Source organism: Aquarana catesbeiana, linkage group LG07 (assembly GCF_042186555.1).
Source record: "Aquarana catesbeiana isolate 2022-GZ linkage group LG07, ASM4218655v1, whole genome shotgun sequence".
Classification (NCBI taxonomy): domain Eukaryota; kingdom Metazoa; phylum Chordata; class Amphibia; order Anura; family Ranidae; genus Aquarana; species Aquarana catesbeiana.
In genome coordinates this window covers 15,877,123-15,949,211 of record NC_133330.1, presented here as the reverse complement: position 1 = coordinate 15,949,211, position 72,089 = coordinate 15,877,123, and positions in this window count along the sequence as shown.

Below are 72,089 nucleotides of genomic sequence, written 5' to 3'. Positions count from 1 at the left end.
TGGAGAGATGGAACTGCGGCTTAACCTGTTTTCTGAGGACACTTGTACGCGGTCCCTAATAGGGTCATTGAGTCATACAAAGAGCAGCAAATCTCTTCATCCAATCAGATCGTTTATTGATGTGACAAGAATAAAATTAATTGGGTGTTCAGGGATCGGATTCTTCCACTTGAAGACTGATGACAAATGACCTAATGTTATTTTACTGTCCATATACACCGATCAGCCATAAGATCATGACCACTGACAGGTAAAGTGAATAACATTAATTGTCTCTTAACAACGGCCCCTGAAAGTGGGTGGGATATATTAGGTAGCAAGTGAACATGTTGTCCCTGAAGGTGATGTGTTGAAAGCAGAATAAATGGGCAAGTGTAAGGGTTTGAGGGACTTTGATAAGGACGAAATTGTAAAGTGTAGACAACTGGCCAGAAGCAACTCCAAAACGCAGCTCTTGTGGGATTTTCCAGGTCTGCAGTGGTCAGGACCGACCATTAGTGGCCCAAGGAAGGCGAACCGGCCAAGCAGAGGACAAGATCATGGGGGGGGGGGGGGGGGGGGGGCAAGGCTCATTGATGGAGGTGAGGAAGGTAAGGCTCATTGATGGAGGGTGGGGAGGGAAGGGTCATTCATAGAGATGGGGAGGGAAGACTCATTGATGGAGGTGGGGAGGGAAGGCTCATTGATGGAGGTGAGGGGGTACGGCTCATTGATTGAGGTGGGGGGCAAGCTCATTGTTGGAGGGTGGGGAGGGAAGGGTCATTCATAGAGGTGGGAAGGGAAGGCTCATTGGTGGGGGAGGGAAGGCTCATTGGTGGAGGGTGGGGAGGGAAGGGTCATTCATAGAAGTGGGGAGGGAAGGCTCAATGATGGAGATGGGGGAGGGAAGGCTCAATGATGGAGATGGGGAGGGAAGGCTCAATGATGGAGGTGGGGAGAGAAGGCTCAATGATGGAGTTGGGGAGGGAAGGCTCATTGATGGAGGTGGGGAGGTAAGGCTTTTTGATGAAGGGTGGGGAGGTAAGGCTCATTGATGGAGGTGGGGGAGGGAAGGCTCTTTGATGGAGGTGGGAAGGGAAGGCTCATTGAAGGAGGTGGGGAGGTAAGGCTCATTGATGGAGGTGGGGAGGGAAGGCTCATTGATGGAGGTGAGGAGGTAAGGCTCATTGTTGGAGGGTGGGGAGGGAAGGGTCATTTCATAGAGGTGGGAGGGAAGGCTCATTGATGGAGGTGGGGAGGGAAGGCTCATTGGTGGAGGGTGGGGAGGGGAAGGGTCATTCATAGAAGTGGGGAGGGAAGGCTCAATGATGGAGATGGGGAGGGAAGGCTCAATGATGGAGATCTGGGGAGGGAAGGCTCAATGATGGAGGTGGGGAGAGAAGGCCAATGATGGAGGTGGGGAGGGAAGGCTCATTGATGGAGGTGGGGAGGTAAGGCTCATTGATAGAGGTGGGGAGAGAAGCTCTTTGATGGAGGTGGGAAGGGAAGGCTCATTGAAGGAGGTGGGGAGGTAAGGCTCATTGATGGGAGGTGGGGGTGGGGGAAGCTGGCCCGTGTAAATAAATCCAATAGAGAAGCTACTGGAGCTCAGTTTGCTGGAAAAATGAATGCTGGTTCTGATAGAACGGTGTCAGAACACAGAGAACATCATAGTTTGTTGTGTATGGAGCTGTGTAGCCACAGACTGGTCAGGGTGACAATGTTGACCCGTGTCCACAGCCAAAGCACCTACAATGGACACGTGAGCATCAGAGCTTGAGCACGGAGCAATGGAAGAAGGTGGCCTGTTCTGATGAATCATGCTTGCTTTTACATCATATGGATGGCCGGGTGGGTGTGCGTCACTTACCTGGGGAAGAGATGGCACCAGGATGCAGTAAGGGAAGAAGACAACCAAGTGAGGCAATGTGATGCTTTGGGACAATGTTCTGGTTGGAAACCTTGGCTCCTGCCATTCATGTGGCTTGACATGTACCACCTACCTAAACATTATTGCTGACCAAGCACACCCCTTCATGGAAACAGTATTCCCTGATGGAAGTGGCCTCTTTTAGCAGGATGATGCACACTGCCACACTGCAAAAATGGTTTGAGGAACACAACAACGAGTTTGAGGTGTTGACTTGGCTTCCAAATTCTCCAGATCTCAATCCAATCGAGCTTCTGTGGGATACACTGGAAAAACAAGTCCGGTCCATGGAGGCCCCACCTCACAACTTACAGATCTCAAAGGATCTGCCACTGACAGCTTAGTGCTAGATAGATACCACAGCGTACCTTCAGAGGTCTAGTGGAGTCCATGCCAGGATGGGTCAGGGCTGTTGTGGTGGCAAAAGGGGGACCTACTTAGCATTAGGTGGGTGGTCATAGAGTTATGGCTGATCAGTGTAAGTTGAGTGCCCTGTGTTCTGTATATTCAGATTGTTTGCTCACATTCCCAGCAGAAGGAACAAAGTGGGGGATTGGTACGTTATATGTGTGTACGGGGGAACCAGTACTTTACATACATGTATTTCTAGGGATTGGTATGGCATATGTATGTAGGTATCATGGGGGGATAGCTACAGTGTGTTTATATACAGTTGTGCTCATAAGTTTACATACCCTGGCAGAATTTATGATTTCTTGACCATTTTTCAGAGAATATTGATGATAACACAAACACTTTTCTTTCACTCATGGTTAGTGTTTGGCTGAAGACATTTATTATCAATCAACTTTGTTTACTCTTTTTAAATCATAATGACAACAGAAACTACCCAAATTACTCTGATTAAGTTTACATACCCTGGTGATTTTGGCCTGATAACATGCACACAAGTTGACACAAAGGGGTTTGATTGGCTATTATAAGGTAACCATCCTCACCTGTGATCTGTTTGCTTGTAATTAGTGTGTGTGTATAAAAGGTTTCTGGATTCCTGACAGACCCTTGCATCTTTCATCCAGTGCTGCAGTGACATTTCCGGATTCTGAGTCATGTGGAAAGCAAAAGAATTGTCAAAGGATCTGCGGGAAAAGGTAGTTGAACTGTATAAAACAGGAAAGGGATATAAAAAGATATCCAAGGAAATGAGAATGTCAATCAGCAGTGTTCAAACTCTAATCAAGAAGTGGAGAATGAGGGGTTCTGTCGAAACCAAACCACGGTCAGGTAGACCAACTAAAATTTCAGCCACAACTGCCAGGAAAATCGTTCGGGATGCAAAGAAAAACTCACAAATAACTTCAGGTGAAATGCAGGACTCTCTGAAAACATGTGGTGCACATGATAAGGAGGCACTTGAAGAAAGATGGGCTGCATGGTCGAGTCCCCAGAAGAAAGCCATTACTATGCAAATACCACAAAGTATTCCGCTTACAATACGCCAAACAGCACAGAGACAAGACTCTAACCTTCTGGCACAAAGTCATTTGGAGTGATGAGACCAAAATTGAGCTTTTTGGCCACAACCAAAAACACTACATTTGGAGAGGAGCCAACAAGGCCTATGATGAAAGGCCCACCATTCCTACTGTGAAACACGGAGGTGGATCGCTGATGTTTTGGGGATGTGTGGGCTGCAAAAGGTACAGGAAATTTGGTCAAACTTGTTGCAAGATGAATGCAGTATGTTATCAGAAAATACTGGAGGAACATTTGCAATCATCAGCCAGGAAGCTGCGCATGGGACGTACTTGGACATTCTAACATGACAATGATCCAAAACACAAGGCCAAGTCGACCTGTCATTGGCTACAGCAGAATAAAGTGAAGGTTCTGGAGTGGCCATCTCAGTCTCCTGACCTCAATATCATTGAGCCACTCTGGGGAGTGCTTTGTGCACTGGTGCGCAGTCATGTTGGACAGGAAGGGGAGTATGAAATTGGCCAAAATGTCTTGGTATTCTGACGCCTTAAGAGTTCCCAACACTGGAACTAAGGGGCCAAGCCCAACCCCTGAAAACGACCCCTACACCATAATCCCCCTTCCACCTAATGATTTGGACCAGTGCACAAAGCAAGGCCCATAAAGACATAGATGAGCGAATTTGGGGTGGAGGAACTTAACTGGCCTGCACAGAGTCCTGACCTCAACCCGATAGAACACCTTTGGTATGAATTAGAGCGGAGAATGTGAGCCAGGCCTTCTCATCCAACATCAGTACCTGACCTCACAAATGCGCTTCTGGAAGAATGGTCAAACATTCCCATAGACACACTCCTAAACCTTGTGGAAGGCCTTCCCAGAAGAGTTGAAGCTGTTATAGCTGCAAAGGGCGGGGCCAACTCAATATTGAACCCTACGGACTAAGACTGGGATGTCATTAAAGTTCATTGTTGTGTAAAGGCAGGTGTCCCAATACTTTTGGTAATATATTGTATTATGAGGTATGGGTACAACAGAGAATATACACTATGTGTATTATGTGGCTGACAGCAGGAGGCGACCACACAGGTTATTAATTTAGGATTACAAAACATTTCTACTCAGACTTAAAAAAAAAAAACCCAACAGTTTACTTTAAACGGCTTATTGCTGCCATTCCCACCAGAGCTCCTCCACTTCAGCCTTCAATCAGGTCGGGTTCAAAGCGATGGCTGGGGGGTCACACATGCGAATGGTTTCCGTATGTCTCATTAATGAATCAGTTCCAGGTGGAGCAGAAGTTTCTGAAGTTTTTTAAAGTCACCTTGGAATCTCCACTAATCCAATGATATAGGAAATGATCCCGGCCACCACGATCCTCTATCCTCCCCACTGCCCTTGTCCTGTATACTGACCACTGAGCATCGGCTGCCCTTGTCCTCTATACTGACCACTGAGCATCGGCTGCCCTTGTCCTCTATACTGACCACCGAGCATCGGCTGCCCTTGTCCTGTATACTGACCACCGAGCATCGGCTGCCCTTGTCCTGTATACTGACCACCGAGCATCGGCTGCCCTTGTCCTGTATACTGACCACTGAGCAACGGCTGACCTGGTCCTGTATACTGACCACCGAGCATCGGCTGACCCAGTCTGTATACTGACCACTGAGCATCGGCTGCCCTTGTCCTGTATACTGACCACCAAGCATCGGCTGCCCTTGTCCTGTATACTGAGCACCGAGCATCGGCTGACCCGGTCCTGTATACTGACCACTGAGCATCGGCTGACCCAGCCCTGTATACTGACCACTGAGCATCGGCTGATCCAGCCCTGTATACTGACCACCGAAGCATCGGCTGACCCTGTCCTGTATACTGACCACCGAGCATCGGCTGCCCTTGTCCTGTATACTGAGCACCGAGCATCGGCTGACCCAGCCCTGTATACTGACCACTGAGCATCGGCTGACCCAGCCCTGTATACTGACCACTGAGCATCGGCTGACCCTGTCCTGTATACTGACCACCGAGCATCGGCTGACCCTTGTCCTGTACACTGACCACCGAGCATCGGCTGACCCAGCCCTGTATACTGACCACCGAGCATCGGCTGACCCGGTCCTGTATACTGACCACCGAGCATAGGCTGACCCGGTCCTGTATACTGACCACCGAGCACCGGGCACCCAGCTCCTGTATACTGACCACCGAGCACCGGGCACCCAGCTCCTGTATACTGACCACCGAGCACCGGCCACCCCGCTCCTGTATACTGACCACTGGGCACCGGCCACCCAGCTCCTGTGTACTGACCACTGGGCACCGGCCACCCAGCTCCTGTATACTGACCACCGAGCACCGGCCACCCAGCTCCTGTATACTGACCACCGAGGCACGGCCACCCCGTCCTGTATACTGAACACCGACCACCCCGCTCCTGTATACTAACCATCAAGCACCTGCTGCCTTAGTTCTGTATACTGAGCACTGGTCACCCTGGTCCTGTATATGGACCACCAACACTGGCTGCCCCAGTCCAATATACTGACCACCAAGTACCGGCCACCCTGTTCCTGTATACTGACCACCAAGCACTGGCCACCCCGCTCCTGTATACTGACCACCGAGCACCGGCCACCCAGCTCCTGTATACTGACGCTGTACTGAACAGTAAAGCATATGTGCAAAAACCATAAGTGAAATGAAATGAACACAGTATAGAGTGTCCACATATGGTAAATGGGATGATTCCAAACTCAAATTATTAAGAGGAACTGGTATGGACCAAAAAATGATGTGAAACTAGAAAATAAAGTCAATGGTGCACGGTGTGGATCTGTGACTGAGTCAACAACGGGGTACAGAACTTCCGTAGCTGTAAACCAACATCTCGATATGGGGCATCAGAATGAAAACATCAGGAAGTAAGATAAGATGGGTACTCTTACCAGATGACGTGGACTCCACTGTCATATGACATGGAGTCAATGGTGCATGGAGCCAAACCTAGGCTGGAAAACGATATCCGGAACGGTGGAACCTCTGTCTCACTTCTCGACTTCTCTGGTGGGTGAAGAACAGTTGCCCCTGTTGAAGACCCCCTTGGTCGAAATGCGTCGGGCGATCTTCCCTTCCTTATGCTGCTTAGATTTTATTTTAATTGTGATCACTTTTATCCATTTTTTGTATGGGTATTTTTAGAAATAAAAATCCCTGGTTTACCTGCACTGTGCAGAAGCTTTTTATTTTTTATTTGCATATTATCCCGATGCAAGAAACTGCCTTCCAGTAGCCCTACTTCCATCACGGGGTCTGGATCAAATCTGTCCCCGGCTTCTCCTTGGAACACATCCTTGAGGTCTATTGGCTGATATCCAGTTGGCAGCCCTTCCTGATGTTTCTTCACCCCACCAGAGAAGTCGAGAAGTGAGACAGAGGTTCCACCGTTCCGGATATCGTTTTCCAGCCTAGGTTTGGCTCCATGCACCATTGACTCCATGTCATATGACAGTGGAGTCCACGTCATCTGGTAAGAGTACCCATCTTATCTTACTTCCTGATGTTTTCATTCTGATGCCCCATATCGAGATGTTGGTTTACAGCTACGGAAGTTCTGTACCCCGTTGTTGACTCAGTCACAGATCCACACCGTGCACCATTGACTTTATTTTCTAGTTTCACATCATTTTTTGGTCCATACCAGTTCCTCTTAATAATTTGAGTTTGGAATCATCCATTTACCATATGTGGACACTCTATACTGTGTTTGTTCATTTCATTTCACTTATGGTTTTTGCACATATGCTTTACTGTTCAGTACAGCATCTCTTACTTAATTGTTTCACTACATCCTAACTTCCTATTATTTCTTAGCGCTGCATTTTTTCCCATTTACCAGTTATTGTTTGTCACAATGTATGCAGCTGCTGGCTCACATATATTTTATTTTTGCTATTAGAGCGCAGTGTTTTCATATTCTCTTGTTCCTGTATACTGACCACTGAGCACCGGCCACCCTGCTCCTGTATAGTGACCACTGAGCACCGGCCACCCTGCTCCTGTATATTGACCACTGAGCACCGGCCACCCTGCTCCTGTATATTGACCACTGAGCACCGGCCACCCCGCTCCTGTATATTGACCACTGAGCACCGGCCACCCTGCTCCTGTATATTGACCACTGAGCACCGGCCACCCTGCTCCTGTATATTGACCACTGAGCACCGGCCACCCCGCTCCTGTATACTGACCACTGAGCACCGGCCACCCCGCTCCTGTATACTGACCACTGAGCACCGGCCACCCAGCTCCTGTATACTGACCACCGAGCACCGGCCACCCCGGTCCTGTATACTGAACACCGACCACCCCGCTCCTGTATACTAACCATCAAGCACCTGCTGCCTTAGTCCTGTATACTGAGCACTGGTCACCCTGGTCCTGTATATGGACCACCAACACTGGCTGCCCCAGTCCAATATACTGACCACCAAGTACCGGCCACCCTGTTCCTGTATACTAACCACCGAGCACTGGCCACCCCGCTCCTGTATACTGACTACTGAGCACCATCCACCCAGCTCCTGTATACTGACCACTGAGCACCGGCCACCCCGCTCCTGTATACTGACCACTGAGCACCGGCCACCCTGCTCCTGTATATTGACCACTGAGCACCGGCCACCCCGCTCCTGTATACTGACCACTGAGCACCGGCCACCCCACTCCTGTATACTGACCACTGAGCACCGGCCACCCCGCTCCTGTATACTGACCACTGAGCACCGGCCACCCCGCTCCTGTATACTAACCACCGAGCACTGTCCACCCCGCTCCTGTATACTGAACACTGGGCACCGGCCACCCAGCTCCTGTATACTGACCACCGAGCACCGGCCACCCCGCTCCTGTATACTGACCACTTGGCACCGGTCACCCCGCTCCTGTATACTGAACACTGAGCACCGGTCACCCCGCTCCTGTATACTGACCACTGAGCACCGGTCACCCCGCTCCTGTATACTGAACACTAAGCACCGGTCACCCCGCTCCTGTATACTGACCATTGAGCACCGGTCACCCCGCTCCTGTATACTGACCACTGAGCACCGACCACCCCGCTCCTGTATACTGAACACTGAGCACCGGTCACCCCGCTCCTGTATACTGACCACTGAGCACCGGTCACCCCGCTCCTGTCCACTGAGCACCGGTCACCCCGCTCCTGTATACTGACCACTGAGCACCGACCACCCCGCTCCTGTATACTGAACACTGAGCACCGGTCACCCCGCTCCTGTATACTGACCACTGAGCACCGGTCACCCCGCTCCTGTATACTGACCATTGAGCACCGGTCACCCCGCTCCTGTATACTGACCACTGAGCACCGACCACCCCGCTCCTGTATACTGAACACTGAGCACCGGGTCACCCCGCTCCTGTATACTGACCACTGAGCACCGCGTCACCCCGCTCCTGTATACTGACCACTGAGCACCGGTCACCCCGCTCCTGTATACTGACCACTGAGCACCGGTCACCCCGCTCCTGTATACTGAACACTGAGCACCGGTCACCCCGCTCCTGTATACCTGTATACCTACCATGTCACGCTTTAAAATTGCACGCGCTCGTGAAATGGTGACAAACTATGGTACTTAATCTCTTCAGCCCCAGAAGATTTGCTGCTGAATGACCGGGCCATTTTGTGCGATACGGCACTACGTCGCTTTAACTGACAACTGCAGCACCCCCTCCCCCAGTCAGTAGTCAGGAGCCCGCACTTACCCCATCTCGTGGCAGTGCTCCGGGCGGCGGCTTCTCTCCGGGCTGCGGGCGGCTGCTTTCTCGGTTCCCCTGCTTCTCCTCCCTCCTCCTTCTGGCGGCCAGTCCGATTCTCTTTTCAGCCTATTGGATGACAGGTCTCAGGACCCGCTTCCTGATTGGCCGGGAGGGGAATCAGTGTTACAATAGTGAATATTCAGTCGCTATTGTCACACAACTGGGTGGGCTTCGGGCACAGTGCTCTGCGCCCCAAGCCCATTTTTTTTTAAGCCAATTAGAGCCTCAGGCTCTAATCACGTGCTTCAAAAAAAAAAAAAAACCTGATTGGAATCCATGAGTCCGGCGTCCCTGCATGTAGATGGGGGGGGGGCCGGACGCATGGATGGGGGGGGGGCGCCACTGGTAAGCTCGGAGATGACTGGGAAGCGGCAGGAGGGGGGGCACCTCTTCTGATGCCTATCAAAGCGGTCCCGTGGTGAATCGGCTGCTGGGACCACTTTTATTAGTTGTAGAATTGCCCGCATTACATAAAAAATACAGCGGTTATGCCATAACAATGTTATTTAACGTCAAAGTAACAATGTAAATGTACTGTGGGCGGTCTTGAAGTTGTTTGCAGGGGACTGCCCACCGCATCTGCTGTTTGGGGTGGTGTCCCATCCTGATCCTATAATTAGATATGCGGAGACTGCCCACACCACACCCACCATCTGGATTGGCCCCGCCTTTAATTATAGGCGGGGGGCGCCTACTCATGGCAGCAGTCCCTCCACAATAAATGTCATTCCTAAATGACTGCAGAAACTCATAAAAGGTTGATGCTGTGATGCCAGGACATGGCCCCCGGACACTCCGTCATTGGGACAGTCCCAGAAAATCCGGGACTGTTGCCATCTAAGGTGACTCCCTTGGACGGTCACTGCGAAAAAATCCAGTTTTTAAAATTAGGAAAATATCTGACCATTGGAGATGAATTGTCCTCACTGTATTTTATCATCCTTCTCCCTGCTCATTATTACATATAAAAGACCCCAATGTGAGATGATGGTGAACATTGAGCAGAACATGGACTGGGATCCCTCAATTCATATGGATACAATCCCCATCTATATTTAGACAGAATACTCAATGTGACCTCTATACATGTATTAATGTCATAGCGGAGAGATGGAGAATGTGCTGACAATGAGACATTTCACCATAGAAAACCTCCATCTGTCATATAATAGGAATCTAATACTGATCAATTGTAGATCGAGATTCCAGACATATACTGCAGAGCGCGGACCCACATCCAATTGTGTAGAGCAAAAAAAGAAAAAAAAATTAGAAGAAAAAAGAAAAATAGAAAACTGACTTTTAAGGTTGCCGCTATAATCCCAATAGGAAAAGAAAGGGTCTCACGTTATAGTATAAATATAAAAATGTATTATAACACATTAAAAACCATGTAAAAAGGGAGAGTACATAGACATGTCTGATTGGTGCAATGCCCCATCTAAATAGGATAAGCTGAACCTATAGGAGATGGCCGATAGAATATTGCCAGTGTAGTCTGAGAAGATCCCTTCTGACCGAGCTACCGGATTCGCAGTGTCAGCGCCAATGGATCACTACGCATTTCGCCAATAGCTTCTTCAGGACACCCTACTGGTACGTGACTGGAAAAGCCTCCAGGGAAATCAAGGCATCCAATTCGTGGCACAGTGCACCATGGATAAAAAAAGTGGGGAGCAAGGAAAAGTGGGAACCCCCCCCCCACAAATATAAGGAGCAAGGGACCGGCTCCAGAGATCATTCAGCCTATTGGGGGGCCTTAACCATTGATGACAGCTTGGAAAGTTGTCCAAATAGACATCAATGTGTACATAGTACACATTCTGGGATGTTTGACACAGAGCAGGACCGGCATTTGAGCGAATTCTGAACGTCAGCGCTAATGGATCACTGCGCGTTGCGCCAGTAGCTTCTTCAGGAGTTCCTATTGGTATGTGACTAGAAAAGCCTCCAGGAACACAAGGCATACAAATTCGTGGCACAGTGCACCATGGAGGAAAAAAAGGGAGAGGACAGAAAAGTGGGGAAAAAAAAACACAAAACATAAGGAGCAAGGGACCGGCTCAGAGGGAAAAGAAAAGATCATTCAGCCTATTGGGGGGCCTTAACCATTTATGACAGCTTGGAAAGTTGTCCAAATAGACATCAATGTGTACGTCGTACACATTCTGGGACGTTTGACACAGAGCAAGACTGGCATTTGAGCTAATTCTGAACGTCGGCGCTAATGGATCACTGCGCGTTGCGCCATTAGCTTCTTCAGGAGATCCTATTGGTACGTGACTAGAAAAGCCTCCAGGGAACACAAGGCATCCAATTCGTGGCACAGTGCACCATGTTGAAAAAAAGGGGGGTGGAAAGTAGGGAAAAAAAAACATAAGGATCAAGGGATTGGCTCCAGAGGGAAAAGAAAAGATCATTCAGCCTATTGGGGGGGGGGGGGCCTTAACCATTGATGATAGCTTGGAAAGTTGTCCAAATAGACATCAATGTACAAGTATGTATAATGTTCAAATACTCTGCTGGACCCCCAAGAGCCAACAGGAATTGTGGCCTCTGCGTTCAGAATTCGCTTGAATGCCGGTCCTGCTCAGTGTCAAACGTCCCAGAACATCTACGACGTACACATTGATGTCTATTTGGACAACTTTTCAAGCTATCATCAATAGTTAAGACCCCCCAATAGGCTGAATGATCTTTTCTTTTCCCCCTGGAGCCGGTCCCTTGCTCCTTATGTTTTGTGGGGTTTTTTTCCCCACTTTTCTGTCCTCTCCCCTTTTTTTCCTCCATGGTGCACTGTGCCACAAATTGGAGGCCTTGTGTTCCCCGAGCCTTTTCCAGCCACGTACCAATAGGATCTCCTGAAGAAGCTATTGGCGAAACGCGTAGTGATCCATTGGCTCTGACACTGCGAATCCGGTAGCTCGGCCTCCAAGTCAGAGGGGATCTTCTCAGGCTACACTGACAATATTCTATAGGCCATCTACACGGTTTCATATGTTCAGCTGATCCTATTAATATGGGGCATTGCGCCAATCAGACATGTCTATGTGCTCTCCATTTTTACATGTTTATAATTTGCTATAATAAATTTTGATATTTTTCTATAATGTGAGACCCTTTCTTTCCTATTGGGATTACAGTGGCAACCTTAAAAGTCAGTTTTCTATTTTTCTTTTTTTCTCCTTTTTATTGCCTAATACTGATCAATATCGCTATGGATCCATCACAATACACGTCTCATGTAGATGTATAGTAATCATACATGTATGGTAACACGCAGAGAAAAAACAATATTTTCACCGCACCTAGGAGAATATAAAAAATTATTATGATTAATCTTAATAATAATAATAATAATAATAATAATATTAAAATTAACTACACTCAGCGGCCACTTTATTAGGTCCCCTTGCTAGTAGCGGGTTGGACCCCCTTTTGCCTTCATTCTTGGTGGCATAGATACAACAAGGTGTTGGAAACGTTCCTCAGAGATTTTGCTCCATAGTGACATGATAACTATCACTCAGTTGCTGCAGATTTGTCGGCTGCACATCCATGATGCTGATCTCCCGTTCCACCACATCCCAGAGGTGCTCTATTGGATGAGATGTGGTGAGTGTGGAGGCCATTGGAGGACAGGGACCTCATTGTCCAGTGGTGAGATGATTGGAGCTTTGTGACATGGTGCATTATCCTGCTGGAAGGAGCCATCAGAAGATGGGGACACTGTAGTCATAAAGGGATGGACATGGTCAATAACAATACTCAGGGGGGCCGTGGTGATTAATCGATGATCAATTGGTACTAAGGGGGCCCAAAGTGTGCCAAGAAAATACCCCCCCCCCCCATTACACCCCCCACCACCAGCCTGAACCGGTGATACCCCATCCCCCACACCATTACACCCCCACCACCAGCCTGAACCGGTGATACCCCATCCCCCACACCATTACACCCCCCACCACCAGCCTGAACCGGTGATACCCCATCCCCCACACCATTACACCCCCACCACCAGCCTGAACCGGTGATACAAGGCAGGATGGATCCATGCACCAAATTCTGACCCCACCATCTGAATGTCGCAGCTGAAATCCAGACTCATCAGACCAGGCAACGTTTTTCCAATCTTCTATTGTCCAATGTTGGTGATCCTGTGCCATTTGTAGCCTCAGTTTCCTGTTCTTAGCTGACAGGAATGGCACCCGGTGTGGTCTTCTGCTGCTGTAGCCCATCTGCTTCAAGGTTGGATGATGCTTCAGAGATGGTATTCTGCATACCTTGGAGGTAACAAGTTTTTATTTGAGTTACTGTTGTCTTTCTATCATCTGGAACCAGTCTGCCCATTCTCCTCTGACCTCAACAAGGCATTTTCCTCCACACAACTGCCGCTCACTGGATATTTTCTCTTTTTCCCACCATTCTCTCTAAACCCTGAGAGATGGTTGTGTGTGAAAATCCCAGAAATACTCAGACCGGCCCGTCTGCCACCAACAACCATGCCACGTTCAAAGTCACTTCAATCCCCTTTCTTCCACCATTCTGATGCTCGGTTTGATCTTCAGCAAGTCGTCTTCACCACGTCTAGATGCCTAAATGCATTGAGTTGCTGCCATGTGATTGGCTGATTACCATTTAGTGTTACAGAGCAATTGAACAGGTGTGCCTAATAAAGTGGCCGGTGAGTGTATTTCTCCCCCCCCCCCCGCTGCTAGGAGAATATAAAAAATGATTAATAATAATGATAATAATAATATGAATATTAAAGTAAACTATAACTCTGCTGCTTCTAGGTGTTTTTAATGCCATCTGCCCACAGCTGGCATTAAAAACGCACCATGCATGTGCAATCAGCTTCTAGCTAAGAAAAAAACAGGTGATGGTCCACACATGTGCAGCAAACACTCAATGCCAACTAGGGCAGCACTGATATTGATAACAGGAATCCGAATCGGTGCCGATAACAAGTATTTTCACGAGCACTCCCACTACCCTTTGTGGTGCAATTTCACCTCGTAAAAAATGAATGGGCTGAAATCACACTGCAAAGAATCTCATGCGATTTTAACAGAAAAGTGGTACGTTTCCTGTCCGAATCGCATGTGGTTTCCCGCACCGCTCTTGTGTGCACCCAGGTTTGTCATAGTGACTTCAGCCTGGGTTCACGCAGGAGTGGTGGGGGAAACCGCATGCCATCTGGACAGGAATCGCACTGCATTCCTGTTCAAATTCCATGCGATTCTTTGCAGTGCGATTTGAGCCCATTCATTTTGTATGGGCTCAAATTGCATCACAAAGGTTTTGGTACTCAGTATCGGCACGTCCTTGACCCGAAAGTATCGGTACTTGTACTAGCCGGTGAAAAAATGATATCAGTGCAACCCTAATGCCAACCATAGGCAGCCAGAGCCAGGGGGCTGAGGATGGGTGCAGGGCGATACATCCATACTACCAAACTGTGCCTCCCCCCCCAAGATGTATGAGCATTGTGTGTCAGCAAACCCCCCCCCCCCCGCAAAAAAAAAAAAAAAATCAAGCACTAATCTGCATGCTTACCCCCTAAGCATAAATTCCCCATCCTTCAAGAACAAATCTGCCCCCCTGCCAGCACAAATATTTGCCCCACCCCCCTCCAAGCTCAAATCCATTCTCTCTCCAACCCCCCCCAGCACAAATCCCCGCGTTCAAAAATAAAAATCACTCACAAAACACAAATTCTCTACTCCTCAAATTTCCCCTCCGAACACAAATCTTTTCACCCCACTCCGATTGCCTCCTCTTAGCACCAATACCCCCCCCCCCCCCAAATTTCAACGCAAATCATTCCTAATCATCCCTACTAGTACAAATCCACCCCCTCCCTAAAAAATATTCCCCTCCCAGCACAAACTCCCCTCCCTCTATCATATAACCTCATCTAGCACAACCCCCCCAAATCACCCCTCCTAGCACAAATCCTCTTTCCCTACCCCCCCTACCAACACAAATCCCCCCAAATCACCATTCCTAGCACCCCTCCCTAACATCCCCTCCTAGAACAATTCTTATCATCTGGCACCCTCCGACTTCCCCCTCCCAACATAAATCCCCCCCTCCCATCTCCATGTGATGCCCCCCCCCCCACCTCACATGATACCCCAGTGTCCAGGGCAGCCGTCCCTTCTGCCCACCCCCCCCCCCCCCCCCGTGCCCGGCCCTAATTCTACATCATTTATTAGCTGCAGAGGAGGAGGGGGGGGGCAGTTCCACATTCTTGCCCCGGGTGCTTGCTGAACCTGCTCCAGTACTTTGTCTATCCGATCAGCCTTACATTTTGTTCTGCTGCTATGTTCCTCCAAAAGGCAAAAACAACATACAGTGAGGGGAAAAAAGTATTTGATCCCCTGCTGATCTGCTACGGTCGGTTTATTATAACAGTGAGAGACCGAATAACAACAAAAATATCCAGAAAAACACATTTCAAAAAAGTTATAAACTGATTTGTATTTTAATGAGTGTAATAAGTATTTTAAACAACAAAGTGCAGCGCTAATATGATGTATGAAAAATAAAAAAATGACCCCTTCGCAAAACATGACTTGGAACTTGGTGGCAAAACCCTTGTTGGCGATCACAGAGGTCAGACGTTTCTTGTAGTTGGCCACCAGGTTTGCACACATCTCAGGAGGGATTTTGTCCTCTTTGCAGATCCTCTCCAAGTCATTAAGGTTTCCAGGCTGACGTTTGGTAACTCGAACCTTCAGCTCCCTCCACATATTTTCTATGGGATTAAGGTCTGGAGACTGGCTAGGCCACTCCAGAACCTTAATGTGCTTCTTCTTGAGCCACTCCTTTGTTGCCTTGGTCGTGTGTTTTGGGTCATTGTCATGCTGGAAGACCCATCCATGCGCCATTTTCAATGCCCTGGCTGAGGGAAGGAGGTTCTCACCCAAGATTTGATAGTACATGGCCCCGTCCATCGTCCCTTTTGATGCGTTGAAGTTGTCCTGTCCCCTTAACAGATAAACAAACCCAAAGCATAATGTTTCCTCCTCCATGTATGACGGTGGGGGATGGTGTTCTTGGGGTCACAGGCAGCATTCCTCCTCCTCCTTCAAACACGGTGAGTTGAGTTGATGCCAAAGAACTCGATTTTGGACTCATCTGATCACAACAATTTCCCCCAGTTCTCCTCTGAATCATTCAGATGTTCATTAGAAAACTTCAGATGGGTCTGTACATGTGATTTCTTGAGCAGGGGGACCTTGCAGGGGCTGCAGGATTTCAGTCCTTCACGGTGTAGTGCTTTACCGATTGTTTTCTTGTTGACTATGGTCCCAGCTGAGATCATTGACAAGATTGTCCCGTGTAGTTCTGGGCTGATTCCTCACCGTTCTCATCATCATTGAACCTCCACGAGGTGAGATCTTCCATGGAGCCCCAGACTGAGGGAGAGTGACAGTTATTTTGTGTTTCTTCCATTTGTGAATAATCCGCACCAACTGTTGTCTCCCTCTCACCAAGCTGCTTGGCGATGGTCTTGTAGCCCATTCCAGCCTTGTGTAGGTCTACAATCTTCTCCCTGACATCCTTGGACAGCTCTTTGGTCTTGGCCATGGTGGAGAGATTGGAATCTGATTGTTTCTGTGGACAGGTGATTTTTATACAGGTAACAAGCTGAGATTAGGAGCACTCCCTTAAAGAGAGTGCTCCTAATCTCAGCTCATTACCTGTATAGAAGACACCTGGGAGACAGAAATCTTGCTGATTGATAGGGGATCAAATACTTATTTCACTCATTAAAATGCAAATCAATTTATAACTTTTTTGAAATGCGTTTTTCTGGATATTTTTGTTGTTATTCTGTCTCTCGCTGTTATAATAAACCGACCATTAAAATTATAGACTGATCCTTTCTTTGTCAGTGGGGCAAACGTACAAAATCAGCAGGGGATCAAATACTTTTTTCCCTCACTTTAAATTCCAATAAGCATTTTGCTTCCCATTGTACAGGGCTGCTGCAAACACCCCTCCACTCCCTATATGGGGCTACATAGGGGACTAACATTGATTAATATCACCGGGCAGCATTGAGCAGAGAGCAGTGACTCAAAGCAGCCCAATCAAAGGCCATAATTTATTGCTCAGACTGCTTACATCAGATGAAACGTAAAATCTGATTGGCTGAACAGGTTGCCGTAGGTTACCCTTTGTCTTAGCAAATGAAACCTAAATAATAAGACCACTTGAGAAAGCAGAGAATTGTAGCATTTCCCTTTTCCCCCCACAAGGGGGCAGAATAGCTGCATTATTCAGGAATGGCTTTAAAGAATCCTCCAGGAAGGGCTGTGTGTGTTTTATTCATAGGAAGGTGCATTATTCTGTTTCATGAATATTTCCAGCAGAAAACTAGGACAGAGACTTATAGGAAGTTTGCTGGGCTTTACATCGCCCAAGGAAAAATCTTCTGGATCTATAGGAGCAGGAAGAGAGGGAGAAGGGCGATGCCTGGTGTACTGAGCTTTGGTTGGGGCAATTAGTGATCATTGAGGGTAAATCTACAATGGAAGCATTGGAAGTATTCATTGGCATTGGGGCAGCAAGAATCTTCCACCCAATTTTTCTACAAATGTTTGCCATTTACAAGACTGACATGGGAGGGGGCAATGCAATGGGTGTGTTATACTGGGGGGGGCTCATTCACACTTGTGTGTTGTTGCAATATTCCCCCTTAATGCATGCAATAACGTGTGTTACCCCAATGCATGGCAACACACCTTCTCCGTGTGCTGCAGTGCTATTCATTGTGAATGGCACCCCAAAGGATCGTCCTATCTGCAGGGCTGCTGTTAGAAATCATGGGGCCCCCTACAGCCTACCTGACAGGGCCCCCTGGCCGGAGATGACTGAGGACATAGATTTATTAGTCCCTTTCTCTGCAGCCTCAGCTGCACAGATGAATATATTGGAAGCGCTCTAAAGCTTCTTGCTGATTCATACACAGAAGCATAGTAAACACAGTTTACTATGCTTCAATGGTGAATTGACACAGTAGAGATTGGTACAGATCACTGATTGTGTTCATTCAGGAAAGGCAGGGGCTAATAAATTATAAATTTACTGGTCCCTTCCCCCACTCTCCATCCAGAAACATCCCCCTGTGTGCCCGCAGCAGCTGCTGGCAGTAGAGGAGGGAAGCCGGCAGCGCTGCTGGGGGAAAGGGGCACACAGCGGGGCCCGTACAGGAGATTGAAGGGATGCATGCGCTAGAACCAATCCCAACCAATCCCCCTGCAGTGCAGGTGGAGGGAGAAAAGAGGTGAAGCTGGCAGCACTGCAGGAGGGAGGCAGAAGAGGATCAGTGTCTGCAATAAGACAGTACAGCCGGACCTCCTGCTCAGCAGGTGCCTGGGGCCCCTGTTTTGAACTGATGGGGCCCCGGGCCCAGTACAGGAGGGCTGGCTGTACTGCCTTATCAGTGGCCCTGCCTTTCTGGGAACTTGCCAGAATGGACCCAGCAATGATAGAATTGGTTGCTGGATCATTACTGGAATAATGATGTGCAATGTTTGTAAACATTGCACACTGCGCTCTGCATTCATTGGCTTCCAGGAGAGGAGGGGGAAGAGGGTGGGGTGCTGTGCAAGAGAAAAAGTGGATTTTAAGAGGTGCTAGGGAGATGGCATTTTCAGCCACCCTCTGAAAAGCAATCCCCTGCAATCTAATTTCAGAGGGGCAGCGAGGATTGTCATTAATGTAAATGAGCCCTTCGCTGGATGAAACAAGTGGTCATAGGATGAGAGGAGCGGTCGCTGGGGCTGGATTAGAGGAGCAGTCACTAAGTGGCGCCGGGTTACTGGAGCCCTCACTGGGCGGTGTAGAATAAGTGAAGCAGTCCATGGGCAGAGCAGAAAAAGAGAAGTGGTCACTGAGCGGCGCAGAATGAGAGGAGTCATGAATGGGTGAGAGGAGCCCTCACTGGGAAGCGCAGGATAAGAGAAGCAGTCAATAGGTGGCGCGGGATGAGAGCAGGGGTGACTGGGTGGTGCAGGATAAAAGGAGAGGTCATTGGGTGGCACAGGATAAGAGGAGCGGCCACTGGACGGTGAAGAATAGAATAAGTGGTCACTGGGCAATGCAGGTTAAGAGAACCCATCACTGGGTAGTGCAGGATAAGAGGAGTGGTCACTGGGGGCGTAGGATAAGAGGAAAAGCCACTGTGTGGCACAGAATAGGATGAGTGGTCACCGGGCAGTGCAGGGCAGTCACTAGGTGACACAGAATAAGAGGAGTGGTCACTGGGGGGGCGCAGGATAAGAGAAGAGGTCACTGGGGGGGCGCAGGATAAGAGGAGCGGTCACTGGGGGGTGCAGGTTTAGAGAAGTGGTCACTGAAGGGGGCGTAGGAGAAGATGAGCGGTCACTGAGGGGCGTAGGATAGGAGGAACGGTCTTTGGGATACGCAGAATAAGAGACGTGGTCACAGGGTGTTGCAGGATAAGAGGAGCGGTCTCCAGGTGACACAGAATAAGAGGAGTGGTCACTGGGCGGCGCAGGATAAGAGGAGTGGTAACTGGGGGGCGTAGGATAGGAAGGTTGGTTATTGGGAGGCATAGGATAAGAGGAGGGGTTACTGGGCATTGCATGATAAGAGGAGCAGTCACTTGATAGCACAGGATAAGAGGAGCAGTAACTGGATAATGCAGGATAAGAGGAGTGGTCACTGAGGGGCGCAGGATAAGAGGAGCAGTCACTTAAGGGTGCAGGATAAGAGGAGCAGTCACTGAGGGGCGCAGGATAAGAGGAGCAGCCACTGAGGGGCGCAGGATAAGAGGAGCAGCCACTGAGGGGCGCAGGATAAGAGGAGCAGTCACTAGGTGATGCAGGATAATAGGAGCAGTCACTGGAGGGTGTAGGATAAGAGGAGTGGTCACTGGGGGTCACAGAATAAGAGGGGCGGTCACTGAGGGGAGTAGGATAAGAGGATCTTTGGAGGGCAAGAAAATAAGAGAAGTGGTCACAGGGTGTTGCAGGATAAGAGGAGTAGTCGCTGGGGGGCGTAGGGTAAGAAAAGTGCTCAATGGGAGGTGTAGGATAAGAGGAGTGCTCAATGGGAGGTGTAGGATAAGAGGAGTGCTCAATGGGAGGTGTAGGATAAGAGGAGTGCTCAATGGGAGGCGTAGGATAAGAGGAGTGCTCAATGGGAGGAGTAGCATAAGAGGAGTGCTCAATGGGAGGCATAGGCTAAGAGGAGTGGTCACTGAGGGGCGCAGAATAAGAGGAGCAGTCAGTAGGTGAGCGCAGGATAATAGGTGCGGTCACTGGGGGGGGCACTGGATGAGATAATTTGTAGGCCTTGGATGAGAGGAGCGTCACTGGGGGGCCTTGGATGACAGGAGCCATCATAGAGGCAGCAGAGTAAGAAGTAAGAAGCTCTTGTCTACTAGGTAAGTACCAGCTGGCATTGGCCTAGGAACTTTATTAAGTAATAAAATTGACATTTACTCATTAATGAATGCAGGATATTCCGGGATTCTGAGATTGACGGAACTCAAGAGATCTAAAGCCACAGACTTAATGGAATGTGCTGTACAGGAGGTCATTCCTGAACCTTCCATGTCAGCCAAGAAGATCGGAGAGATTTTCGGCACTTTGTTTCCTTATCTAAAAATGTGAAAAATCTTGGCCAGCATTAAAAAGAACAAATTGCTTTTTTGACTGTAAATTATACAGTATCTCACAAAAGTAAGTACACCCCTCACATTTGTGTAAATATTTTCTTGTATCTTTTCATGTGACAACACTGAAGAAATGACACTTTGCTACAATGTAAAGTAGTGAGTGTACAGCTTGTATAACAGTGTAAATTTGATGTCCCCTCAAAATAACTCAACACACAGCCATTAATGTCTAAACCGCTGGCAACAAAAGTGAGTACACCCCTAAGTGAAAATGTCCAAATTGGGCCCAAAGTGTCAATATTTTGTGTGGCCACCATTATTTTCCAGCACTGTCTTAACTTTCTTGGGCATGGAGGTCACCAGAGCTTCACAGGTTGTCACTGGAGTCCTCTTTCCCTCCTCCATGATGACATCACAGAGCTGGTGGATGTTAGAGACCTTGCGCTCCTCCACCTTCTGTTTGAGGATGTCCCACAGATGATCAATAGGGTTTAGGTCTGGAGACATGCTTGGCCAGTCCATCACCTCTACCCTCAGCTTTTTTAGCAAGGCAGTGTCGTCTTGGAGGTGTGTTTGGGGTCGTTATCATGTTGGAATACTGCCCTGCGGTCCAGTCTCTGAAGGGAGGGGATCATGCTCTGCTTCAGTATGTCACAGTACATGTTGGCATTCATGGTTCACTCAATGATCTGTAGCCCCCCCAGTGCCGGCAGCACTCATGCAGCCCAGACCATGACACTCCCTCCACCATGCTTGACTGTAGACAAGACACACTTGTCTTTTGTCCTCCTCACCTGGTTGCCCCCACACACGCTTGTCACCATCTGAACCAAATAAGTTTATCTTGGTCTCATCAGACCACAGGACATGGTTCCAGTAATCCATGTCCTTAGTCTGCTTGTCTTCAGCAAACTGTTTGCGGCTTTCTTGTGCATCATCTTTAGAAAAGGCTTCCTTCTGGGACAACAGCCATGCAGATCAATTTGATGCAGTGTGCGATGTATGGTCTGAGCACTGACAGGCTGACCCCCCACCCCTACAACCTCTGCAGCAATGCTGGCAGCACTCATACGTCTATTTCCCAAAGACAACCTCTGGATATGACGCTGAGCACGTGAACTCAACTTCTTTGGTGACCATGGCGAGGCCTGTTCTGAGTGGAACCTGTCCTGTTATACCGCTCTATGGTCTTGGCCACCGTGCTGCAGCTCAGTTTCAGGGTCTTGGCAATCTTCTTATAGCCTAGGTCATCTTTATGTAGAGCAACCATTCTTTTTTTCAGGTCCTCAGAGAGTTCTTTGCCATGAGGTGCCATGTTGAACTTCCAGTGACCAGTATGAGAGAGTGAGAGCGATAACACCAAATTTAACACACCTGCTCCCCATTCACACCTGAGCCCTTGTAACACTAACAAGTCACATGACACCGGGGAGGGAAAATGGCTAATTGGGCCCAATTTGGACATTTTCACTTAGGGGTGTACTCACTTTTGTTGCCAGCGGTTTAGACATTAATGGCTGTGTGTTGAGTTATTTTGAGGGGACAGCAAATTTACACTGTTATACAAGCTGTACACCCACTACTTTACATTGTAGCAAAGTGTCATTTCTTCAATGTTGTCACATGAAAAGATAGAAGAAAATATTTACAAAAATGTGAGGGGTGTACTCACTTTTGTGAGATACTGTATATGTGACCCAAAGCTAGACTGCATCCAGAATTGTGAGGAATGGTTCCATCCTTCGAACTAAGCGGTGATGTAAAGTGAGAGCTTTTATGTCATTCTGCAATTTAGTATGTCATTCTATTTTACAGTATATTATACTACAACATATCTGCAACATATTAAAATGTATCTTTTTAGATAGATTTGTATTATTATTTATGTTATTTAGTTTTTCATCCCTGTTGGAGGGGGGGCGTTGCCTGGTGATCTAATGTGCAAATTAAAAATCTACACTGTATCTCTGGTGCTCTCATCCTCTTCAAATTCTTTAGACCAGGGGTCCCCAACCCCTGGGCCACGGTCCGGTACCAGTCCGTGGCCTATTGATGACTGGACTACATGGCAGGAGATGGGCAGCGACCGCGGTGCGGACAGGACTATTACAGACCGCGGTCGCCACTCACCTCCTGCTGTGTAACCGTGTCACTTAGCCTGTATGTCCTCTCCCGCCCCCCCCCCCCCCCGCCACCCGCCCTGCCTGGCCACCAATGTCATGCTATCAGCAGGGCAGGGGGCAGGAGCAACTGGAGATCTGCACAGAGAGCGGGAGTCTTTTTTATATTAACAAGTGTGTAATCACCCACTTATTAACATGAAAAGTTGGGCAGCTCCCGCCCTCCGTCCAGATCTGCAGCTCCTTCCACCCCCAGCCCTGCTGAGAGGGATGACATCAGGAGATGTGGGAGGGGACACACGGGCCGATAACTGCCTCTGCCCTGCCAAAGGTAGGACTGTGCAGGGGTGGTAGAGATTTTAAGGGGTCACTGTGATGAGGAAAGTGGGGGCCATGACTGCAAGGGGCACTGTGATGGGGAGCTGTGATGTAAAGGGACACTGTGATATAAAGGGTAAAGGAGACTGAACTGTAAAGGGGCACTGTGATGTGAAGGGGAACCAAGGACACTGCGGGACAGCTTTAAAGGGACAAATGTGATGTAAAGGGGGACTGTGAAACACTACACTGATATAAGGGGGGACTGTGCTGTAAAGGGGGGTCCCCCCCTGGTCCCTGGAAAAATTGGCTGCCAATAAACTGGTCTAAAAATCTGGTCCCTCCTGTTTTTGGGTCCTCTACCATCACACCTTTTGCCTGACAAGAATTGAGGGATATCTCCACAATAGGTAAACCGATTATAAGGAGAACCTAAAAGAGGCTTAAATCTTCCGAGTTGGCCTTCATGATGAATTCTGTACACAGCCCTTAAAAACATACAGAAATTAGCAGTGGTATTGCCCGGGACAACATTACCAGCAGGCAAATGTGTCAAAAATAACACACTATACGGCCAAGTTTATGGACGCCCGACCATTTTATTATCACCAAACGTATGTGGCACCCTCTTCTCAATGATGGAGTTCAGGTGTCTCCAGTAAAGAGTACTGGAAACAGTACATCAAACAAAATCATTGTAGACAATTGTACTCTTCCAACCCTTGGTTTGGTGAAGACCGTTTTCTGTTCCGACATGGTTTGACCAGTTTGGTGAGGGGGAACTCGAGTGTCCTGCAAGGAGCCCTGACCTCAACCCTACTGAACACCTTTGGGATAAAATTGGAACACTGATGTTGAGCCAGGTCTTCTCATCCAACGTTAGTACCTGACCTCACAAATGGGCGCACATTTTCAGAGAAAGTCTTCCCAGAAGAGTGAAGGATGTTATAGCCGCAAAGTGAGCCCAACTCCATAATAATGGCCATGGCGGGGGGGGCAACTCCATATTAATAGCCACGGCAGGGTGAAAACTCCATAGTAATAGCCACAGTGGAGGACAACTCTATATTTATGGACATGGTGGTGGTGGTGGTGGTGGGGGGGTGTTCTATATATTTTAATGGCCATGGGGATGGGGGGCAGCTCAATACTAATGGCCATGACTTTGGAATAAGATGTCCAACAAATTCATATAGGGACTGTATGATGGTCTGAAGTCTGTAGAACTTTCACCGTATAGAGTAATTCTCATAAAAGAGTAACATTCCTTTTCTTTTATGAACCGTATCAATCATGGAGCTTCATGAAACATATTTTGTATGTGGGTGATGTGTTGGAAGACACAGCGGGGATTTGATTTCACCTGAACATGTCACACAATGTCCTCATAAGGGAATGTTCTGCTCTCAGACTGGGCAGTAAGTTCCAGCTCACTTCATCCGGTAAATCTACGGCGTAGGCCGGGAGGTGACATCATGGGGGTACTTATACCCCTTCCATCCGGTGACATTGTGTAGGAGTTTTATGTGATTTATACTAACCTGTCTGTACAAGAAGCTCCATGGAGGAACTTTACCAGGTGTAGTTTGTGAGAGGAGTCCAACACCGGCTACAAACTAACCAGAATAGCCAAAAGATGGAAGACATCTCTGCCTATCTATCTATCTATCTATCTATCTATCTATCTATCTATCTATCTATCTATCTATCTATCTATCTATCTATCTATCTATCTATCTATCTATCTATCTATCTATCTCTATTAGTGTCTGCTCTTTGCCCCCCCCCCCCCCCCAGTCACATCCATCTGCTCAGTATACAATCCAGTCTTCTGTTCCTCCTCACACAGACCCTGATCAATCCATCAATCAATATGTCAATCAATGTATTCTGATTCTCCACCATCATTCCCTGTCTGGCTTCATCCATCTTCTGTGTAACCTGCAGCCATCAGATCTGTCTCCTGTTACCTCCAGCCTCATTTACCCCTCCTGTAATGTCACTCTTGCATCCATGCCATCCAATGTCCTCCATTATTGTAGATCTCTCTGGCCTCCAGCTTCCTGATCAGCCTCCCTCATCAATCTCCAATCCATCACTGGACACATCATCACATTTCTGACCCTACAACCCCAGATGGGAACATTCCACAGACATCACCCTGACATTTTTTGACATATAAAGACACCCTGAGCTTTTAGGTCTCTACACCTGCTATATCCATTATGAGGCGTTCCCACCATCTCTTCATTGAGTTTGCAGGTCTGTTCACTTGCTGTGTCCATTATGAGGGCCTTCCACAATTCCGAGTGCTGAGTTCCATTGTCTTTGCACCCGTTGTGCCCAATATGAGGGTTCTCCACCATCCCTGTGTTGAGTTCCTGGATCTGCAAACCTGCTGTGCCCATTATGAGAAGATCCAACCATCCCTGTGCTGAGTTCCCGGGTCTGTACACCCGCTGTGCCCATTATGAGGAGTTCCCACCATCCCTGTGCTGAGTTCCCGGGTCTGAACACCTGCTGTGCCCATTATGAGGGGTTCCCACCATCCCTGTGCTGAGTTCCCGGGTCTGTACACCTGCTGTGCCCATTATGAGGGGTTCCCACCATCCCTGTGCTGAGTTCCTAGGTCTGTACACCTGCTGTGCCCATTATGAGGGGTTCCCACCATCCCTTTGTTGAGTTCCCGGGTCTGTACACCCGCTGTGCCCATTATGAGGGGTAGTGGTAAAGATGATAGAAATAAATAACATATAATATAATAAATAAATTATAGTGGAGATATTTAATCCTCTAAGTTGGGGAAACAGAACCAGCTAATGGGAATATAATGGGAAGACACAACACAAGACAGCAAGTGATTTAGCCTATATAGGACTCCACCTATTGTATAAGTGATACGCCAGTCCTGGGCTGGGTCCCTCTATATGTTCTATACATAGTACTGTCATGTCCCATGTGCTCCAGTTGCTCAGTTCTGAGTTTCTGATTCTTCCAGTCTGTTGGTGTCATTGTCTGCCAACCTACAGTAATCACACTGTGCCAACTCAGGCGACCAACCTGTCCATCTGCTGGTGTCACTTGCAGACTTCTCTCCATCCAGCCTCTGTCTGCCTGTCCTATGTACCTCCGAAGGACATCTAATAACAGACAAGTCTAGGGCTTCTTGGTTGGATTATTAGGGGACACAGCATTTTGGGGGGGTGGGGGGGGGGATAATTGTCGCTTCTAACTTCCCACTGAGCAACACAGGACAGCTCTACCCCCAGCCTGGTGAGAGTGAGTTTACTGCTTGGGCTCGTTCCCACAGGCAGCCAATGGGCGGTAAAAGAAGGTGATTGAGCCACAGCTTTAACACCCCCTGACCACCCACCCAAAAAAGGGCATGCAACCGCTCAGGACTGTACATATGCTGTGATGCTTTGCCTTTCCCATGGCAAAAATTAACCTGCATGGCACATTCAGCGACCACCGAACGCAACCCATTCAAATAAAAGGAGTTGTGCCGCAACTGCCCTGCAACTGCCGTGCAACTATTTGCAATGCAAGCAGTTGTGACACGGTGGGTCCGAATTTTCAGAGTTGAAAAAGGCAGTGAGAAGGCAACATATTGCCTCCTCACTGTGCGTTAAATACCTTTGAAAAGCACCCCTTCACACATCTGTTAATGCATGCGGTCAGGACTGGGACAAGGGGTGGGCAGGAGGAGCGGTTGCCCTGGGCGCCATAGGTTTACTGTAGGGATGAGGACGCCTTCCTTCTGTTACAAGGCTGACAGGAGTAGTGACAGCGGCAGTGTATTTGACAAGCTAGAGACTGTTAGGTGTAGGATCCCATAAGCTTGTACATCATGAACGGGGGGGCACAGTTTGCATCTTTGCCCTGGGCACTACTTGTGGTTTCATGTGCACATCAGTGGTATATGTTTTGTAGAGTACAGCGCTGTGTTGGGCCCAAATGTACAATACACTGGGGTACTATTCACAATGAACGACACCGCAAAACACACCGCGCATAGAGCAGGCGCATTGTCACGCATTTAGTTTCACATTGCACAAGTGTGAATGGACCTTATAATGTACAGCAGCCTGTCTGGTTTACAAGAACATCAAGTTGATTCTGTGTTTTAGTCATTATCCCCTCTTCTGGTTTGAGCGTCCCCATTAATCCGTCATCAGGGCCACCGCAGCTTCTGATTCCCCCGAATGTCCTATTCATCCTCCTCCATAGAACATCAGGTCCATGTCCTCCGTCTTCCCTCCATCCGGTGTCAACCCATCCTCTTCCCTGCTCCTCCATGTCTACCTGGACCACTGCTCCCCCCTCCCCCCCCTCCGTGTCTCCCCCCCCCCCCTCCTTCATCTATTGATCTCACACTTTATCATCTGCAGACATCCAGACCTGGAAGACTTTGTGGTTTTCTTGTAGGAGAAGATGAAAGTTAGAGGCGAAGCATCTCCCTCTCTCTCTCTCTCTGCCCTTGAAGGCTAACAGCCAAGAGAGAAGTAATAAGTGAGCTCCTCTGTTTTATTTATCACATCTTCTTCCATACTGATCTCCCTCAGAAAATAACCGACACAGCCAAAAACCGCCATCAAAAGTCACATCTCCCTCCATACAGATCCTCTACAGAAAACAACCGACCCAGCCAATACCCGTCATTAAAAGTCACATTTCCCTCCATACTGATTCTTTACAGAAAATAACCGACACAGCCAATACCCGTCATTAAAAGTCACATCTCCCTCCATACTGGTCCTCTACAGAAAACAACCGACACAGCCAATACCCGTCATTAAAAGTCACATCTCCCTCCATACTGATGCTCTACAGAAAACAACCGACCCAGCCAATCATTAAAAGTCACATCTCCCTCCATAATGATCCGCCACAGAAAATAACCGACACAGCCAATAACCGCCATCAAAAGTCACATCTCCCTCCATAATGATCCTCCACAGAAAATAACCGACCCAGCCAATAACCGCCATCAAAAGTCACATCTCCCTCCATAATGATCCTCCACAGAAAATAACCGACACAGCCAAAAACCGCCAGTAAAGTCACATCTCCCTCCATACTGATCCTCTACAGAAAACAACCGACCCAGCCAATCATCAAAAGTCACATCTCCCTCCATAATCAATCCGCCACAGAAAATAACCGACACAGCCAATAACCGCCATCAAAAGTCACATCTCCCTCCATAATGATCCTCCACAGAAAATAACCGACACAGCCAATCATCAAAGTCACATGACAGCTCCATACATCTATACTTTATTATAGAGGGCTCAGACATGCAGCGGTTCATTCATCAGACAATGTAAGGTTCTGTCTGTCAGGATCCAGATAATGTTACAATGTAATGATGAATCCAAGACTACAAAATATGATCTGTAGTGTGCAGGAGCAGAGCGAAGCCCACATCTACCAACTCCCTGCAACTTATACACTTTATATATATAACATGAAGCTGCAGGATGAGGAAGGAAGGAAGGAAGGAAGGGAGGGAGAGAGGGAAGGAAGAGAGGGAGGGAGAAAGGGGAGGGAGGGAGAAAAGGGAGGGAGAAAGGGGAGGGAGGGGGAAAAGGGAGGAAGGAAGGAAATGAAGGAAGGAAAGAAGGGCAGAGCTAGGAAGGAAGGAAGAGAGAGAGGGAGGGAGAGAGGGAGGGAGGGAAGGAAGGAAGGAAGAGAGGGAGGGAGAAAAGGGAGGGAGGGAAGGAAGGAAGGAAGGAAGGAAGGAAGGAAGGAAGGAAGGAAGGAAGGAAGGAAGGAAGGAAGGAAGGAAGGAAGGAAGGAAGGAAGGAAGGAAGGAAGGAAGGAAGGAAGGGAGGGAGAAAAGGGAGGGAGGGAGGAAGGAAATAAAGGAAGGATGGAAGGAAGGAAAGAAGGACGGAAGAAGAAAGGAAGGAACTAAGGAAGAGAGGGAGGGGGAAAAAGGAGGGAGGGAGGAAGGAAATAAAGGAAGGAAGGAAGGAGGGAAGGAAGCAAAGAAGAAGTGAGGGAGGAAGGAATGAAAGAAGGGAGGAAGGCAAGAAGGAGGGATGGAGGAAGGAAGGAAGGAAGGGAGGAAGGAAGGAAGGAAGGAAGGAAGGAAGGAAGGAAGGAAGGAAGGAAGGAAGGAAGGAAGGAAGGAAGGAAGGAAGGGCGGACCACCTCAGGCATCTTCCAATTCAGGGGAGGGGGACTTGGCAGCCAGTTAGGATGAGCCATCACACACATAACTCAGGCCCACAATTCCATTCTCGGTGACACAGGAATCAGAACATTCATTGCCATTTTCCAGTAGTGTCACCAGTTTGGCTCCACTGGACAGCTGGCCAGGACTTCACTCCATAGACAGTGCAGATGTGATTTTGCTGTCATTAAATCATAATCAAAGTCTTCCATGATCACTTTTTACACATCCAATTTCCTGTTTGTCCTGGAGATACCCTTTACAAAACACCAATAATGTGGATTTTACACTGCTTATTACTCAGCATTCATAGCAGATATGTAAAAAGTAGAAATGAATGCTGCATTGTTCCAGTCCGCTCATCTATCCTGACAGAGTCACTTATAAAATGTTTTTTGTTGGGTCTCAGATGTCATCAGAAAACACAAATATGATATCATGCCTGTATAAGGGTTCTGGATGTAGATGGTTATTTATATATAAAATGAGAAGAAAGGTGGAGTAGACATGGCGACCAATCAGAATTCAGATTGATGGTTTTTTTTTTAAAAAAAGAAAGGTGAGGCGGGATAATGAGTCTAGAAGTCAGCGGTGGAACATCTGCTCCTCACATTGACTTGAATAAGTTTGTGCCATTAGCACCATCTGTAAGACAAACTTCACAGGGAAAGATCTGAGGGATTCGGGGAGAGGTGAGAAAATTGCCGTCCAATTTGCGGAGGTGTCAGTCACAGAAATCGTTTTGTTTCATTATGATGTCAGAGGAGAGAGAGCGCTGAAAGGCGGCCGGTGGACTTCAAACAGGAGAAAAATGGCAGCAGTGAAGGGGGGCGGGAAGGGGACTGGGGTCAGGGCCAAAAAAGCTCTGGGGTCACCAGCACAATCACAGAGAAACTTGGTAAAGAACCTTAGAGCTGAATGAAGACCTCAAACACTGGAAACCTGGACTGGAGACGAGCAAACCAAGCAAAGTTCATATCACTGGACGCTCACCAAACGAAATTCCCAGATCCCGAGCCTTTTAACACAACTTGAAGTACAATATTAAAAATACACACATTCTTGAGAGAACATACTTAAAGGATGCCCTGTACAGGAAATCACACATCCATACAATGTACTACAGCAAATGTTACATTTTATAAAAATACCGAGTGACATCATTGACCATATATAGTCATGACATTATGTTCTCGGTGGTAAAGGTAAAGAAGAGTTGTACCTGTTGACATGGGCAGTCAATCTAAGAAAGAGTGGGACATGATGACATGGGCAATCTATCTAAGCAAGAGTGGGACCTGGTGGCATGGACATCCATTATAAAGAAATGTGGATCCTGGTGGCATGGACAGTTAAGCTAAGGAAGAGTGGGACCTGGTGGTTTGGGCATCCATTATAAAGAAATGTGGATCCTGTTGGCATGGACAGTCAAGATAAGGAAGAGTGGATCCTGGTGGCATGGACAGTCAAGCTCAGCAAGAGTGGGACCTGGTGGTATGGGCAGTCAATCTAGGGAAGAGTGATACATGGGCAATCAATCTAAGGAAGAGTGCGACCTGGTGGCATGGGCAATCAATATATGCAAGACAGGGGCCTGTTGGCATAGAAATTAATCTAAGGAAAAGTGAGACATGGTGGCATGGGCAGTCAAGCTAAGGAAGAGTGGGACCTAGTGGCATGGGCAGTCAAACTAAGCAAGAGTGGGATGTTGTGACATGGGCAATCAAGGTAAAGAAGAGTGGTATTTTTCAGCATGGGCAGTAAATCTAAGGAAGAGTGAGACATGGTGACATGGGATTGCAGAGGTGAGTCGGTTATAATTGGGCATATGGTTCTGCCATATCCAGTGTTTACAAAAAATGAAACAAAATCCCCTGGTGGTGGACTTTTAAGGCACAAAGGTTATAAGGAAAATTCTATTATGAAAAAATATTTATGAAAGTATGAAAATACAAGACATTTGATAAAAAGTATATTTAAAGTGAACCTTCTAGTGTTATCATTCGAAACAGAATACAAATAATGGACTAATATTTCTTGTACCCAACGCGTTTCGGAGTAAATATGTAGTTCTCCTTCTTCAGGGGTATAGTTTAAACAAGAAAATCAGTATTATAAACTGGAGTGACAATTGTTGCTGATTAAAATGCAAGAAGGTGCCCCAAAAGGTTTCTTCCAAATTGCTTGAGTCAGAGAGTTCAACATAAAGGCATACCTCAAGAGCAAGGAAGTGCCTAGCCCATAAATACTGGTTCAGCTCCCCCACACACACAACACCAATCCGAGAGGGAGAAGCCAGAGGACCCACTGGGGCCGAAAAGCGGGAAAAGACCCTGCAAAATGGTGCGTAGAGGTTGCTCGGCTATACAGGGAGGAGTTTTGTTATTGTGTGGTAAAAAGGGGGGGGGCTTAGACGCCACAACTGATGAAATCCTTTGACCATTCGCTCCAGCATCCAGCCCAAGGCGTCTGCGCCCCCCCTTTTATTTACCACACAATAACAACATTCCTCCCTGTATAGCCGAGCAACCTCTACGCACCATTTTGCAGGGTCTTTTCCCGCTTTCGGCCCCAGTGGGTCCTCTGGCTTCTCCCTCTCGGGTTGGAGTTGTGTGTGTGGGAGCTGGACCAGTATTTAACCTTTGTGCCTTAAAAGTCCGCCACCAGGGGATTTTGTTTCATTTCATGGTGACATAGGAAGTCAAGCTAAGGAACAATAGGACCTGGTGGCATAAGCAGTCAGTCTAGGAAAGAGTGGGACCTGGTGGCATGGGCAATCAATCTAAGGTAGAGTGCGACCTGGTGGCATGGGCAGTCAATATATGCATGGGTAGTCAAGCTATAGAAGAGTGGGACCCGGTGGCATTGGTAGTCAATCTAAGGAAGAGTAGGACCTGGTAGCATGGGCAGTCAAGTTAAAGAAGAGTGGGACCTGGTGGCATGGGCAATCAATCTAAGAGTGGGACCTGGTGGCATAGGCAGTCACTCTAAGGATGAGTGAGACCTGTTGGCATGGGCATCCAATATAAAGAAATGTGGAGCCTGGTGGCATGGACAGTCAAGCTAAGGAAGAGTGGAACCTGGTGACATGGACAGTCAAGCTAAGAAAGAATGGGACCTGGTGACATGGGCATCCAATCTAATGGCATATTATCTAAAGACGAATGGGACTTGGTGACATAGACATTAAATCTAAAGAAGTGTGGATCCTGGTAACATGGACAATCAAACTAAGGAAGAGTGGGACCTGGTTGTATGGGCGGTCTATGTAAAAAAAAAAAACAGAGGGACCTGGTGGCATGGGCAGTCAAGCTAAAGAAGAGTGGGACCTGGTGGCATGGGCAGTCAAGCTAAAGAAGAGTGGGACCTGGTGGCATGGGCAGTCAAGCTAAAAAAGGGTGGGATTCTGGTGCCATGGGCAGTCAAGCTAAAGAAGAGTGGGACCTGGTGGCATGGGCAGTCAAGTTAAAGAAGAGTGGGGACTTGGTGGCATGGGTGATCACTCTAAGCAAGAGTGGGATCTGGTGGTGTGGGCAGTCAATCTAAGGAAGAGTGGGACCTGGTAACATGGACAATCAAACTAAGGAAGAGTGGGACCTGGTGGTATAGGCGGTCTATGTAAAAAAAAAAACAGAGGGACCTGGTGGCATGGTCAGTCAAGCTAAAGAAGAGTGGGACCTGGTGGCATGGGCAGTCAAGCTAAAGAAGAGTGGGACCTGGTGGCATGGGCAGTCAAGCTAAAAAAGGGTGGGATTCTGGTGCCATGGGCAGTCAAGCTAAAGAAGAGTGGGGACTTGGTGGTATGGGTGATCACTCTAAGCAAGAGTGGGATCTGGTGGTGTGGGCAGTCAATCTAAGGAAGAGTGGGACCTGGTTCCATGGGCATTCAATCTAGGGAAGAGTGGGACCTGGTGGCATGGTCAGTCAATCTAAGGTAGAGTAGGGCCTGGTGGCATGGGCAATCAAGCTAAGGATACTCAGGGAACAACAGAAGCATATATGAGGGAGCAACAACTTTTGGAGCAACCTTTGGTCCCTTTTCTCAGAAGTCGTTTGGGGGTCCGAGCCATCAGAAATAACACTGAAAACTGAATTCATATTTGCCCATAAAATTCATGAAATTTAGGAAAAATGAGTGTCATCTAAAATTTGGGATGGACTCTAATGGAGACTTCAAACACCAGAAAATGGGGACACATTGAGTGAACAATGGCCAGTCCTAAACTGCACTGGGATAAATTGAGATAAAATGCTCCTTACATTAACACAAACAGGCACAATTAGTGTTACATCAAAAGAGGTAACTCAAAGGGGACTGAAGAAGAACTACAACTCCCATTAGTGTTTAGCTGTGGGGGGGGGGGGGGGGGTTGATTAGATCCGGACCAGGACCCTGTGGAGTGATGGATAAGGACATTCGGGAAGGAAGACACAATGTGGATGTCTGGTGACATCATAGATCCTTGAGAGTCTATTAGACGTTGGATTTACTCCAGAATGTTGCAAAACAACTTCAGGAAAAGACTAAAAGATAATATATGAGCTGCTCATCCTACAGGAAACACCAGAACTGTACACAAGTTTTATTATTTTCTGAAAGATCAGTTAAGCGGGGCTTTCAGAGTGCCACTGCTAAGACTAGCTCTTACACCATAATGGAATCAACGGTTAAGAGGGTGTTGCAATGACTCCAGACCAGTCATGGTGTATAACATGGATAATATGCTCCCTCAGCACACCGTCAAGCTTGTTTCAAAGTGCAAAACTCTTCTTTATTACATGATCACATACAAGGACGACATTTTGGGACTGTGTAGGGATCCAGTGCGGTTGTCTTTCTATGTGATCATACAATAAAGGAGAGCTTTGCACCTTGAAACAAAATTGTGGGTGTGCTGAAAACATATCTAATCCAGGGTGACAACACAGGCGTACAATTGGGAGAAAGGGACAGAGTGTTGTCACTCTATAGCAGGAAATGCCTGAACAAGGACCTTAATGGCAGGATCACCATGAAGGTCAATGAAAGCTGAAGGTTTAGAAAAAAAAAATTTTGAAAATTCAAAAATCCAGAAATTCGAAAATGCGAAAATCGAAACTTTGGAAATGTGAAAATTCAAAAATCCGAAAATTTGGAAATTGGATAATTGAATAATCCGAAAATTTGAAAATCTGAAAAATTTGAAAACCCCAAAAAATTTAAAATCTGGAACAATAACTAACAAACTGATAATAACTACTACTAACTATTAAATTATAGGTATTGGAATTTCCTTTCAAATGTGGTTGTTAGTGAACGTAATTAATACAAATTTATCCGAAGTTACGAATTATCCGAAATAACGAATGCCACATCTAAACTAATGAAACATAACGAATTGACAATAATAAAAAAAAATAATAATAATAATAAAAACGTTTTATTATTATTATTATTTATTATTATTAATTTGTTATGTTCCATTGGTTTAGATGCGGCATTAGTTAGTTATTATTTTGGATTTTCGTTCTTTCGAATTTACGGATTTTCATATTTTCGTATTTTCAAATTTTCACATTTTTGGAGTTTTGAATTTCTGAATGTTCATATTTATGAATTTCCGAAATTCCAAATTTTCGAATTACCGATTTTTCGGATTTATGAATTTACAGATTCACAATTTTTCGGATTTTAGAATTTTCAGATTTTAGAATTTACGAATTTTAAAATTTACAAATTTATTTGAAATAATGAATTTCAATCATAATGAATGACCTGAAAAAAAAAAAAATTGTGGCAAGTTATCCTTGCTATCTAGGAAGCTGCTTTGGGATACCAAATAAAAGTGTCTGTAATCCCTTTCCATATATCCAGTGAAGTGACTGGCCTCAGGTGATACACAGAGATGAAACAAATCCTCCTACAAAAGTTGTACCTGTTCATCTGCATTCTTCTCTTCTCTATATCGATTCAAAGTGCAGAATTTATAAAGCTTGCCTGAGCTGTCAGAAAAAGTGGAGTGGAGATCTGAAGTTACACTCTGCAGAGCTCAGTGAGGAGAGCTCTGAGAGCTGATTGGAGGGAAGAGACACCCCCCCCCCACACCCTTCACACAGCACACAGGAACAGAGCTGAGGCTGTCAATCACAGGCTGTGTGCTGGAGCTCCCTCCCCTGTCACCATTTTTCTCTTGGTGTCAAGAAAACTTGTCTAGAACTGATTCAAGCTGATAGCAGAGGAAGGAGGCATCAGATAGAAGTGACACTTAGTGCTCTGGACTGAGACAAGTACACACTATAGAGGGATATGCTTTGTTCGTATTTCATGTCTGAGGTTTACAACCACATTAATGAATGGCAGCAACTCATTTATCGCGTATTGCATGAAAACACGCTGCAGCGCACGCGTTATCGCAATGTCACAGAGCGAATGAGCCCCGCACTGATGAATTACATCACATCAGCTGTTCTCAGATGCAGAATACATTGTAATAATTCTCTGAAAATGTTACATTGTGTCCGGTGAGCCGGATCTCGTACATTTCCTCTCCGGAGAAGGGAAGGGGTTAACAGCGAGTGCAGCATGTGCAGTGACCATGAGCTCATATCATTTTCCACATAAATCTCAGGCGGACTCCACCTGCACTCCACATCCAATTAGGAGCGGCGCGGTGGGAGCGCGCGGCGCTCATTACGGCGCAGTGCTGGACGGAGTCCCCTCATTACTGGCAGCACCCCGACTTCCCACCAGCAGCAAAGAGTTAAGAGCAGCTGCGGCCTCCAGGCTCCAACATGATGGAGGAAAGACGTTTATTAGATGCCTGGGAACAATTATATATATCGTGGCACCGAGTGCAGCGTGCCGCGTAGAGTATAGAATCGGAATACTCCAACGCGTATAGAGATGGCGGCGCCAGGGAATGAAGAATGGACTGACATCTAAGAACTGTACCGTGGAACAACTCCAGCAACACGCACAACGTATAAATATACCTGAACTGGTTTACATATTCTGTTCAGCCAGGCGTGTAATTTACACGCCCCGCCCCACACCACACAGCCAGAACATGACATTGCTATTGAAAGCCTGCAGCTGATTGGACTAAAAATGAGTAACACCACAGTACTGAGATCCTTCGCTATGCTCTGCCTTTTTGTAAGCTGCCTAAATACCTCCAGCCCTAAGTACCTGAAACATGTTAGACTGGCAGAATTGTGCAGTACAGCTGTATTGGCTGACAATGCAGAGGCTTAGGATATTATTACTGTCTTGATTTCTCTTGAAGAGATTTCCTTCCTTTCTAAGGGCCTGCTGAATAAATATCACTGGGACAGGAAGTCAGGGAAATCTCCAAATGAGGATTCAGAGAGACAACAATTTTACAGGGCTTATAACCTTCAGCGCTGTAAAACATTGCTGCCTTCATCCCACTGGTGAGATTTCTCCTCATTTCCTGTCTAAATGACCACCATTTCTGAGACAATAAGTAAGAAAGATCTTCCTCATGGGCTGGAGAAGAGGGAGGGGCTCTCTGAGATCCAGCCCCTGAGGAGAGCTTGACTGAGAGTTTCTTTGATATGTTTTACTGCCTCATGTTATTTGAATTTTCTCCCAAAATAACAGCCACAGCGCATAATTATTCACATACAGAAAAACGTACACATGGGTGGAGGTCAGCTGCCATTTGTGGGGGGGGGGGGGGGATGGGGGGAAAATGGAATGTTGTTCTGGGTACACTATGAACATCCCTTTTATCTGCCCTAGATTTTCAGCTTGGGATGCTGAATTAGTCCACCAATAACAGCTCTGGGTAGAAGAAGAGACTCCTCAAAATGGGAACACGCTGGAGGTGAAGAGTCGTCGGGAGTTGGGGGTAGTGAAGTTAGAGATTAAAAGATATGTCTATAGGTAATCACATCTTTATAACCTCCTCCATATTATTGGCCATACCCAGAAGGTAGGCAAGCTCCACACACCATGTACTTCCCTATGCATTGGTTCTCTGTTGGGTGCTTGGATGGTGAGGGCCTAAGAGGTTGTCCATCTCAGAGGTGAGGGCCCAAGAGGCTGTCCACCCCAGAGGTGAGGGCCCAAGAGGTTGTCTACCCCAGAGGTAAGGCCCAAGAGGTTGTCCACCCCAGAGGTGAGGGCCTTTGAGGTTGTATAACCCAGATGTGAGGGCCCAAGAGGTTGTCCACCCCAGAGGTGAGGGCCCAAGAGGTTGTCCACCCCAGAGGTAAGGGCTTAAGTGGTTGTCCACCCCAGAGGTGAGGGGCCAAGATGTTGTCCACCCCATAGGTGAGGGCCCAAGAGGTTGTCCACCCCAGAGGCGAGGATCCAAGAGATTGTCCACCCCAGAGGTGAGGGCCCAAGAGGTTGTCTACCCCAGAGTCAATCACTCTGGCCTCCCCAATATGTGAAAAGTGTGTGTGTGTGTGTGGGGGGGGCATTTTTATTCAGCCCCCTTTACTCTGATACCCCTAACTAAAATCTAGTGGAACCAATCGCCTTCAGAAGTCACCTAATTAGTAAATAGAGTCCACCTGTGTGTAATTTAATCTCAGTATAAAGACAGCTGTTCTGTGAAGCCCTCAGAGGCTTGTTAGAGATCCTTAGTAAACAAACAGCGTCATGAAGACGTTTTTGGTTGTAACATGATAAAATGTGGAAAAAGGGTATGAATACTTTTTCAAGGCACTGTAAGTAAATAGCATAAATTCAATTTAGTTTTTTTTTTACATGTTTTTTTAAAAACTTTTACACTTTCTTTTACAGGAAAATTTATATATATATATATATATATATATATATATATATATATATATATATATATATATATATATTATACAACGCAAATTAAAGAAAACTTTATATATAAATATCCATCCATCTATCTATCTATCTATCTATCTATCTATCTATCTATCTATCTATCTATAGAGAGAGGGCGAGAGAGAGAGAGAGAGAGAGAGAGAGAGAGAGAGAGAGAGAGAGAGAGAGAGAGAGAGAGAGAGAGAGAGAGAGAGAGAGAGAGAGAGAGAGAGAGAGAGAGAGAGAGAGAGAGTATATAAAGTTTTCTTTAATTTGCATTGTACCCTGACAGACAGGGAATGTCTGAATCCCTGAAACATGTTGGTTCTTTCATACTGTTGATATATCAGAAATATCAGAAATATAATAATAGTAATAATAATAATAACAAAATATTTTTATTGTTATTATTATATTTATATAAATATTATATTATAATAATATTTATATATTTATAATAATAATAATATATAAATATTATATTAATATTATTGCTGCAATAAAATACTCTATCCTCACTGCTGTGGAACCCTTGCTACATTTTACAGATCTTGATCTTTTCACGACTGTCTGCTCTTTTTTTTTGGGGGGAGGTACTTTTGTCACATGGGAGTGGCCTCTCCGAAAGCGGTTCAGCTTAAGAAAAAAAGACGGTCACTCATAACTTTGGGAATTAATTATAGGAGATCTAGCGCTACATTCATGAAGGAGGCCCTATGCATGAACCAATAAAAACCTGACTAAGGTTCTGACCCCGCCCCCCCACCCCCATGTGCAAAACAAAACAAAATGTCTGGAGTTCCACATTAAACAAATACAGATACCACAATAGAGGCGGCGGGCCGGGTCAGGAGGGTCAGACGATGCGATTGACAAATGTGAGACTTAAAAAACCAACATGGCAGAAAGTGCCATCAATGTGTCAGTAAAAGTCATACAGACATAGGGGACTTCCTTCAATGCAAACAGAAATCTTTTCTCAGGCCACACCGAAGAGGTCATTAGATGTTACTGAACTATAAACACACATACAGATGTGCCGAGGAACAAGAGCTAACACTCCAATCCACATTCCCAGCTGGTCACAGAAAGACGCACAGCATTCACAGAGCAGCACATACAGTACTGTGCAAATGTTTAAGGCAAGTGTGAAGAAATGCTGTAAAGTAAGAATGCTTTCAAAAATTTTTTTTTATTTTTTTACTTTTAATTAACAAATTGAAATGTAAATGAACAGAAGACAAATTTAAATCAAATCAATATTTGGTGTGATCCCCCTTTTGCATCAATTTTTACACAAAGTCGGCAACGTTGAGAAACATAGACATAGTGGTCAGGTACGGTCGAGGAGCATAGACACAGTGGCCTCGTAACATTGAGGAACGTGGACACAGTGGTCGAGTAAGGTTTAGGAGCGTAGGCGCAGTGGTCAGTTATCGTTGAGGAGCGTAGACACAGTGGTCAAGTAACATTGAGGATCGTGGACGCAGTGGTCAGTTAACGTTGAGGAGCGTAGACACAGTGATCAGGTAACGTTGTGGATCGTAGACGCAGTGGTGGGTTAACGTTGAGGAGCGTAGACACAGTGGTCAGGTAACGTTGAGGAGTGTAGACACAGTAGTCGAGTAAGGTTGAGGAGCGTAGACACAGTGGTCCGGTAATGTTGAGGAGTGTAGATGCAGTGGTTGGGTAACATTGAGGAGCGTAGATGCAGTGGTTGGGTAACATTGAGGAGCGTAGATGCAGTGGTCACGTAACGTTGAGGAGCATAGACACAGTGGCTGCGTAACATTGAGGAGCATGGACACAGTGGTCAAGTAAGGTTGAGGAGCGTAGGCGCAGTGGTCGGTTAACGTTGAGGAGCGTAGACACAGTGATCAGGTAACGTTGTGGATCGTAGACGCAGTGGTCGGTTAACGTTGAGGAGCGTAGACACAGTGGTCACGTAACGTTGAGGAGCATAGACACAGTGGCTGCGTAACATTGAGGAGCGTGGACACAGTGGTCAAGTAAGTTGAGGATCGTGGACGCAGTGGTCGGTTAACGTTGAGGAGCGTAGACACAGTGATCAGGTAACGTTGTGGATTGTAGACGCAGTGGTGGGTTAACGTTGAGGAGCGTAGACACAGTGGTCAGGTAACGTTGAGGAGTGTAGACACAGTAGTCAAGTAGGGTTGAGGAGCGTAGACACAGTGGTCCGGTAATGTTGAGGAGCGTAGATGCAGTGGTTGGGTAACATTGAGGAGCGTAGATGCAGTGGTTGGGTAACATTGAGGAGCGTAGATGCAGTGGTCACGTAACGTTGAGGAGCATAGACACAGTGGCTGCGTAACATTGAGGATCGTGGACACAGTGGTCAAGTAAGGTTGAGGAGTGTAGGCGCAGTGGTCGGTTAACGTTGAGGAGCGTAGACCCAGTGGCTGCGTAACATTGAGTAGCGTGGACACAGTGGTCAAGTAACGTTGAGGATCGTAGGCGCAGTGGCCGTCGGTTAAAGTTGAGGAGCGTAGACGCAGTGGTCAGGTATTGTTGAAGAGCGTAGACGCAGTGGTTGGGTAACATTGAGGAGCGTAGACATAGTGGCCCTGTAACATTGAGGAGCGTGGACACAGTGATCGAGTAGGATTTAGGAGCGTAGACGCAGTGTTCGCTTAATTAGTAAGGAGGACGATAGTATATGCAATATATTGATCAACAATACTTCAATCAACTCCCATCCTATGAGCTGTGTGTATGTCTGATTGTGTGGATGTATGTACAGCTGTGATTCCTCTTTTTAAATGACAACGTTGTCTTTTTTAATATTTTGGAAGGTTATACTCAGACTGCTATTTTTGGTATTTTGTCATATTTGATATTATGGTGAGTTTTTTCTAAATAAAATGTAATTAAATCCAACCATAGTGTTCAGTTACTGCGACCCCTTTGGAAGGCCTTGTTCTTTCTTTTTTTCTCATATGCAGTGGTCGGTTAACGTTGAGGAGCATACACTCAGTGGTCGCGTAAGGTTGAGGAGCGTAGACACAGTGGTCAGGTAACAATGAGGAGCGTAGATGCAGTGGTTGGGTAACATTGAGGAGCGTAGATGCAGTGGTCACGCAATGTTGAGGAGCATAGACCCAGTGATCGGTTAACACTGAAGACTGTAGACACAGTGATCGGGTAACGTTGAGGAGCGTAGACATAGTGGCCAGGTAACGTTGAGGAGCGTAGATGCAGTGGTTGGGAAACATTGAGGAGTGTAGATGCAGTGGTCACGTATCGTTGAGGAACATAGTGGTCGGTGAAGACTGTAGACACAGTGGTTGGGTAACATTGAGGAGCGTAAACGCAGTGGTCAGCCAAGGAAACTCAATACAGCAGATGAAAGACACATCATGCTTACTCCCCTTCCACATCAGAAGATGTCCACTTGTCCAGCAGTGCCATCAGCACAGAACTGGCAGAAATCAGTGGGACCCAGGTACACCCATCTACTGTTTGGAGAAGTCTGGCCAGAAGTGGTCTTCCATGGAAGAATTGCAACTACAAAGCCATACCCAAGATGTGGAAACAAGGCTAAGAGACTCAACTATGCAGGAAAAATAGGAACTGGGGTGCAGAAAAATGGCAGCAGGTGCTCTGGACTGATGAGTCAAAATGTGAAATATTTGGCTGTAGCAGGAGGCAGTTTGTTGGTGAAGCGCTGGAGAGCAGTACAATAATGAGTGTCTAAAGCCAACTGTGAAGCATGGTGGAGGCTCCTTGCAAGTTTGGGCCTGCATTTCTGCGAATGGAGTTGGAGATTTGGTCAGGATCAATGGTATCCTCAATGCTGAGAAATATATCATGCCATACCATCAGGGAGGTGTGTGATTGGCCCAAACTTTTTCTGCAGGAGAACAACCACCCCAACATAAAGCCAATGTCATTAAGAACTATCTTCAGTGTAAAGAAGAACAAGGAGTCCTGGAAGTGATGGTTTGGCCCCCACAGAGCCCTGATCTCACCATCATGGAGTCTGTCTGGGACGACATGAAGAGACAGAAGGATTGGAGGCAGCCGACATCCACAGAAGATCTGTGCTCAGTTCTCCAAGATGTACAAAGAACAACCTACCTGCCGAGTTCCTTTAACTGTGTGCAAGTCTACCTAGAAGAAGACAAAGGGGAGTCACCCCAAATATTGATTGTATTTGGATTTTTCTTCTGTTCTTTTACTTTCCATTTTGTTAATTGATAGAAAATAAACTATTTACACTTCTATTTCTGAAAGCATTCTTCATTTATAGCATTTCTTCACACCTGCCCAAAACCTTTCACAGTAATATATATATATACACACATATATATCCAAGTTCTATCAGCTGGACTAAGTAACAAAGAATTATATTTCTCCTATAAACCTGAACATTAATAAAAGGCTAGCGATGATGAACAATTCTGCGGATCTGGTGCCTCTGTGGTTGGGTATTGGCTATGAAGGGGTTACGCTGGTGCCGTGTCTTTCCCGGTCCCCGGCACCTGGATGGAGTCAGCAGCCAGCACAGGTGTGCGCTCCCCATGTGCGCTCCGCTCCCAGCACCATCGGCGTCCAGTGACAAATAAAAAGAAAATTAATTTCCCGCTAATATGAAACCAAAGTGTTGTTACTCGGGGAGAAATCTGGGGAATAAGATATAAAACAATAACTTCATATTAGTGGGAGGCAGGTGCTTCCGCTGAGCTCCCTGCGCTCTGACACGCCGCCCACCCGCCCGTTATTCACATCACTGACGCCTGCTCTAGCTGCTCTTCCAGACTCATCTCAGTGGAGGGTAAGTGTCCAGCTGCGGGGGCAGATTTTATCCTTGCGCTGACTCCAGCGGTCCTTCAACTACTTTATTTGGTGGGTCATGGAAGACCCCAGGGCCCCAATGCAAATCTTAATCCAAAACCCTGATGTTCCTCCAACAACAATAGCATCTGCGGTGGACCCCAACACCTCAATGCCTTGTTATCCAGAGGCAGCCGAAACCATCCAGCGCGCCACGAGGGGTTTCATATGAACCGGGATGTGTGGCAGCAGACAAGGCGTCATCCGTATGGAATTCCCAGCTTTCCAATAAGTATTGTAATGGAAAGAAGAAACTTTACCGACAGCTGATATTTTACTATCAATTCTTCCCATCACAATGACTTAGAGCCACTGAGAGATCTCAACCTAATCTAAAGGGGAAGAAGAAAGCATCCCAGGTTGCTGCATTCCATAGACTGAGCTGTAAGGCCAACCTATAAATAAAGAGAAAAGTTCATGAATGGCCCAATATATATCTCACAAACTAGGCCTTACAGGATTCTGGGGGAGCCTGAACTAATTTCACAGGATATTGGGGTTATCTGGCCTCATTTCACAGGATATTGGGGTTGCCTGACCTAATTTCAAAGGATATTGGGGTTGCCTGGCCTAATTTCGCAAGATTTTAAAGGTATGTGACCTAATTTCACAGGATATTAGGGTTGCCTGGCCTCATTTCACAGGATATTGGGGTTGCCTGACCTAATTTCACAGGATTATGAGGGTCCCTGACCTAATTTTACAAAATTCAGATGGTGCCTGACATTATTTCACAAAATACTGGAGGTCCCTGGCCTTATTTCCAGAATTCTGAGGGTACCTGGTTTCATGTCACAGAATTTTTGGGGTTCTTGGCCTAGTTCAAAGGGATTCTGAGGGCTCCTGTCCTCATTATGCAGAATTTTGGGGGGTTCCTGGCCTAATTTTATAGATTTCTGGGGGTCCCTGGCCTCAATTTACAGAATTCTAGGGGTACCTGGCCGCATGTCATGGGATTTTTGGGGTACTTGGCCTAATTTCACAGGCCTAATTCCATAAAATTCTGAGGGTTTGCTGTCCTCATACAGAATTCTGGGGGTGCTCGACTTCATTTTACAGAATACTAGGGGTTCCAGGCCTAATTTTTACAGATTACTGAGGCTCCCTGGCCTAATTTCACAAAATTTTGGGGGTACCTGGCCTCATTTTACAGATTTCTGTTGGTCCCCTGCTTCATTTCAAGATTTCTTGGGGTCCCTGGCCTAATTTCACAGATTTTTTGGGGTCTCTTGCTTCAGTTCACAGATTTCTGGGGGAGCTGGTCTAATTTCACAAAATTTCACAAAATTCTCAGGGCTCTTGGCCACATTTCACAGATTCCCCGGGGTTTCCTGGCCTCAATTCACAGAATTCTGGGTGCGTGGCCTAATTCCACAGGTTTCTGAGGGTCCCAGGCCTTGTTCCATAGAATTCTGGGGTTCCTGTCTTCATTATACAGAATTCTGGTGGTGCTTGACCTCTTTTCACAGAACACTGAGTGTTCCTGGCCTTATTTCACAGGTTTCTGGGGTGTCCCTGGCTTCATTGTACACATTTCTGGGGTTCCGTTGCCTCATTCCAAGATTTCTTGGGGTCCCTGTCCTCATTTCAGAATTTTTTTGTGGACTCTTGCCTCATTTCACAGATTTCTGGGGGTGCTTACCTAATTTCACAAAATGATTTGGGTCCTTGGCCACATTTCACAGATTTCTGGGGGTCCCTGGCCTCATTTCCCAGACTTCTGAGGACTCATGGCCTCATTTCACAGATTTCTTGGGGTGCCTGGCCTCAATTCACGGAATTCTGAGGGACCCTGGCCTCATTTCAAAGGATTTTAGGGGTGCCCGGCCTAATTTCACAGGAATCTTAAGGTGCCTTGTCTCATTTCACAGACTCCTGAGGGTGTCTACCCTCACTTTTTAGGATTCCGGGAGTGCCTGGCCTCATTTCACCGGATTACGGGTGTGTTTGGCCTCATTTTACAGGTTTCTGGGAGTGCCTGGCCTCATTCCACAGGATTATAAAGGTGCCTTGTTTAATTTCACTGTGTTCTGAGGGTTCCTGTCCTCATTATTCAGGATTCTGGGGGTGCCTGTGCATATTTTACAGAAATATTGTGGTGCCCGGCCTAATTTCACAAGATTGTGGGGGGGCCTGGCCTCATGTCACATAATTGTGGGGGTTCGTGTCCTCATTATACAGAATTCCAGGGGTGCCTGTCCTCATTATACATTGTGCTTGGCCTCAGACTGGAAGACCTCCTTGTATTATATCCTTAGTTGTAGTATCATGTATGGTGAAGGCTGTAGGCCCTTATATACCCCATCTCACTCTGTATGGCTGGCACACCACTTTCATCTTCTGTAGAGGGATGTGTTTTAAGGTTGCCACCTGTCCAGGATTCACCCGGACAGTCCGGGTTTTGAATCGCGTGTCCGGGTTTCAGACCACCTGAAACCTGGACACAATATTCAGAATGGACTGTGGCTCCCCATGTAACCAAGTACCACAACTGCTGACTGCATAGGTGTGCACATGGGCCCCATCCCCATACCCGGACAGGAGAGGAGAGAGGGCTTGATCTGCTCCTCCTCCTCCCGCCCCTACCCCTCTGTCTGCCCACCCGCACTCCAATCCCGGGCGTTCTGTGCTTCAGAAAAGGAATGTGTGGGCTGGAAGTTTGAAGCTCAGCAACTGGCAGATACATTGTGGATGAAAGGTGTCAATACCTGAGCCTCTATCCTCGGATGAGTGAGCTCACCATCCACTGTCTGTGACTGGAGTCTCAGCCCTCCCTTCTCTCTGCTGCCTCCGAGCGAGTGAGTACACTACGGTAAGGGGGACAGATGTAAGGGGTGCCCTGTGGATAAAAAGGGGGCTTTTGGAACATTAATTTAAGGGGGTTTGGTGAGCAGCAACCCCCCTTACATCAGAGTTCCCCTTTACACCAGAGTCCACAGCATTCCCCCTTAAAAATAATATTTTTCAATGCACGGATAAAGTGTTCGGGTTTGGCTTGAAGAAAAGGTGGCAACCCTAACGTGTTTGTGGTCTGTGTTGCTCAGAATGAAGAATTCCAGGAATTTATGATGGGAGATCTGAATAAGTCCCACATCATCCACCTGATATCCTCAGGGGTCCTTCTCTGTCCATCTGCTCTGTTGTCTCCTCCATCAACTCCACTATCCAGCCCATAGAGTCCCACTTGACCCCCCTAACCTGTCTGAGGGCTCCCCATTGTTCCAGGGAGATTTCTCACTTCCTCTGTATGGAGAAAGGCCTGTCAATGGCTTTGTATGTGTCCTCTATTGGAAGATTCATGCACTCTCTCCATCAGTACCTCCAGGCTTTGTGTCTCTGCCCCCTCCATCCACCCACACTTCTCTGATCAATGTCTCTTCTCTTCTTGTAGGTGTCACATTTATCTCTGAACTGCATGTTTGGGTCAAGAAGAGGAGTAAAAGGGACGATCAATCTTCGTGAACATAGCACGACCCCTGTGTGTCCTTCTCCCGCCTCCGGCCTCCAGAAGAGGAGATCTGTGCTCTCTGTAGATGATAAGAGGAGTCCATCATTTATTATATTGTCTTCTATGGCAAAAGTAAACTCACAGCACTTCACAGAGCCTAAAAACCGTTCAACGTAGGCCCTGGTGAGGGTGGTAATCTACTGTCCTGTCCATGGTTATAGAGGTCCAACAGGCTAAACTTCAGTACACAATCTGGAGCTTGGGAGCCACATGCGGCCTTTTGGCCCCTGAGAACAGTACTTTGTTCCTACTCAGCCCAGTGAAGTTTTAAGGGAGTTGTAGGGAACAAAACTGTGGTAGCATTAATCTGTATAGGATCTGTAAAAGCAGTGATCTCTGACCATCTCCTGTACTATGTCTGCAGTCTCTGATCATCTCCTGCATGTCTTCTCTCTCTGGCTATCTCCTGTAGTATGTCTGCAGTCTCTAACCATCTCCTGTACTATGTCTGCAGTCTCTGATCATCTCCTGTAGTGTGTCTGCAGTCTCTGATCATCTCTTGTATTATCACCGCAGTCTCTGATCATCTCTTGTACTATGTCTGCAGTCTCTGACCATCTCCTGTATCATGTCTGCAGTCTCTGACCATCTCTTGTATCATGTCTGCAGTCTCTGATCATCTCCTGTAGTATGTCTGCAGTCTCTGACCCTCTCCTGTATCATGTCTGCAGTTTCTCACCATCTCCTGCTGCATATCTGCAGTCTCTTACCATCTCCAGTAGTATGTGTGCAGTCTCTGACCCTCTCCTGTATCATGTCTGCAGTCTCTGACCATCTCCTGTAATATGTTTGCAGTCTCTGACCATCTCCTGTAGTATGTCTGCAGTTTCTGACCATCTCCTGTAGTGTGTCTGCATTCTCTGACCCTCTCCTGTATCATGTCTGCAGTCTCTGACCCTCTCCTGTATCATGTCTGCAGTCTCTGACCATCTCCTGTAATATGTTTGCAGTCTCTGACCATCTCCTGTAATATGTCTGCAGTCTCTGACCATCTCCTGTATTATGTCTGCAGTCTCTGACCATCTCCTGTATTATGTCTGCAGTCTCTGACCATCTCTTGTAGCATTTCTACAGTCTCTGACCATCTCCTGTAGTATGTCTGCAGTCTCTGACCATCTCCTGTAGTATGTCTGCAGTCTCTGACCCTCTCCTGTATCATGTCTGCAGTTTCTGACCATCTCCTGTACTATGTCTGCAGTTTCTCACCATCTCCTGTATCATGTCTGCAGTCTCTGACCATCTCCTGTATCATGTCTGCAGTTTCTCACCATCTCCTGTATCATGTCTGCAGTCTCTGACCATCTCCTGTAGTGTGTCTGCATTCTCTGACCCTCTCCTGTATCATGTCTGCAGTCTCTGACCCTCTCCTGTATCATGTCTGCAGTCTCTGACCATCTCCTGTAATATGTTTGCAGTCTCTGACCATCTCCTGTAATATGTCTGCAGTCTCTGACCATCTCCTGTATTATGTCTGCAGTCTCTGACCATCTCCTGTATTATGTCTGCAGTCTCTGACCATCTCTTGTAGCATTTCTACAGTCTCTGACCATCTCCTGTAGTATGTCTGCAGTCTCTGACCATCTCCTGTAGTATGTCTGCAGTCTCTGACCCTCTCCTGTATCATGTCTGCAGTTTCTGACTATCTCCTGTACTATGTCTGCAGTTTCTCACCATCTCCTGTATCATGTCTGCAGTCTCTGACCATCTCCTGTATCATGTCTGCAGTCTGTGATCATCTCCTGTAGTATGTCTGCAGTCTCTGATCATCTCCTGTAGTATGTCTGCAGTCTCTGACCATCTCTTGTAGCATTTCTGCAGTCTCTGACCATCTCCTGTATCATGTCTGCAGTCTCTGACCATCTCCTGTAGTATGTCTGCAGTCTCTGACCCTCTCCTGTATCATGTCTGCAGTCTCTGACCATCTCCTGTATCATGTCTGCAGTTTCTCACCATCTCCTGTATCATGTCTGCAGTCTCTGACCATCTCCTGTATCATGTCTGCAGTTTCTGACCATCTCCTGTACTATGTCTGCAGTTTCTCACCATCTCCTGTATCATGTCTGCAGTCTCTGACCATCTCCTGTATCATGTCTGCAGTTTCTCACCATCTCCTGTACTATGTCTGCAGTCTCTGACCATCTCCTGTAATATGTTTGCAGTCTCTGACCATCTCCTGTATTATGTCTGCAGTCTCTGATCATCTCCTGTAGTATGTCTGCAGTCTCTGACCATCTCTTGTAGCATTTCTACAGTCTCTGACCATCTCCTGTAGTATGTCTGCAGTCTCTGACCATCTCTTGTATTATGTCGGCAGTCCCTGCTGCTTGTAGATAAACTGCATTCCTGGTCATATGTTTTGGACACTTGAGGGTTCTATCATGAAATACCATCACACCGAGTCACAGCACAAGAAATAACTTTCTTCAATAAATTAGAAGTGACGACATCCTTGGTATTCGCTAAATACACGGTGACAAGTGCGACCATAACTCCAAATGTACATACAGGGCAGTTATTTCTGTTAGTAATACAGATTTGTAGAAATCAATTTTTTCATAAGGAGCCCCCCGCTGTGCAGGGTAACGGCTCTAGTCCTAGACTGGGCATACTAGAACCAGTAACATACTGGTGAGGTTGGATGAGTCGCATGGACGAGCGGTAATATCAGCGGTTTCTGTGACTCATGATTGCTACTTTCACTTTTTATGTAAGGAGATGAATTTACTGTCAGGAGGGAGGAAGCTGCTGATTATATAAGACACAGTCGCAGCATTATGTGCAATTACAGTGATGACACATAGGCAGTAGGCCGCTATGTTCACCTGTGGCAGGAAGGCGCACCCCAGGGCTGGACAGCTCCTCGCGCTGGAATTTGCAGCCTGTCAGTGGCAGTAATTGGGCCCCAGGGTGATCGGAGTATTGATACACAATGACAACCTGCCGGTTTGCCTTCAATCAGCAGATTGCACTCTCTCCACTGGACTGACACCATTTAAAGTATAACTGAAGGCAAAACTTTTCTTTTTAGTTTTGGATAGGGTGGAGAGGGATTAGAACCCCTGTTGGGTCTTTATTGCTGTCTGTGTCCCTGTTAGGGATATTCACTCTCTCTATTTGTCCTGGTGACCAATATCACAGAGAGTGAAAGAAAACCCCAAATTTTGGGTTGTCACCAGAACAGGACTAGAGGGGAGATCTTCCAATGGGGTCACTAGTCCTGTTGACATCCAGGGATTCCCTCATTTTGGAGGGATTCATCTCACTTCCTGTTCTGGGTATGGGACAGGAAGTGAAGGGAACTCTCCTCAATGGGACACAGATGGTAGAGGTTATAAACCTCCCACACTCTTTCCAAAATCTAAAAAAAAATTACCTTTAGTTCTACTTTCTTCTTAAATTTTACCTTCAATGGACATAGTATATGTAAGGCTTCCTCTACTAACGGGGCTCCTATAATCCCGCCAAGTTGGTTTTATGGCTACTGGTTCCAGGAGCAACGATACATATAATCTACCTTCCTGCTGAGGAGGAAGAGGTTGGAAAAGAGGAAAATGGATTTAGATTGTCCCATTATTACTGGTCCCCAAGTCTGGATTTAATGCAAGTGGGGTAATCTGCAACCTTGAAACCTTTTCTAAGCAGAATCGTACAGATCTGTCTGATATCTACTCATCTGAGTCTATCTAAGTCAAAATTTCTGAGCCTTGATGAAAAGGGGGGCCGTGTTGGCCACAGAAACACATTGGTTGTTAAAGCATTTTGGTCTCTTTCACCATCAGTTCATTGCTTGTGGTGTATGCGCATGCTTTAAGTTACTGTTGTGTGTACCCATCAAAGGTCCACACGAGCAGCCATACCAGAGCTTACTGAAGATTTGTTGCAGCCCCTTCCAGAAGGTTTGTCTAAGATCTTTCAAGGACACTCTTTCAGGCTCTCTAGTAATGGGGAGAGGGGGGTCTCAGACCTAAAGACCATTATACAGGCTCTACTCTGCAGGTCCGTTTAATCCTCAGAACTTGCAAGGACACTCTTCCATATTCTCCAGTAATTGGGGGTCTGAGACCCCAAGACCATTACTTAGGCTAACCTCTGAACAGTAGTTCCATCTAAGACTTGGAACTTTCAAAGATACACTTCCATGTTCTCCAGTAATGGGAGTGAACTCAGACCCAAAGACTAGAACTCAGGCTCTTCTCTGCATAACAGGTCTATCTAAGCTGCAGAACTTGCAAGGACACTCTTCCATGTTCTCCACTAGTATACTGGGGTTTCAAACCCCCAATACCATTACTCAGGCTAAAAAGAAGAAGGGACAGTAGCGGGACTTTGCGTGAGACATGTCAATGAATGCACATGCTATTTGGTCAGCATCAAATTAAATTGACCTGAAACCAGTGTTATGTCTATAGTTGTTAATGTAATCTAGTGTCCATGGATAGGTAGAAGGTAAGTACAGAGGAAAGGTACGTTTCAATGATACTCACAAACAATTCATTGGTCAATAACAACCAATGTGCTGGGATTTGTAGGTGGTCTGGGCCAACAAAGTCTCACCCGGAGTTGAGGCACAGTACATTCCCCCAAACCCACAGCCACCAGGAAGACCGGAGTACCCCAAAACCATCGCCAAAGCGGGACTCAACAACCAGGCTGCAGAGCACAGGATATGCTGTAAAGGAGGAAAGGAAATGACTGAGTAAAAGTGAAAAGGAAAGGGAATGAGTGTGTGTATGTGTGAAACTGGATGTCTCAGCCTAGGCTGCACATCAAGGGATGGATGGATATGCATGTGTGAATCACTGGGAACCAGTGGGAAAAGTGAATGGTCATAGATAGTGGTAGAAAAAAATGATAAGTGTAAGGGAGGGAGAATGTGTGTGCAAGATGAGGACGAACTAAGATGACAAAGGACCTGAATAGGGGTTATCATTTTTTTCTACCACTATCTATGACCATTCACTTTTCCCACTGGTTCCCAGTGATTCACACATGCATATCCATCCATCCTTTGATGTGCAGCCTAGGCTGAGACATCCAGTTTCACACATACACACACTCATTCCCTTTCCTTTTCACTTTTACTCAGTCGTTTCCTTTCCTCCTTTACAGCATATCCTGTGCTCTGCGGCCTGGTTGTTGAGTCCCGCTTGGCGATGGTTTTGGGGTGCTCCGGTCTTCCTGGCGGCTGTGGCCTGTGGGTTTGGGGGAATGTACTCTGCCTTAACCCCGGGTGAGGCTTTCAAAGATACACTTCCATGTTCTCCAGTAATGGGAGTGATCTCAGACCCAAAGACTAGAACTCAGGCTCTTCTCTGCATAACAGGTCTATCTAAGCTGCAGAACTTGCAAGGACACTCTTCCATGTTCTCCAGTATAGAGGGGTTTCAAACTCCCAATACCATTACTCAGGCTAAAAAGAAGAAGGGACAGTAGTGGGACTTTGCGTAAGACATGTCAGTGAATGCACATGCTATTTGGTCAGCATCCAATTAAATTGACCTGAAACCAGTGTTGGGTTTATAGTTGGTAATGTAAGCCCAGCACATTGGTTGTTATTGACCAATGAATTGTTTGTGAGTATCATTGAAACGTACCTTTCCTCTGTACTTACCTTTTACCTATCCATAATTGTTGTATACTAATAGTTGTTTAATTGTTCTAATTTTTAGTTTATTTGCATCTGATGCCTGATGATTGGTTGAAAGCCAAGAAACGCGTTGAGTTACCAACCTATGGATGCACATATTGTTTTATCATATAATAATTCTTTTTCTGAAACTGTAACCATTGTACGAATTACGTTTACTGTCTGATTACCTGTATATGCTTAATGATGTCCTACGATGTATTCTCACCTTTGAAGTATGTCCTATGAGAATTTTATTAAACACATTTTTTACCATTAACATCTTGCAAATCCTTTGTGATTATGGTATTCCAGGCTTTATGTTACAACTATGGACACTAGATTACATTACCAACTATAGACATAACACTGGTTTCAGGTCAATGTAATTTGATGCTGATCAAATAGCATGTGCATTCATTGACATGTCTCACGCTAAGTCCCGCTACCGTCCCTTCTTCTTTTTTGCTTCAAATAACTGGGATGGAGACATGTCAGTGCATTTATTGGTGTGGACCGGTCACAAACTCCACTTTCATTACTCAAGCTCACCACTGAACAGCCTCCCAGCTATCCCTGGGAAACACTCTCTCTTACTCATGAGGGGCTCTAGGCCTCTGCATCCCAAGCCCCACTACTCACCAGGTCCTATAAGATGTCAGGGCCCAAGGTTGCACAATATTATGACAGAGCAGATACATCCAATCACTCTAGGCCATGGCAGCGGGATCTCTCACAGTAGGGCAGCTACCCATTTCCCAACCAGAGCTCGATTTACTATAACCATTGCTCAGGGCCTATGCTTAACTACCTTCTCCAGAGGAATAAAGGGGGACTGAATTTAGCTTTTTATAATCACTTGATGCAAGAACATCTTTACAAGCAGTTCCTCATCACACTACTTCAGTTAGGTCAGGTTTGTCCATATAGTCCACAAGTTGCAGGGTTTAGACCAGGGGTCTCCAAACTTTCTGTTCTTCAGACTAGGGTGCCAGACTGTGGTCATTGGGAGTAGTAAAGGCCCTTATGTCAGTGGGGAAAAAACAATGCCCCATTTTTGGTGTCAGTGGTTGGAATTGTGCCCTATCATTGGGGTCAGCGGGGGGGGGATTGTGCCCCATCGTTGGTGTCATTGGGCCCAATTGTTGGTGTCATTGGAAGGAATTGTGCCCCATCGTTGGTGTCATTGGGCCCAATTGTTGGTGTCATTGGAAGGAATTGTGCCCCATCGTTGGTGTCATTGGGCCAAAGTGTTGGTGTCATTGGGAGGAATTGTGCCCCATCGTTGGTGTCATTGGGCCAAATTGTTGGTGTCATTGGGAGGAATTGTGCCCCATCGTTGGTGTCATTGGGCCACATTGTTGGTGTCATTGGGAGGAATTGTGCCCCATCGTTGGTGTCATTGGGCCAAATTGTTGGTGTCATTGGGAGGAATTGTGCCCCATTGTTGGTGTCATTGGGAGGAATCATGTCCCATCGTTGGTGTCATTGAGAGGAATTGTGCCCCATCGTTGGTGGTAGTGGGAGGAATTTTTGGTGTCTAAAACTCCTCCCCTCGATGAATGGGCAGGGCCAGTGCAGCAACCAGGGCCAAAGATCACTCTATTCTCAGTTTCCCACCTCATAATGTCAAAGCCCATGAAACCTTGATAAATACTTCAACAGATTCCCTCAGATCTTTTTAACATGGCTATAGACGACCATTGGCCAAGTATGTGTGCCTACAGGCTCCATTGGCTCTGGAAATCTGGCTCTGCCTGTCCCACCACTGTAGGAGACCCAACATGGCCAGGGCTAGTCAGATTACATGAGGTGGGCGAGTACATTGAATGGAACAATAGAGTGCTAGCTCTTTCCCCCAGATTCCCAGATGACTTGAATTCCTCTACCACAGGGTCAGAATAAGTTGCCAGGATGGATTTACTTCTAAGAGGAGATTAGATTCCTCAGGAGAATTTACAGTGGGCACAAGATACAAAAAAGATAAATGTTTTCTGAGGATTGCACACCCGAAACATTATTAAAAATTGTATCCTTTGCCTGCAATAAATTCTTCGGGGGAGTCTGGTCTCCTCCTGGGGCTTGCAGTGATTCACATGGGAAAATAAGAATGATATAAAAGGTTTAGTAAAGCTTCTGGACAAGCCGTCTGGCAATTCTGGCAGGAGCCATAAACATGCGTGCGTCTAGAGCGCTACATATAAGAAAAATAGAGGAATGAAACTAAGAAAAAAAAGCTGAGTTGTTTCCTTTATTGTCAACTCACATTTCTTGAATTATTTTCCCAGAGCCTTGATATGTCACTATGATCTCATTGCCTTTGGAGAATCGTGTCTATCAGGTATTGGCAGCCAAACAGCCAACTGAAGGTGCTTGAATAGTAAGCTGACAACCATTAGGGGCGCCGGAGCACTGCCCCCTCTATCCACAGCCGCCACCCCCATGCTCTATCCACGGGCGCTATTTTGCAGGACACCGCCACCCCCTATTCATGCTTCCGGCCCCCTTCAGGACGTCAAGCGTGCAAATTACATCGGCGGGGGTGTTTTTTTTAAGCACTTGATTAGAGCCAGAGGCTCTAATATGCTTCAAAATAGGGTGGGCTTGTGGCACAGAGCACTGCGCCAGGAGCTCACCCAGGTGTTACAACAGCGAATGAATAATCACTATTGAAACACTGATCCTTAATCCAGCCAATCAGATGCAGGTCTGAGACCCGTTTTCTGATTGGCAGAAAAGAGAAGAGCCCCAGTTGGCCGCCGAGGAGGAGGGAGGAAACGGAAGTCGCTGCGATAATCGTGGAGAGCAGGGGAAGGGAAAGCCGTTGCCGCTGCCGAGCAAGGGAAGCCGTCAGTGAAGCCCGGGAGATGTGCTGCCCACAATAGATGGGGTAAGTACACCAGACCCACCTGACCGCCAACCGACCGACCGGCCAGGGGCCATCCACTGGTCTACTGACACCGTCTACTGCCCTACTGACACCGTCCTCTGCCCTACTGACACCGTCCTCTGCTCTACTGACACCATCCTCTGCTCTACTGACACCATCCACTGCTCTACTGACACCATCCACTGCTCTACTGACACCGTCCACTGCCCTACTGACACCGTCCTCTGCTCTACTGACACCGTCCACTGCTCTACTGACACCAATCTCTGCTCTACTGACACCGTCCACTGCTCTACTGACACCGTCCTCTGCTCTACTGACACCAATCTCTGCTCTACTGACACCAATCTCTGCTCTACTGACACCGTCCACTGCTCTACTGACACCGTCCACTGCCCTACTGACACCGTCCTCTGCTCTACTGACACCGTCCACTGCTCTACTGACACCTATCTCTGCTCTACTTACACCGTCCACTGCTCTACTGACACCATCCACTGCTCTACTGACACCGTCCTCTGCTCTACTGACACCGTCCACTGCTCTACTGACACCTATCTCTGCTCTACTTACACCGTCCACTGCTCTACTGACACCTATCTCTGCTCTACTTACACCGTCCACTGCTCTACTGACACCATCCTCTGCTCTACTGACACCTATCTCTGCTCTACTTACACTGTCCACTGCTCTACTGACACCGTCCACTGCTCTACTGACACCATCCACTGCTCTACTGACACCATCCACTGCTCTACTGACACCATCCACTGCCCTACTGACACCGTCCACTGCCCTACTGACACCATCCTCTGCTCTACTGACACCGTCCACTGCTCTACTGACACCGTCCACCGCTCTTAAGCTTTGGGGTGCACACCCTAATACAATAGGTTGTGCACATCTATGATAACGGCCTTCTTGAGTGTTGGAGATTGCTGAGGTGTGAATGGCGTCTTACTGGCAGGATCTCTAGGTAAGAAACTTCACAACATATTCCCAATAAAAGATTTACTTCAGGAAACTGCATACAGTGAGACATGATGTCATCCATACCGAGAATTAGAGTTCAGGTTTACATTCACTTTAATTACAATAGGCAGAAAATTGCAAATGAGTAAAGAGTTAAGGCATCTCCTGGCGCTGAGGTGTGGCGAGGATTCAGTGCCAAGGAAGGTGTGCCAGGCCATCTGAAACAACTCTCTTCTTGGATGAGAAGTAAATGGCGAGGATTAGAGAACTCGGCGGTTCAGATTACCGTACGGCATGCCAGGACACATCTTCCTGACACAGCAATAACATACTGAACAAGTGCCCGGGGGCACCGGGCGGGCACATCCAAACCGCACCACACACGAGCAGTGGGCAGTGCCAACCTGCGGCGATGTAAAGCCGTCTGTAGGACGCACCCAGCTCCACACCTGAGCACAGCACAGAGGTGTGATCACCGAGGCCGAGGGTGGCGGGGTGATGGGCACACAATGTTGGCACCAAGGAGAGATGAGATGGGGGGATTTTACGGAGCTCAGCATTAAACTAGGCACAGACGGTATCACACCTGTCTTTGTGGTTACGTCCGGGGATAGCTACGAGGGTATGACATCATGTCATGTCAGTCATCGCTTCTCCCCAGCAGCCAATAAGATTCAGACTTTAAGCGTGGGTTTGTTTCTGGGAAGTTCAGAATACGGACATCAGAATGAGAAAAACTGTCCACTTTTGATTTTTTACGAAAATCAAGAAATGTCTGCAAAATTCGGCCGCTTTGATGTAATGCTTTGTCATCTTTTGTTTCCATTAGGGAGATTTTCCTTCAAGCAAAAATGAAAGCCCATTAAAAACAAAAAACAACAACAAAAAACAAGCTCTTGCTGCAATATTCACCTTCAATCCAGAGATTTCCCCTGCAGTACCTTTTTTTCTGCCACTAGATGTCCTCAGTCTGTTGGCCAGAATGATCCAGAACCAACTATTGCTGCAATAATCTCCTTCAATCCAGAGATTTCCCCCTGCAGTAGCTTTTTCCTGCCACTAGATGTCCTCAGTCTGTTGGCCAGAATAATCCAGAAGCAACTATTGCTGCAATATTTACCTTCAATCCAGAGATTTCCCCATGCAGTACCCCTTTTCTGCCACTAGATGTCTGCTGGACAGAATCATTCATCCTACTCCCTCTGAGCTCAGGTTGTGCTGGACCCACTATCAGCCTATGATTGGACAGTGACAGTGAAAGGAGAAACAGCATAATGAGGAGTTCTCTTTCTAACTCTGCTCTCTCCTTCTATCAGCATGCTTCTTGTCAGAACATGAACTGCACATAAACTGATTGGCTCCCTGTGCTGCTGCTTCCTCTCACAATCCAGCCCTGCTGTACAAGGACTGCAATAGACTGATAGTGGACTGCATTCAGGGACTTATTGCATAATTGAAGGGCAGTTCTCAGGAGGGGACAGATAACATGGAACTGGGAGGGGCACAATAATGAGTCTTCTCCTGAGAACTGCCCCTTACTGATGCGTTTCACCATCAAATGCTTAATTGCAGGGTGAAACGCGTCAGGGAGGCCATTCTCAGGCAGGCACTCACAGCGTACCTATATGGTTCAATAAAGTTTTGTACAATGAGTGATGTCATTAACATTGGGCTCTCCGTCATCAGTACGGACAGCCGCATTCTGATGACATCACTCACTGTAGAAAGCTTTACTGAACTATGTATGTATGTTACGAGCGCTCCGGTGAGAATGATCCCACTGACGCATTTCACCCTGCAACTAAGCCCATAATGGTGAAACACATCAGTGAAGGCAGGAGGGGACCCACAACATATCTACCTGATTCAATAAAGTTTTATTCAATGAGTGATATCATTAGCGTGCGGCTCTTTGTTTCTTGTACAACATGGAGCTGGAATGGGCGCACTAATGACGTCACTCATTGTAGAAAACATTATTGAATCAAATAGGTATGCTGTGAGTCCCCTGCTGGGAACTACCTCCTCACTGATGCGTTTCACCACCATGGGCTGTTGGGCGAAATGCGTCAGTAAGGCAGTTCTAAAGAGGAGACTCACAGGGTACTTGCATGGGCTAAAAAAGTTTTCTACAATGAGTGACATCATTAGCGTACAGCCCTTCATTTCTTGTACAGATGACACATGGAGCCAGGATGGGCGCATTAATGACATCACTCATTGTAAAAAACAATATTGAATCAAATAGGTACACTGTGAGTCCCCTCCTGAGAACTGCCCCCTCACTGACGCATTTCATTATCATGAGCTTACTTGATGGGTGAAACATGTCAGTAGGGCAGTTCTCAGGGGGCGACTCCAAGACTTGCATAATATCTACTCGATTCAATAAAGTTTTCTTCAGTTTTCTTCATTACGCTTGCAGCCTTTAATTTCTTGTACAGATGACACATGGAGCCAGGATGGGTGCACTAATGACATCACGCATTGTAGAAAACTTTATTGAATCAAATAGGTTTATTGAATCAAATAGGTACACTGTGAGTCCCTGTCAGAAACCATGAATCAGACCGAGACAGAGGTACGGTTAAATCACACTTGTTTAATAATAAAAGTAAATAGAACAAACGTAGTCAAAACATAGCCAAAGTTTGGTAACCGGAACGAATAGTCAAACAAGCCAGAAAGTCAGGAAGCCAGGAAACAGCATAGTGGAACAGAAAGCAGGATCTGGAGCCAGAAGAAATGTCAGCCAAGCAAGTCTTTAACAGGAACGCAGGAGATAGTCTCTGTGATGTTGACCAAGGCGAAGGCAGAGATCATCTGGGCTGGACGGCTTAAGTAGGCAGGACTGACGAGCAGGATATCATCAACAGCTGAGTCACTGTGGAGAGATAGGAGCTGGCAATTAGCTGACAGCTGAGCAGCCAGCTCAGAGAAGGAAGGGCTGAGCACAGCCCTGACAGTCCCCTCCTGAGAACTACCCCCTCACTGACGCAGTTCACTGTCATAGGTTTAGTTGAAGGGTAAAACATGTCAGTTGGGCAGTCCTCAGGATGGGACTCGCTGCGTACTTACATGGTTTAATAACGTTTTCTACAATGAGTGACATCATTAGCGTGTGGCCCTTCGTTTCTTGCACAGATGACACATGAAGCCGGGACGGGCACACTAATGACATCACGCATTGTAGAAAACTTTATTGAATTAAGTGGGCCCACTGTAAGCCCCCTCTTGAGAACTGCCCTTCACTGATGCCTTTCACCCTGCAATTATGCCCATGACCGTGAAACGCGTCAGTCGGGCAGTTCTCAGGAGGGGACTCACAGTGTACCTACATGGTTCAATAAAGTTTTCTACAATGAGTTATGTCATCAACTCATGTCATCATGGCCCTCCAGCATCTATATGGAGCAAGAATAGGATCCTGGCACCCAAGTTCACCTGCAGCTGAAAGGGATTCAGGAGATTTTGGGTGGTTTGGTTCTCTAGCATTATTTATTTTGTGTCCGACTCTCCAGTTTAAGAGTTTGGGGGTCCGAGGTCAGCCCCCTCCCGTGGCTGGCACCCTCGTTCACCCAGGGCCGAAGGGAATTTCGGATTTTAGAGTGGTGTGGTTCTCTTGAGTGCCTGACTCTCCAGTTTGAGAGTCAGGGTCAGAGGTCAGCCCCCTCTCTATTCTCTTTAGATCCAGTTATATTTTCCTTCATTGACATACAATGGGGCCCCCCACCCCCCCCCATCTGTCTCCCTGTAACAGTATAGGACAAGATGGGGGTGGAGGGGTGGGGGAGTGGAGTGAAAATCTGTGAAAATAAAAATAACTTCAGATCACAATGAGAAGTGTTGCAGAACTTCGGAGAAGGCCACAGTTCTCATCAAGGTACGCGTCTGTAATTCAATCTGCTGGGGACTTCGTTGTGTCAACTCCACCATCTGTAACCATTTATGTAAGAGCGAAACTCCCCGCCCCCCCCCGACCGACTCTGCGCCAGTCCGAGACGCAAGGCTATTAGAGGAGGACGGGGCGGTGTAACACGAGTCTGTGCCAGATTACTCAGGATGTGGGGTACTAAAGGAACATGTCACCAGAGCAATCCACAAATCGGAAACTGGGATCGTATAATCAGATGTGACAAGGACCATTAAACCTTCCAAACGTCAAGAATACGCAACGAGAGCAGAGCCTAAATCAGGAAAAGTCAATTGACAAAACATGGGCAATGCCGGGCTCTGCACAACTTGAACCACACCAATGCAACCAAATCTACCAGTGCCCGATCGCCCCAGGTTCAACGCAAGGACACAGTAAACTATGGCTGTCTATGTCAAGCATTGCATGAACTGGGGGGTCACTCTTCCGGAGAAACCCTTGACCTAGTACTCGTTGGTCGACTTTGGCTGACCATGAAGAGATGGATCCGCCAGGCCTTTTGGCTAGGTTGACCTAATTCAAAATCTTGTCCCTGTCAGGAGCCTTGCGCCCCAGGGGATCAGGGTAAGGTCCTACCCTTGGAAGGGGGGGGGGTGGGTGGACAAAAGCATACACTTTCTTGTGTGTACCCTGGGCATACCTGGGAACCAGTCCAGGGGCAGGTTCATCTGGGACTGTACCTCCCTCTCTTGTTGCCAGTGCATGACATAGAATGGGCATGCCACCTTGTGCCCACCCCCTTGTTTCGCTTTCCCATGGTTGGAATAGGGCGTGCATTGCGCATGCGTGACCAGTCTCTTGCTCTTCAACTGTTGGGAGTTGGATGCGCATGCACAGTTTGTTTTGCATGTCGGCTGTGGACAGCTGGGGGAAGAGTTGGCTTGTTGGAGCATAGTGTGCTCATAGGGTAGTGAATCTGTGGTTGCCAGCCACTGATCTGGAATGTGCATGCGGTGAGTATGGCTCTCCATATGGTACCCCCTCCTGTATAACAGTGCTGTGCTGGGGGCGCCTGCTCCTCCCGTCTGCCCACACCACCTTGTTCCAGCACTGCTGGGAAACTTTGGATTCCCTAATTCCTGAGATTGTGGGTGGGGCTAATTGTGCCATACCGAATGATAAATGTGGCCAAACTGCACTTAAAAGTGTCAGGGGCTTAAAGGACAGTTCCGGAGTCTACAGAATGGTGCATCTGTAGGAGCCTGGTGTGCACACCATTCCAGCAACACTGAAAGTGCACTTGACTGCCACCTACACACCATTCCCACGACCAGGGCTGGGACAAGGGGTGGGCAGGAGGGGCAGCTGCCCTGGGCACAGACAAGCAAGGGGGCAAAGGATAGATGCAGAGTGGTACACCCATTCTATAGCATGTATTAACAGTGAGGGAGGGGGTGCAACTTTGGATCCTTGCCCTGGCAAATGGACAACCCTGTCCTGGCGCTGCCCATGATACTGACAGTGCACATGGCTGCCACCTACACACCATTCCAATGACCAGGGCTGGGACAAGGGGTTGGCAGGAGAGGAAGCTGCCCTGAACGCAGATGAGGAAGGGGGCAAAGAATAGACGCAGAATGGTACATACATTCTATGGCGTTTATTAGCAGTGAGGGAGGGGGGGGTGCAATTCTGGATCCTTGCCCTGGGCACTAAACAACCCTGTAATGGCACTGCCCATGACGCTGACAATGCACCTGGCTGCCACTTACACACATTCCAATAACACTGACAGTGCACCAGGCTGCCACCTAACCACCACCAGTACTTAAATTCGATTTTAAACAATAAGAAAACATACCATAAATCAAACAAAGGGTACAGTATGGGGGGGTGAGGCAGAAGGGCACTGTACAGGGGAGGAGGCACAAGGGCACAGTACAGGGCAAGAGACACAAGGGCACAGTACAGGGTAAGAGCCAGAAGGGCACAGTACAGGGGAAGAGGCAGCAGGGCACAGTACAGGGGAAGAGGCAGCAGGGCACAGTACAGGGGAAGAGGCAGAAGGGCACAGTACAGGGGAAGAGCCAGGAGGGCACAGTACATGGTAAGAGCCAGGAGGGCACAGTACATGGTAAGAGCCAGGAGGGCACAGTACCAGGGGAAGAGGCAGAAGGACACAGTACAGACTAAGAGCCAGAAGGGCACAGTACAGGGGAAGAGGCAGCAGGACACAGTACAGGGGAAGAGCCAGAAGGGCACAGTACCAGGGAAGAGGCAGAAGGACACAGTACAGGGGAAGAGCCAGAAGGGCACAGTACCAGTGAAGAGGCAGAAGGGCACAGTACAGTGGAAGAGGCAGAAGAGCACAGTACCGGGGAGGAGGCAGAAGGGCACAGTACAGTGGAAGAGGCAGAAGGGCACAGTACAGGGGAAAAGGCAGAAGGGCATAGTACAGGTGAGGAGGCAGAAGTACATGGTACTAGACATGTGCGGTTCGTTTTGTTCCGAATTAATATTCGGACAAATTTTTTGTTATTCGGAGATTCGGATATATCCAAATACCCGAATTACAATATAAACAAATTTTACTGAATGCTTTGAATAACATAACAAAATTCATCCGAATTTCACACACAGTACAGGGGAAGAGGCAGAAGCGCATAGTACAGGCGAGGAGGCAGAAGGGCATAGTACAGGCGAGGAGGCAGAAAGGCACAGTACAGGTGAGGAGGCAGAAGGGCATAGTACAGGTGAGGAGGCAGAAGGGCATAGTACAGGCGAAGAGGCAGAAAGGCATAGTACAGGCGAGGAGGCAGAAGGGCATAGTACAGGCGAGGAGGCAGAAGGGCATAGTACAGGCGAGGAGGCAGAAAGGCACAGTACAGGCGAGGAGGCAGAAGGGCATAGTACAGGTGAAGAGGCAGAAAGGCATAGTACAGGCGAGGAGGCAGAAGGGCATAGAACAGGCAAGGAGGCAGAAGGGCATAGTACAGGCGAGGAGGCAGAAAGGCATAGTACAGGCGAGGAGGCAGAAGGACACAGTACAGAGGAGGAGGCAGAAGGACACAGTACAGGGGAGGAGGCAGAAGGGCATGGTACGGGGGAGGAGGCAGAAGGACACAGTACAGGGGAGGAGGCAGAAGGACAAAGTACAGGGGAGGAGGCAGAAGGGCACAATACAGGGGAGGAGGCAGAAGGGCATGGTACGGGGGTCAGGAGGGAACAATACTGGGATTGTGAGGGCACAGTACCGGTTTCAGGATGCTGCCATGCAGGACACGGCCAGCTTAGTAAAAATCGTGCCTGTCCCAGTAAATCCAGGATAGTTGTCAAGTATGATTTAATGCACAATTATCATGGGGTCCCCATGCACCTGGGGCCACTGGGCAGTGCCCAGGGGTGTCTATGCATTAAGACAGCCCTGAAAACCAGCACCCTGGAAATCGCACACTGCACACAGACAATACAACCGTCTGAGGCTGCAATGTGATCTGATGATAGATTCTATAGCAATATGTGTAGGGTCAGTCATAGGGCAGTATAACAGGAGGTGACGGATGGGGGGGGGGGTAAGTTGGCCTAGGCTCTCCCTTTCAGTCTGGGATGTGTTTGCACACTCAGATCCCTTGTGCTCACTCACTGTGCCATGAAAGTTATTTAGCGTGAAGACAAAGTGAAGTATTACAAAGAGGAGGACAGGGCTGATTGTATGGCTGGTGAGGCAGATAGTGAAGGAAAGGGATGGTAAGTGTGGAATGTGAAGGTCATCCTATGTACTGGTATGATGAAACAGGGAAGATATGGAGACCAGTAAAATAACTTACTGAAAACTATCAGGACCTTCATGACACATCAAGCTGAGCTCCAAACACCATATCCAAGAGCCACCGGGACTTCAAAATTTGCGTTATTTGGAGATTCGGATGTATTAGAGTTTCTGAATCGCAATAGTAACAAATGTCAACTAATCCAAAATAAATTATAACAAAACGACTTATCTGAATTTTAATTCGAAAATTAATTTAAAACATATTGCAATAAATACAGAAAGGTATACAAGTGAAGTAGGAAGGCTGCTCTCTAGAATAGAATAAAATAGCATAGAATAAAATATAAAAAATAGAGAAGAATAAAACAGAATAGAAGAGTAAATAAAATAAAATAATGGAATAAAATTGAACAAAATAGAATTGAAAATAAAAGAATAGAATAAAACAGGATGGAACAGAAAAAAAATAGAATAGAACAGAATACAATAGAATAGAATAGGAAAAAATAGAACAGATTTGAAAAGAGTAGAAAAACATAGAATAGAATAAAACAGAATAGAATAGAATATAAAATCATAGAATATAAAATAAAAGAATATAATAAAACAGAATAGAACAGAATACATAAAATAATACATAAAATAACATAAAATAATAGAATAGTTCAGAAAAAATAGAATAAAATAGAAAAAATAGAACAGATTAGAATAAAGTAGAATAGCATAGAATAGAACAGAATAGAATGGATTTGAAAATAAAAGAAAAGACTAGAATAAAACAGAATAGAAAATAAAAGAATAGAATAGAACAGAAAAAAATAGAATAGAATAAAATAGAATAGATTAGAATAGAATAAAATAGAGTAATAGAGTGAATATAGTCCCTTCAGTAGGCACATGTAAGGGTTTACAACCACTTTAACCGCTTCAATGCTGGGCACTTTCACCCCCTTCCTGCCCAGGACAATTTTCAGCTTTCAGCGCTGTCACACTTTGAATGACAATTGCGCGGTCATACAACACTGTACTCATATGACATTTTTATAATTTTTTATGAGACAGACAGAGCTTTCTTTTGGTAGTATTTAATCACCACTGGGGTTTTTATTGTTTGCTAAACATAATGAATAAAAACAAAATAAATAAATAAAGTTTTTCTTAGTTGCTGTTTTAAATTTTGCAAATAAGTTATTTTTCTCCTTCACTGATGTGCGCTGATGAGGCGGCACTGATGGGCACTAATGAGGCGGCACTGATGGGCACACTGATGGGCAGTGATAGGCACTGATGGACACTGATGAGGCAGCACTGAAGAGGAGGCACTTATTGGCGGCATTAATGGGCACTGATAGGTGGCACTGATAGGCACCGATAGGCTGCACACTGATTGGCACTGAAGGGGCTGCACTGATAATCAGGGCACTGATGATCCATGGATGCCCTCCCAGAATTGGACAATTGTGCTATAGCCGGTCTTTTGGCTATAGCATGGTTGGGAAGTTGTCAAGAGGTAATGTGAAGGGCACTCCTGGATGTAAGGGGGACTCCGCTGGGCAATCCTGAACATAAGAAGGGAATCTGCTGGGCAATCTTGGATGTAAGGGGGAACATATTTGTGCTTTTAACTTTTATTTGTTTATTTACAAAACTTTTATTTTTGGCCTGTGATTATTTGTAAAATACATGATGTGGTCTTCAAAATGAAAAGTTTGGAGAATCCTGATCTAGTTCTTGAAAGATTGACATGGAAAGTTACAATGTTAACAGGAAATGATACAAAGTAAACAGATTAGCAATCAAAACAAAACACAAAATATCAAAATGTAGGAAAAACAAAAAACAATGACACTCTCATGGATTTATGCTAAAATGTGAATCTGCCAGAGCTGTTTATAGACCAGCCAGATTCTCAGAGAACCCGCCCAACGTGGAAATGAAGCATCAGATTCTAATGCCGCGTACACGCGGTCAGAATTTCGGCCCGCAAAAGACCGATGAGATTTTATCGTCGGAAAATGTGTCCGTGTGTATGCTCCATTGGTCTATTGCCGAATAATGAGAGCATGCTCTCAATTTTTCAGTCGGGAAAAGTTCCTATCCGAAAATGCGATCGTCTGTTGCAATTCCGACGCGCAAAATCCCTACGCATGCTCGGAAACAATTTGACGCATGCTCGGAAGCATTGAACATAATTTTCTTAGCGTTGTATGTCACCGCGTTCTTGACGGTCGTGATTTCAGCGAACTTTTGCGTGACCGTGTGTATGCAAGGCAAACTTGAGCGGAATCCCGTTGGAAAAGCCGTCGTATCTTTTTTCCGACGAGAAAACCGATCGTGTGTACGTGGCATCAGAGTCAGCCTTCTATATTCTGCAATATTCTGCTCTCGATGTCGGAGGACGACGCCGTGCCGCCCATAAAGTCACTTCTGACACGTCGAATCTCCTAAAACAAATTCAAGACGACAGTTTTAATTTTTTTTTTTTTGCAAATAAACCGTACAGAATAAATACGGGAGATACACAGATAGGCGGAAGAAATGGAAGTCCCGGGATTTCAAACTTTTATCTTCTAAACTCCATCTGAAGCTTTCATCTCAGAAAAGCCGCAAAAGAAGAAAAGAGCGTAGAAAGCGTAGAAAAAAATTCCCGCCTGGCCTCATGCTGGCAACTCGACAGCTCGACGCATTACATGTTTATTAATAAATAGAGATAACTCTGAAAATCCGGATATTTAAAGAAAAATGTGATCTAAATTAAAAATACTGGCTGTGTCTAGTGCGGGACCTCTGTTCTATAGAACGGCCTTCATCACATTTGGAGAGCAATCCTTTTTTTTTTTCCTGCAGGCACAAGACTTGACCTTGTGCATTGTGACAGTGTTCCCCATTTACATCCTTCTTCACGCCGCCTATTCCCCCCCTCCAGGGATAATTCTGCCTTCATCACTCCACACAACTTCCAACCTCCGTCTTCTTTATCACTTCAATTCTGATTTCAGAACAAAGTTCTTCAGTGAACAGCTCTGTGGATCTGATTGATTGAGTGATTGATTCTACTACATCTGAATAAACAAAGCTAGTACTCCCAAACCCAAAAATATGGCTCCAAGATCAATTCACAAAGCTATATGTTCTAACACACCTGGATGAGGAGCCCAATGCCGTGTACACACGGGCGGACTTTTCGACCGAACTCGTCCGCCGGAACGAATCCGTCGGACAATCCAACCGTGCGTGGGCTTCATCGGATTTCCGACGGACCTTTTTGGTCGAAAATCAGACGGCCTTTAGATTTTGAAACATGTTTCAAATCTTTCAGACGGATTCGAGTCCGGTCGAAAAATCCGTTCACCTGTATGCTAGTCCGACAGACTAAAACCGACGCAAGGGCAGCTATTGGCTACCGTCTATCAACTTATATATATATATATATATATATATATATATATATATATATATATATATATAATTTATTTATTTATTTATTATTTATTTATTTTTATTTTTTTCAACAAAGTTCCCAGAAGCTTAACAGTAATTCCACAAACTGTCACCTGATTGGGGTTTTCTCAATCACAGTGAAATCTCTTCATTCTGAGATCGGTAGTGGCAACCAAGCGAGTCATCTTCCTCCAGATGGTGGCCGGGGGTAGCAGGACTGTGATTGGCTTTAGCAGTGGCCAAGACAGTCGTCCTCCTTCTCCTGGAAACAGGGAACGCCCCCCCCCCCCCACCAGGGGCAATCGTGCAGGGGGGTGCAGTGGCAGGGCAGAGGAGAAATGAGGTACATTGGTGGGACAGATGAGCAGGGTGTTACAATGGTGGGTCGGAAGAGCAGGGGGTTACAGAGGTGGAGCATAAAAGCAGGGAGTACAGAGGTGAGACCGATGTGCAGGAGGTACAGTGGTGGGGCAGATGAGAAAGGGGGTTACAGTGGTGGGAGCGATGAAAAGGGGGTTCAGCAGTAGAACAGAAGAACGGGGTACAACGGGGTACAGCAGTGGAACAGAAGAACGGGATACAACGGGGTACAGCAGTGTTCAGGGGGGTACAGTGGTTGGGCAGAAGTGCAGGAGGTACAGTGGTGGGAGCGATGACAAGGGGGTTCAGCGGTGGGACAGAAGAACGGGGTACAGCGCTGTTCAGGGGGGTACAGTGGTTGGGCAGAAGTGCAGGAGGTATAGTGATGGGAGCGATGAGAAGGGGGTTCAGTGGTGGGACAGAAGAACGGGGTACAGCGGTGGGCAGATGTTCAGGGGGGTACAGTGGTTGGGCAGAAGTGCAGGAGGTACAGTGGTGGGAGGGATGAGAAGGGGGTTTAGCGGTGAGACAGAAGAGCACAGTACAGTACAGTGATAGGGCAGATGAGCAGGGGGGTTACAGTGGTGGGACAAATGTATTGTTATACATTTATATAGCTCTGACAAATACCACAGTGCTGTAGAGTGAACACTGAGTCAATCATATCAGTTTCTGCACCAGAGGAGCTCACACTCTAACATCCCTTCACATTCACTGCATGGTATTGGAATGCAGGAGTGAAGTGGAGGAAATAGACAGAAATAAATGAAATGGTGGAATCTCCAGTGACTCTCGTTATCTTATGTTCGGTGAAACGAGGAAACTTATCTTCTTTGCTCCTCCACCTCCTTTCTCACTGAGTCCCAAATCTTAACTAGATCAGAACTGATGCTCCCCGGGGGCCGAAGGTAATTGAGTTGGCTGAAAATATCAGCAGTCTCCTCGGAGGCGCTGCGTTAGTATTCAGAGAAGGGCGGCCTGGGGCACCAAAGGGGTTAATAAGAAATCACAGATCTTTGTCTCTCCATTTCTATTCTATAAACACAGCGAGACCACAAATGTTCCCTGGACTCAGGCACACATAGAAGCAGTGTGTGGAGATGGGGCATACTTGAACCCCGTGCCTCACCTGAGGTCACAGTTATGCCTCCCCCCCAGATTCCAGAAGGTGATTCTTATGTAAATTGTCTTTATTAATTAGGAAAAGAAAGAGGATGAGCCTAACCAGTGAAGTGAAAAAAATCTAGGCCGCTCGGTGACCAGGATTAACCTCGGTCCTAACCCTGGAATTATCTAAAGAGGAATGTCCCAGGGAGACAAGGACATATATTACAATATAGGGGACCACCAGTAAAATATTGATGAATGGGTTGGTTTCAGCCAACTGATTTTGTCACAAAATAACCAAGCTGGTTCAGTGCCCATATCATAGCAGAGGTGCTCATACCGCACCAGCAATTTTCCTATTACAAGTAGGGATGAGCTTGTTTGACCGTTCATCGAATTGCGAACGATATGGGCCGTTCGTGACAAATTTGGGTGGTGCGTCACAGCCCATAATTCACTGTGGCATTGCAGTGCATTGCTGACTGATAATTGGCCAAGCATGCACTATGACCCGCATGCTTGGCCAATCACAGCGCCGTGTGTACAGAGAGCCGTAATTGGCCAAAGCCAGGGTGGCTTTGTCCAATTATGGCTCAGGGGGTTTAGTACATGCCCCACACTATATAAGGCCACACTGGGGCAGAGATTCTGTCAGCTCTGCAGGGGCAGGCTCAGAGGTGGTTGAAGCCACGCCAGCTTCAGCCAGGAATGGTGGTTTGCGACAATGGCACCAACCTCCTCTCCGCCCTCCGGCAGGGACAATTGACACATGTGCCCTGTTTGGCTCACATCCTTAACTTGGTGGTGCAGCGGTTCTTGGGCAGGTACCCGGGCTTACAGGATGCCCTGAGGCAGGCCAGGAAAGTCTGTGTGCATTTCCGCCGGTCATATAATGCCAGTGCTTGGCTGACTGACCTCCAAAAGGAATTAACCCTGTCCAAGAACCGCCTAATCTATGACATGCCCACCAGGTGGAACTCAACGTTGGCCATGCTGCAGCGGCTGCACACGCAGCAAAGAGATTCTCCTGAAATGGATCTCGCTTTCCCCCCCATCTCTCTCCTCCTGGGAAGCACTGATAGACACTGCCCTTCCCATGTATAGACTCACTTATATAAACAGGGGTTGTCAGTGGAAATATGACAAAGTATGGGCCCCTTGGACCACTACCTGAACTTCTTTGGAGGGTGGGGGTGTTGTGTATTGCCTATAATTCTCTTTTCCCCTTCCAAACCTTCTGCTATTTTTGTAAATGTATTGTAAGTGGTTAACTGTACTGCAGGACTCTGGTCTTTTCCTGTGTTTCATGTGTGTAATCCAAGCGTTTTGTTTGGTTCTACGTCAATCTGTATGCATGCTCTGTCTTGCCCTGTGTGACAACAATAAAGCACCTTTGATGGTTAAAAAAAATTAAAAAAAGAGGTGCACATATCACACAGAAGAGCCCATATCAAACTAGGGGTGCCTATATCATACCAGAGGAGTCCATATCACAATCCAAGATCGGGAACTAACCAAGGTCAAACCAGGAATCAGCTGAGACAAGCTGTGGTCAGAAACTAGCCAAGATCAAAACGGGAATGAGCAGAGATAATTCATGGTCAGGAACTAGCTAGAGGTCAAACCTGGAATGAACAAAGGCAAGCTTTGGTCAGAAACTAGACAAGGTCAAACTAGGAATTAGTAGACACAATCAGTGGTTAGGAACTAGCCTATGTCAAACTGGGAATCAACAGAGATCAGCTGTGGTCAGGAACTTGCTGAAGTCAAATTGGGAATCAACGGAGACAAGCCATGGTCAGGAACTTGCCAAAGTCAAATTGGGAATCAACAGAGACAAGCCATGGTCAGGAACTTGCCGAAGTCAAATTGGGAATCAGTAGAGACAAGCTGAGGTCAGGAACTTGACGAAGTCAAATTGGGAATCAGCAGAGACAAGTCATGATGTAGAACCAGCCAAGGTCAAGCCAGGAATCATCAGAGACAACTGAGGACCTTCCATCATCTTCCTGGCTCAGCTCTGTTCCTTAAAATGGACCTACACTGCATCTGAGCACCAGAAATCAAAAATGCTATTTAATTCCTTTTTGTGTAATCCAAGCATTTTGTTTTGTTCTACATCAATCTGTATGCATGCTCTGTCTACCCTGTGTGACAACAATAAAGCACCTTTGATTGTTAAAAATTTTTTTTAAAAAAGAGGTGCACATATCGCACAGAAGAGCCCATATCAAACTAGGGGTGCCTATATCATACCAGAGGAGTCCATATCACAGCAGAAAAGCCCATATTACATTAGGGTGCCCAAATAACACTAGGGGTGCACATATCACACCAGAGGAGCTCAAATCACACTAGCAGTGCCCGTATCACACTAGTAATGCCCAAATCATACTAGCAGGGCCCATAACACATTGTTAGGGTTAGGTCAAGATGGGAATCAGCAGAAACAAGCCATTGTCAGGAGCTAGCCAAGGCCAAACTGGGTATCAACAGAGACAAGCCATGGTCAGGAACTAGTTGAGGTCAAACTGGGAATCATCAGAGACAAGCCGTGGTTTGGAACTAGCTGAGGTCATACTGGGTATCATCAGAGACAAGCCTTGGTCAGGAACAAGTTGAGGTCAAACTGAGCATCAGCAGAGACAAGCCATGGTCAGGAGGCAAGCCAATGTCACACTAAAGGAACAACAGAGACAATCCAAGATCGGGAAATAACTAAGGTCAAACCAGGAATCAGCAGAGACAAGCTGTGGTCAGAAACTAGCCAAGATCAAAACGGGAATGAGCAGAGATAATTCATGGTCATTAACTAGCTAGAGGTCAAACCTGGAATGAACAAAGGCAACCTTTGGTCAGGAACTAGACAAGGTCAAACTAGGAATTAGTAGACACAATCAGTGGTTAGGAACCAGCCAATGACAAACTGGTAATCAACAAAGATCAGCTGTGGTCAGGAATTTGCTGAAATCAAATTGGGAATCAGCAGAGACAATCAGTGGTCAGGAACTTGCCAAAGTCAAATTGGGAATCAACAGAGAAAAGCCATGGTCAGGAACTTGCCAAAGTCAAATTGGGAATCAGCAGAGACAAGCCGAGGTCAGGAACTTGACGAAGTCAAATTGGGAATCAGCAGAGACAAGTCATGATCTAGAGCCAGCCAAGGTCAAACCAGGAATCAGCAGAAACAACTGAGGACCTTCCATCATCTTCCTCGCTCAGCTCTGTTCCTTAAAGTGGACCTACACTGCATCTAGGACCAGAAATCAATTTAATTCCTTTTTAATATTATTATTATACAGGATATATATAGCACCAACAGTTTGCGCAGCACTTTAGAAACATGAAGGCAGACAGTACAGATACCATACAATTCAATACAAGAGGAATCAGAGGGTCCTGCTTCTTAGAGCTTAC